Here is a 71,221-nt window from a genome sequence, read left to right on the forward strand (position 1 = left end):
CAGTCCAACACTCTGTGTCACATAAGAACATAAGAGAAGCCCTGTTGGATCAGGCCAGTGGCCCATCCAGTCCAACACTCTGTGTCACAGAAGAACATAAGAGAAGCCATGTTGGATCAGGCCAGTGGCCCCTCCAGTCCAACACTCTGTGTCACATAAGAACATAAGAGAAGCCCTGTTGGATCAGGCCAGTGGCCCATCCAGTCCAACACTCTGTGTCACAGAAGAACATAAGAGAAGCCATGTTGGATCAGGCCAGTGGCCCCTCCAGTCCAACACTCTGTGTCACATAAGAACATAAGAGAAGCCCTGTTGGATCAGGCCAGTGGCCCCTCCAGTCCAACACTCTGTGTCACATAAGAACATAAGAGAAGCCCTGTTGGATCAGGCCAGTGGCCCCCTCCAGTCCAACACTCTGTGTCACATAAGAACATAGGAGAAGCCATGTTGGATCAGGCCAATGGCCCATCCAGTCCAACACTCTGTGTCACACAGTGGCCAATATATGTGTTTGTGTGTACACACACACACACATATATATACACACTGTGGCTAATAGCCACTGATGGACCTCTGCTCCATATTTTTATCCAATCCCCTCTTGAAGCTGGCTATGCTTGTAGCCGCCACCACCTCCTGTGGCAGTGAATTCCACGTGTTAATCACCCTTTGGGTGAAGAAGGACTTCCTTTTATCCGTTCTAACCCGACTGCTCAGCAATTTCATTGAATGCATTTAAAAGGTGTGCATTTAAAAGGTGCTTTTAAAACGACGGCATTTAAAAGGTGTGCGGTCCCTTTAAAAGTGATGGCCAGACCTCCCTTTGGAGTTCAATGATGCTTGTCACACCCTTGCTCCTGGCTCCACCCCCAACATCTCCTGGCTCCACCTCCAAAGTCCCCAGATATTTCTTGAATTGGACTTGGCAACCCTACCCCTGATGTAGCCAATCCTCCAAGAGCTCTTATAGGCTCTTCTTATAGGGGGGGGGGGGGGCGTAGCCTAATATGCAAAGGAGTTCCTGCTACAACCCCCCCCCCCTGCTTGTCTCCATTATCTGGAGATTAGAGATATATCGTCTCTGAACATGGAGGTCTCGTGTAGCTATGGTGACTAACCATTTTTGACAAAAGGGGGGGACCCCACAAGTTCTTATAGGAACCTAGAATCATAGAGTAGGAAGGGATCTCCAGGGTCATCTAGTCCACCCCTCTGCACAATGCAGGAAACTCACAAAAACCTCCCCCCACACCCCCAGGGACCCCTTCTCCATACCGAACATAAGAAGAGTTCTGTTGCATCAGACCAATAGTTGAAATGTTTGTGTGACAGAAACCCCAAAACTTACTAAGGCTCAAGACTACCACCTCGAGTATCTGGGAATCGGACTCCAGGAGGTTCTGTCAGAACGAGCCATTCACTTCCATTCCACATTGAACTATCGTGGTAGACTTAACCCTTTTTTGAACAAAGGGCAACCCAGTTTGAACCTCACCACCAATTTGTCGTGGAAGCTGGATGAGGGCAGGTAGGGCTGGAATTCTAGCAAGAGCTCCTTTGCATATTAGGCCACACACAGGGCCGGCTAGCCCACTAGGCAAACTAGGTGGTTGTCTAAGGCGCTGGGATGTGGGGGCGCAGAATTGGGCTCCCCCTCCCGGTGCCCATGGCAAATGCCTAGTTTGCCTGCCTCCCCGCCACCCCCACCGCCCCCTCTCTTGTGTTTCGCCCACCCACCCACCCCCCGGCGCGATCAGAGGTCCTTACGAGCTTTGATGGAACTGGCTTCTAATCCTTTGAAGAGCCCGCGAGAGGAGACTTTGCTCCCTCTCACTTCCGGTTCTGGGAAGGTGGGGGAGCAAAGTCTCCTCCCACGGGCTCTTCAAACGATTAGAGGCCGTGTCGGCCGCATTGAAGCTGGTAAAGACCAGCCTTGGCGTGGCGCGGCACCTCGGAGTGCGGTGCTTCCTTGCAGCACCTCAAAGGGAGGGAGGGCGGTGGTGGGGGTGAGTAGCAGCGGGGGGCAGTGGGCAGGCACCCTCGGCCCGGCACTGGCCACACCCCCCTGATGTAGCCAATCTTCCAAGAGCTTACAAGAAAGAGCCTTGTAAGCTCTTGGAGGATTGGCTACATGAGGGGTGTGTGGCCTAATATGCAAAGGAGCTCCTGCTAGAATTCCACCCTTGGGGGCGGGACCATACTACACACTGCTCTGATTGGTAACATTAGCCTCTGACATCAGAGATGGGGGTTTTTTTGTGCGCGCCATCCGCTGCATCAGTTTATCCCACTTAAAACAGGAAGTCTGGCTTAGATCCAGTTCCGTTGACCATAAATATCGGGACATTAGGGATTTTCCTTAGTCTTCAGTTTTCCGCCAGGATGCTGGACTAGATGGGCCACTGGTCTGATCCAGCAGGGCTCTTCTTGCGAGAGATTCACAGTACCTTCATAGAAAACATCAACGTCTGCTGACTTGTCTCCGTAAGCATTTTGCGCAAGGCATCGGTAAGTCCCGTTATGGGAGCTCTGAGCTGAACGGATCGTGACTGTCCTGTTGCTGTCTGAGAACTCCACGTTGTCTGTGGAAGGCAGTTGCCAAACAATTTTCGGGAAAGGGTTTCCATCCGCACGGCACCTCACCGTGATGTCCAAACCAGCTTTGTACGTGGTGACGCTTGATGTGACGTTGACGTTGTGGGGCCCGGCTGCAGAAAGAAAAGGAAGGAACTGATGAGTTGCGGAAGCCCCACGTGAAGGATTATGGTTCTTCTTTCCTTCCCCACCTTGGGACAATCTTCTCCAATACATCCCTTCCCAGAAATTAAGATCACAGGGAGGGGCCCCCCTGACGGTTCCAACAACCGAAGAATCTCAGGCTGGCTGGCTTACAACTAACCGACAGTGGAAACTTTATGGAAGGATGTAGTGTAGCACTTTGGCAGATCGTTTGTTCTATATGATTTCTATTTTACTGTTGTAAATCGTTGCAAATTGCTGTATTTTTAAAACCAAACTCTATGTTAGATTTTATATGTTGTGAGCTGCCCTGAGCCGCTTCGGTGGGAAGGGCGGGATAGAAATTGAAATAAACTGAAACTGAAATGAGACAGGGCCTTTTCGGTGGCAGCCCCACAGTTCCAGAACAATCTCCCCAGGGAGGTAGGGTTGCTAAGTCCCCAGCAGCAAAGGACTGTTTTTGCATGCGTGAAGTGCGTGCGGCGCAATGACATAACTCGGAAGTGATGTCATTGTGCTGGCGACATTGGAAACGCTAAGGTACCATAGAGTTTTCACTCCCAAATTGCTAGAGCGGCCGGGAAAAACCATAGAGTTTTCCCAGAAGCTCCTAGAGCGGGTGACGTCACCATGCTGGCGATGGTGGGGGAGGTTCAGGAGGTTGTTGAAGATGGTATATCTAGAACTGCATTGGTCAAATTTAGGGGGGGGGGGGGGCGGTTTGCTCTTCAACCGTCCTAAAATTTTAAATTAGATTATTGTAATGAGACTTCTGCAGACGACTGTAATTCACTCCACGTTGGCCTGCCCTTGAGACTGACCCGGAAGCTCCAGCTGATCCAGAATGCGGTGACATGCGTCCTGATGGAAATGCCACAGACAGCCAGGAGTGGAATTCTAGCAGGAGCTCTTTTGAATATTAGGGCACACATCCCTGATGTAGCCAATCCTCCAAGAGCTGTCAAGGCTCTCGTTTGTAAGCTCTTGGAGGATTGGCTACCTCAAGGGGTGTGTGGCCTAATATGCAAAGGAGCTCCTGCTAGAAGGGCTGCCAATCTCCAGGTGGGGGCAGGGGATTCCCCGGTTTGGAGGCCCTCCCTCACTTCAGGGTCATCAGAAAGCGGGAAAAGGGGAGGGAAATGTCTGCTGGGAACTCTGTTATTCCCTATGGAGATTTATTCCCATAGAAAATCATGGAGAATTGATCCGCGGGCATCTGGGGCTCTGGGGGGGCTGTTTTTTGGGGTAGAGGCACCAAATTTTCATTATAACATCTAGTGCCTCTCCCCAAAATACCTCCCAAGTTTCAAAAAGATTGGACTAGGGGGTTCAATTCTATGAGCCCCAAAAGAAGGTGCCCTATCCTTCATTATTTCCTATGGAAGGAAGGCATTGAAAAGGTGTGCCGTCCCTTTAAATGTGATGGCCAGAACGCCCTTTGGAGTTCAATTATGCTTGTCAGAGCCTTGATCTTGGCTCCACCCCTAATGTCTCCTGGCTCCACCCCCAAAGTCCCCAGATATTTCTTGAATTGGACTTGGCAACCCTACCCCACCCACCCAATTGAAGGCATTCACTCCACCAATCCCCCACCCCCCGCCAAGGGAACTGCTCTCTGCCATCTGGAGAGCAGTTGTAATTCTGAGTGATCTAGGGTTGCCAAGTCCAACACTCTGTGTCACACAGTGGTCAAAAAAACCAGGTGCCATCAGGAGGTCCACCAGTGGGGCCAGAACACTAGAAGCCCTCCCACTGTTGTGCTCTTCAAGCACCAAGAATATAGAGCACCACTGTCCCAGACATAAGAACAGAAGAGAAGCCATGTTGGATCAGGCCAATGGTCCATCCAGTCCAACACTCTTTGTTACACAGTGGCCAAAAAGACAGGTGCCATCAGGTGGTCCACCAATGGGGCCAGGACACTAGAAGCCCTCTCACTGTTGCCCCCCTCCCAAGCACCAAGAATACAGAGCATCCCTGCCTCAGACATAAGAAAGTAAGAGAAGCCATGTTGGATCAGGCCAATGGCCCATCCAGTCCAACAGACCAAAAAACCCAGGTGCCATCAGGCGGTCCATCAGTGGGGCCAGGACACTAGAAGCCCTCCCACTGTGCCCCTCCAAGCACCAAGAAGACAGATCATCACTGCCCCAGATATAAGAACAGAAGAGAAGCTATGTTGGATCAGGTTAATGGCCCATCTGGTCCAACACTCTGTGTCACAAAGTGGCCAAAAATCCCCAGGTAGCATCAGGAGGTCCATCAGTGGGGCCAGGACACTAGAAGCCCTCCCCAAGCACCAAGAATACAGAGCATCACTGCCCCAGACATAAGAACATAAGAAGCCATGTTGGATCAGGTCATTGGCCCATCCACTCCAACACTCTGTGTTACACAATGGCCAAAAAACCAGGTGCCATCAGGACATAAGAACATAAAAGAAGCCATGTTGGATCAGGCCAATGGCCCATCCAGTCCAACACTCTGTGTCACAGAAGAACATAAGAGAAGCCATGTTGGAACAGGCCAGTGGCCAAAAAACCAGGTGCCATCAGGAGGTCTACCAGTGGGGCTAGAACTCCAGAAGCCCTCCCACTGTCCCCCCACAAGCACCATCAATACCCTGTGGCTAATAGCCACTGGTGGTCTTCTACTCCATCTGTTTATTCAACATATGGTTCATAACCAGCAACCTGGCAGGTGTTCAAGCAGTTCTACTCACCGTAAACCTTTAAGGTGCTGTTTGCTATCTTCTCTAGAGCTTCCTGGCCCACCTTAAGATGGGCGACGCAAAGGATCGTGGCTCCATTCTGGTCAAACCGAGCCGTAGAGGCATATTCCAAGTGTTCCAGACGGGTGCTGTTCAGGTTTTGTCCACCACTGACCAGAGATAGGCTGATGTTGTGTGGGGTGTCCCTGCTGACCTTCAAACCAGGGACGCTGCAGAAGATGGTGTGCAGACGACCTTCCACAATCTCTGAAGCTAGCTGGATATTCGGCGATGGGAAATCTGTATCGGAGACATCAAAGATGCTCAGTTTTGGGGAAGGAAAGTAGGGCTCAGTCAGTAATGGAGCCTTGATTTACCCAGATATCCTAAACTTCAGAAGAAGAAGAAGATGATGATATTAGATTTATATCCCACCCTGAACTCTGAATCTCAGAATGGTCACAATCTCCTTTACCTTCTCCACCCCTACAACAGACACCTTGTGAGGTGGGTGGAGCTGAGAAAGCTCTCTCTGAAGCTGCCCTTTCAAGGACAACTCTGCAAGAACTATGGCTGACCCAAGGCCATTCTAGCAGGTACAAGTGGAAGGGTGGGGAATCAAACCCAATTCTCCCAGGTAAGTGTCTGTGCACTTAACCACTACACCAAACTGGTGAAGAAGAAGAAGAAGAAGAAGAAGAAGAAGAAGAAGAAGAAGAAGAAGAAGAAGAAGAAGAAGAAGAAGAAGAAGAAGAAGAAGAAGAAGAAGAAGAAGAAGAAGAAGAAGAAGATGATGATATTGGATTTATATCCCACTCTTAACTCTGAATCCCAGACCGGCTCAAAATCTCCTTTACCTTCCTTCCCCACAACAAACGCCCTGTGAGGTGGGTGGGGCTGAGAGTGCTCTCCCAGAAACTGCCCTTTCAAGAACAACTCCTACGAGAGCTATGGCTGACCCAAGGCCATGCTAGCAGGTGCAAGTGGAGGAGTGAGGAATCAAACCCGGTTCTCCCAGATAAGAGTCCGCACACTTCACCACTACACCAAACTGGCTATCCAAGTAACGCTCCCCCCTCACTGATCAACAGGGAGCACGATTCACAACCAGTTGTGCTGCGTAAAATCTGAAGAAGTCCCCCCCCCACCTCCGCTCCCACAGATTTCAGTGGGGCTTGCACAGATGACCTTGCCAACGGTGTTGGCCCTATCAGTTAGATCCGTATCTTGTCTTCCTGAGCTGACTACCACCCCATGTCTCAAAATGGCTTAGAAGATAAAATTCCAAATTTATTTATTTTATTTTAATTTATTTATATCCCCCCTTCCCCACCGAAGGCAGGCTCAGGGCGGCCCACAGGTTGGGGTCAAACAATGACCGGACAAGATAAGAAGAAGATGTAGATATTGGATTTATATCCCGCACTCCACTCCAAAGAGTCTCAGAGCGGCTCACAATCTCCTTTCCTTTCCCCACCCCCCACAACAGACACCCTGTGAGGTAGTTGAAGATATTGGATTTATATCCCGCCCTCCACTCCGAAGACTCTCAGAGCGGCTCACAATCTCCTTTCCCTTCCTCCCCCACAACAGGCACCCTGTGAGGTAGATGAAGATATTGGATTTATATCCCGCCCTCCACTCCGAAGAGTCTTAGAGGGGCTCACAATCTCCTTTCCCTTCCTCCCCCACTGCAAGCACCCTGTGAGGTAGATGAAGATATTGGATTTATATCCCGCCCTCCACTCCGAAGAGTCTCAGAGGGGCTCACAATCTCCTTTCCCTTCCTCCCCCACAACAGGACACCCTATGAGGTAGATGAAGATATTGGATTTATATCCCGCCCTCCACTCTGAAGAGTCTCAGAGGGCTCACAATCTCCTTTCCCTTCCTCCCCCACAACAGGACACCCTATGAGGTAGATGAAGATATTGGATTTATATCCCGCCCTCCACTCCGAAGAGTCTCAGAGGGGCTCACAATCTCCTTTCCCTTCCTCCCCCACAACAGGACACCCTATGAGGTAGATGAAGATATTGGATTTATATCCCGCCCTCCACTCCGAAGAGTCTCAGAGGGGCTCACAATCTCCTTTCCCTTCCTCCCCCACAACAGACACCCTGTGAGGTAGATGAAGATATTGGATTTATATCCCACCCTCCACTCTGAAGAGTCTCAGAGCTGCTCACAATCTTTCCCTTCCTCTCCTACAACAGACACCCTGTGAGGTGGGTGGGGCTGAGAGGGCTCTCACAGCAGCTTCCCTTTTAAGGACAACCTCTGCCAGAGCTATGGCTGACCCAAGGCCATCCCAGCAGCTGCAAGTGGAGGAGTGGGGAATCAAACCCGGTTCTCCCAGCTAAGAGTTCGCACACTGCACCACTACACAAAACCGGCTCTCTAAAACATCAATAAAACATAAAAACAATTATTAAAACATGAATATCAAAATGCTATTGAGAGAGCTAATGTGGCGTGGTGTTTGGGGGGGGGGGTGGTTAAGAAAGAAAGAACACAATAACATTTAAAGGTCCCAGAGCTCCGTCCCTGTGAAGCCTGGTGCTGATCCTCTTAAGTTCAAATAAAGATTTTTCAAACTGTATCTTGTCTCTTTTGTTGTATTCTCCCAAAAGCTTTCTGGAGAAAACTTTTCTCCAGAAAATCTGCTGCTTGAAACTTTGCTATCCCCTATTGAAGGATTTGGACGGACTGTATGCCTCTCTGAGGAAGATTTATTTAGAAACGACTTCACCGTTCGTTAGAGGATTGAACAAGTACTCCTTGTGGCTTGAGAGCCAGTTTGGTGCAGCGGTTAAGCGGGTGGACTCTTATCTGGGAGAACTGTGTTTGATTCCCCACTCCTCCACTTGCAGCTGCTGGAATGGCCTTGGGTCAGCCATAGCTCTCGTAGGAGTTGTCCTTGAAAGGGCAGCTTCTGGAAGAGTTCTTTCAGGCCCACCCTCCTCACTGCCAAGTCAGCCTTTTTTTTATCAGCCATTTTTCATCTGAGGCGGGCAAGGCAGTTGGCTCCCTTCCTTGAGCTTCAGGATCTGGCAACGGTGATTCATGCTACGATCACCTCGAGATTGGATTACTGTAATGCCCTCTACATGGGGCTGCCTTTGTACCGAACCCAGAAACTGCAGCTGGTGCAGAACGCGGCGGCTAGATTGCTGTTGGGGCTCCCAAAATGGGAGCACATACAGCCGGGGCTGCATGAACTGCACTGGCTGCCAGTTGTATACAGGATTCGTTACAAAGTGCTGGTCATTACCTTTAAAGCCCTATATGGCCGAGGACCTGCCTACCTTAGGGACCGTCTCTCCCCATATGAACCCCAGAGAGCACTGAGGTCAGCTGGGAAAAACCTGCTGACTATTCCTGGGCCGAAAGAGGTGAAGCTACAAAACACCCGCGACCGGGCTTTTTCTAGGGGAGGGACGGTGGCTCAGTGGTAGAGCATCTGCTTGGGAAGCAGAAGGTCCCAGGTTCAATCCCTGGCATCTCCAAAAAAGGGTCCAGGCAAATAGCTTAGCTTGAGACCCTGGAGAGCTGCTGCCAGTCTGAGAAGACAATACTGACTTTGATGGACCAAAGGTCTGATTCAGTATAAGGCAGCTTCATATGTTCATATATGTTCATATGTACTATGGCTCCACGCCTATGGAACCAACTTCCAGAGGAAATGCGGGCCCTGCGGGATCTTGAACAGTTCCGCAGGGCCTGCAAGACTGTCCTCTTTCGATTGGCCTTCACTAACCTAGAGGGAAACTGCTAAGGAATTCGCCTTTGTAAAATAGCACCAACATATTCTTATCAATTTTAAATTTTAATAGAATTTTAATTAAATTGTTAATGTAGTCTTTGTTTTAATCTTGTATAATTAATGTTTGGAACTGTGTTGTTAGCCGCCCTGAGCCTGCCTTGGCGGGGAGTGCGGGATATAAATAAAAATTGTTGTTGTTGTTGTGGGGGAAGAAGATATAGGAAATTGTAAGCTGCTCTGAGACTCTGCTTCAGAAAGAAGGGTGGGGTATAAATCTGCAATTCTTCTTCAAGTCCTCTCCATCCCGGGACATAAGAATACAACAAGGCTACATCATGATGGAAGCTGAGGCTTCAGTCATGCTCTGAATAATCGGGATGGTGTCTTCACAGTAAAAATAATTCGCCTTGTGAAACAGACACACAGAAACTCTATGGAATATTGCTGGCCATTAACTGCCTGTTATCTCCTGAAGAGTTTATCGGAATGAGACTTATATCTGGGAATCTAATGTGGACTTTGGATTCTCTTGTCATTGAATCGTACGAGGAAATCAGTTTTTGGATTCCTGAATGAATTGTAATATTGTGTGGAGGTTTTTTGTATTGCATTGGTTTTTTGTATTGAATTAAATCAGAAGAGTTTCTGGCTCAACATGAGGAAGAACTTCCTGACTGTTAGAGCGGTTCCTCAGTTGAACAGGCTTCCTTGGGAGGTGGTGGGCTCTCCTTCCTTGGAGGTTTTTCAACAGAGGCTAGAGGGCCATCTGACAGCAATGAAGATCCTGTGAATTTAGGGGGCGGTATTTGTGAATGTGAATTGTGATGGAGAAGACTCTTGAGAGTCCCTTGGACTGCAAGAAGATCAAATCAGTCAGTCCTGAGGGAAATCAACCCAGACTGTTCACAGAAGGTCAGATGCTGAAGCTGAAGCTGAAATACTTGGCCACCCAATGAGAAGGGAGCACTCCTGGAGAAGATCCTGATTCTGGGAAAGACAGAAGGCAAAAGAAAGGGGCGGCAAAAGAGGAGATGGCTGGACAGTGTTACTGATGTAACAAACATGAATTTGAGCAGACTTCGGAGGATGGTGGAAGACAGGAGGGCCTGGCGTGACTTGGTCCAGGGGGTCGCAAAGAGTCGGACTCGACTGTGCGACTGAACAACAAATTTGTGAATTTCCTGCATTGTGAAGGGGTTGGACTAGATGATCCTGGAGGTCCCTTCCAACTCTATGATTCTATGAATAGGTGTTTAATACATGATATATTTTGTAAAAATTAGATACCTTGTACATTGAATAATTTGATTGCTATTGCTAGTGATATTACAGCGAATCCTCTATGTTAGACATATGGGTGCCAAGCCCCCGAGCCGGGTGGGGGTTCTCCTGCCCTGGAGGTTACCCCCCTCATGTCGCCGGCATGATGACATCACTCGCAAATTACATCATCGCACGAGCGACATCGCACGCCAGCCGTTCTAGGTGTTTCTGGGGAAACTCTATGGTTTTCCCGGACGCTCTAGCAATTTGGGAGGGGAAACTCCATGGCACAAGAGGCCACGGGGTTAGACCCCACCTGAAGGTCAGCATTACATGGAGAGCCAGTTTGGTGTAGTGGTTAAGTGTGTGCACTCTTATCTGGGAGAACCAGGTTTGATTCCCCTCTTCTCCACTTGCAGCTGCTGGAATGGTCTTGGGTCAGCCATAGCTCTGGCAGAGGTTGTCCTTGAAAGGGCAGCTGCTGTGAGAGCCCTCTCAGCCCCACCCACCTCACAGGGTGTCTGTTGTGGGGGAGGAAGGGAAAGGAGATGGTGAGCCGCTCTGAGACTCTTCGGAGTGGAGGGTGGGATATAAATCCAATATCTTCATCTACCTCACAGGGTGTCTGTTGTGGGGGAGGAAGGGAAAGGCAATTGCGAGCCGCTCTGAGACTCTTCGGAGTGGAGGGCGGGATATAAATCCAATATCTTCATCTACCTCACAGGGTGTCTGTTGTTGGGGGGGGGAAGGAAGGGAAAGGAGATTATGAGCCGCTCTGAGACTCTTCGGAGTGGAGGGCGAGATATAAATCCAATATGTTCATCTACCTCACAGGGTGTCTGTTGTGGGGGAGGAAGGGAAAGGAGATTGTGAGCCGCTCTGAGACTCTTCGGAGTGGAGGGCGGGATATAAATCCAATATCTTCATCTACCTCACAGGGTGTCTGTTGTGGGGGAGGAAGGGAAAGGAGATTGTGAGCCGCTCTGAGACTCTTCGGAGTGGAGGGCGGGATATAAATCCAATATCTTCATCTACCTCACAGGGTGTCTGTTGTTGGGGGGGGGGGAGGAAGGGAAAGGAGATTATGAGCTGCTCTGAGACTCTTCGGAGTGGAGGGCGAGATATAAATCCAATATGTTCATCTACCTCACAGGGTGTCTGTTGTGGGGGAGGAAGGGAAAGGAGATTGTGAGCCGCTCTGAGACTCTTCGGAGTGGAGGGCGGGATATAAATCCAATATCTTCATCTACCTCACAGGGTGTCTGTTGTGGGGGTGGAAGGGAAAGGAGATTGTGAGCCGCTCTGAGACTCTTCGGAGTAGAGGGTGGGATATAAATCCAATATCTTCTTCTTCTTCTTCTACTTCATGGCCTCTCTGTGAGTCCTGGGCCTGTTATTCTGTGCATACTTACTGTAAAGATAGATTGGCGTCCGGATGGGTTCTTTGGTGGGGTCTCTAAAGCACACGGGTTGGAATGCCCAGTCGGTTATGTTGACAAAATGCACAGAAGTCCACCCGTCGGCCTTCTGGGTCTCTCCCGGCATTGAGGACTCCCATTTCAGCTCGGTGTCGTTTGCACAGGAGCTGGTACAGTTCAGGGTGACGGAACCCCCAAATTCCACCACGGGATTCACAGGGTGGATGCTCAGGTCACAAGGGACAGCTTGCACTGGGAGAAGAGGAGAAACAAAACAATGAGGGAAAGAACGGGTGGCCGAGGTTCCTGGGTTCAATCCCCAGTACCTCCACTTGAAATGAGCAGGTAGTGGGTGATGTGAAAGATCTCTCTCCCCCAGTTTGGGGGGCTCCCAACTCACTGGCATGGAGCACGCCCTCAGGGGAATCCCCACCTCGAAAAGGGCTCTTGTGGCTCTTTCACCCATATTGTGTGGCTCCTGAAGCCCAACACCCTGTTGGCTGGCTTGGAGGAGGAGGAAGAAGAGGAAGAGGAAGAGGAAGAGAAAGAGAAAGAGAAAGAGAAAGAGAAAGAGAGAAAAGAGAAAGAGAAAGAGAAAGAAGAAGAAGAAGAAGAAGAAGAAGAAGAAGAAGAAGAAGAAGAAGAAGAGGAAGAAGAAGAAGAAGAAGAAGAAGAAGAAGAGGAGGAGGAGGAGGAGGAGGAGGAGGAGGAAGAAGAAGAAGAAGAAGAAGAAGAAGAAGAAGAAGAAGAAGAAGAAGAAGAAGAAGAAGAAGAAGAAGAAGAAGAAGAAGAAGAAGAAGAAGAAGAAGAAGAAGAAGATGATGATGTTATTGGATTTATATCCTGCCCTGTACTTTGAATCTCAGAGCGATCACAATCTCCTTTACCTTCCCCCCCTCACAACAGACACCCTGTGAGGTGGGTGGGGCTGAGAGGGCTCTCCCAGAAGCTGCCCCCTTTCAAGGACAACTCTGCCAGAGCTAAGGCTGACCCAAGGCCATTCCAGCAGCTGCAAGTGGAGGAGTGGGGAATCAAACCCGGTTCTCCCAGAAGAGTCCGCACACTTAACCACTACACCAAACTGGCTCTCAGAAGGCATGTGTCTCTTTAAATCACTTCTCCAAGCCAAGCCAGCTGGCAGCTTGGACAATGCATTTGAAGTTAAAGTTGCTTCCTTTCCACCTCTCCCTCCCCCATCTGTTTGCCTTCCTTCCTTCCTTGTGGCTCTCAAACATCTGACGTTCCTGTCTTGCGGCTCTTGAACATCAGATGCTTATTCTATGCAGCTCTTACATTAAGCAAGTTTGGTCACCTCTGCCATAGAGTTTTTACTTCAAATTGTAGAGTATCACACTGGACACACTCTAGGATTTGTGATAAAACTCTATGGTACCATAGAGTTTTTACCGGAAATCCTAGAGCAAGGGTGTCAAACATGCAGCCCGGGGGCCAAATCAGCCCCCTAGAGGCCTCTTATCAGGCCCCTGAGCAACTGGCTGCCATCTGCTTCCTTCTCCCTCTTTTTTGCTTCTTTCTGCATGCCATGCTTGCTCAATCACACAGAAGCTACAGAGCAAAGCCTCTATTTTCTCCACTGGCTGAGGCTCCTACCTTGGGGAGGAGGGGGGGGGGGATGCAAAGCTTGCTTTGCCAAACTCTCTCAATTGCACAGCAGAACTACTGAGCCAAGCCTCTCTTCCTTCTATTGGCTGAAGCTTCTCCCCCTCTTTGTCCCCTGGGGAAGGAAGAAAAGAGCCAGAGCTTCCTTTTCCCAGTTCTCTGGATCCCATGTGAAAAATTCAAAGAAAACACCTTTAAGAGCAATGAGTGCTAATGTTTTAAGCATATTTTAATTTTTGTTTAAAAATGTTAATTGTGTTTGTCTGTGACCTTTAAGAAGTTTATATCCCTGCTACCTAATCTTAAATAGGTCCACTCATGGCCTCACCAAACATGGCTCAGCCCGAAAAGATCTCATGTTAGATCCGGCCCTCATAACAAATGAGTTGACACCCCTGATCTAGAGTGTCCCCAGCATGATGTGCCTGCGTGATGATGTCACTTCTGGGTGATGTCATTGCGCGATACGCAATAGAGGAGTCCCCCACCGCAGTGGCAAAAGAAGTCGGCCACTCCAGCTTAAGACTCTGAAGAGCCGCTGCCCGTCTGAGTAGACAGTACTGATTTTGATGGACCGAGGTTCTGATTCAGTAGGAATCATAGAGTTGGAAGGGACCTCCAGGGTCATCTAGTCCAACCCCCTGCACAATGCAGGGAACTCACAAACGCCTCCCCCTAAACTCAAAGGCTCTTCATTGCTGTCAGAGGGCCATGTAGCCTCTGTTTAAAAACCTAGAATCATATAGTTGAAAGGGACCTCCAGGGTAATCTAGTCCAACCCCCTGGACAATGCAGGAAACTCACAAATAACTCCCCCTAAATTCACAGGATCTTCATTGCTGTCAGATGACCAACTGCTGAAAAACCTCCAAGGAAGGAGAGCCCACCACCTCCCAAGGAGGAAGCCTGTTCCACTGCGGAACCGCTCTAACGGTCAGGAAGTTCTTCCTCATGTTGAGCCGGAAACTCTTTTGATTTAATTTCAACCCATTGGTTCTGGTCCTACCTTCCGGGGCAACGAGGCTGTACTAATGTCCTTGTTTCGCAGTTGCTTCTTCGAGCTTCACAAATCCATTACAGAGAACAGGTAAGAACGCCAGAAATTCTTTCTCAATTCGCTTTGTAGCAAGTAACTACAAGTAGCGACAAAGTGAAACAAGGGCATTAGTACAGCTTTGTTGCAATAACTGGCCTGCCGGCTGCTGTACAAAACCAAATTGGATTGTTTGGATATCTTCTTCTTCTCCTTACCATCGGATTTCCTCATGAGAAGGCAGCATTGGATTGCTTATGAGCTGGGACTTTCTTTCGGGTGGCTTTCCAAGCCGTTCTGTGTTGTTTAAATGAGTGCATTGACATTTGCCAGTTTTCAGTTTATATTAATTTAATCTGGATAGTTTCTTGGGATTTGCTAATGTTTGAGGCTGGTGATCACAGAAGCTTTGGCTTCCCTTTGCTTCTCAGGATGGCGGCTGACAGATGGAAAGGAATGTCACAAGAAAAGTAAGAACCGTGCTGGATTTGGGCATCTCAACACGCAGCCCTTTCCCAACGTTCCCTCTAAGCTGCGGAGTCTTGTGAGCAAAGATGCTATTTTGCAAGCGACTGGCCTTAAAGTTGTGAGCTGCTGGCCTTAAAGTTGTGAGCCGCTGCATAAATTATTGTGCTCGGGGGTCATCCTTGCTGAGCTAAGACACAAATGTGTGAGCCGGAGGCTAAAAATCTGTGAGCTGGCTCACGCTAACTCAGCTTTTTCAACCCTCTGTGGTTTTCTCCTGGCGTGGGCTGATTTCGCCATTGCTGGAGGCCAGAAACCACGGAGGTTACACAACACCAGCCCGCCCTGCTGTCTTTGCGGAGCCGTAATCTCCCATCGCTGCAGGAAACTCCGGTGAGACCCAGAGGCATCGATTTCAGAAGTGCAGGAAATGACGCAAGACACGCCAGCCCCAGCTGTGGCAACTCATTTCCCCTCCTCTCCGCTATGGCTAGGCTGGCTGTAAGATGGAGCTGAAAAGCGTGTGTCGTCCAGTCGCTTTGGATTTATGGAACTCTATGAATCAATAAGCTTTAGATTCCGTGGGATTTTTGAAACAAAAGCTAGGATGTTACAGCGATTTAGGATTGCCAAATCCAATACAAGAAAAATCTGGGGACTTTTGGGGGTGGAGCCAGGAGACATTGGGGGTGGAGCCAGGAGCAAGGGTGTGACAAGCATCATTGAACTCCAAAGGGAGTTCTGGCCGTCACATTTAAAGGGACTGTACACCTTTTAAATGCCTTCCCTCTATTGGAAATAATGGATAGGAGCACCTTCTTTGGGGGCTCATAAAATTGGACCCCCTGGTCCAATTTTTTTGAAACATGGAGGGTGTTTTGAGGAGAGGCACTGGATGCTATACTGAAAATTTGGTGCCACTGTGTGACACAGGGTGTTGGACTGGATGGGCCATTGGCCTGATCCAACAGGGCTTCTCTTATGTTCTTAATTCAATTCTCCATTATTTCCTATAAGAATGAGTCTCCATAGGGAACAACAGAGTTCCCTATACAACAGCGGTGGCCAACGGTAGCTCTCCAGATGTTTTTGCCTACAACTCCCATCAGCCCCAGCCATTGGCCATGCTGGCTGGGCTGATGGGAGTTGTAGGCAAAAAGCATCTGGAGAGCTACTGTTGGCCACCCCTGCTATACAACATTATTGTGTAAGGGTGACCTATCAATTATAGGGTTGCCAATCCCCAGGTGGGGGCAGGGGATCCCCCAGTTTGGAGGCCTTCCAGAGTCATCAGAAAGCGGGGGGAAGGGAATGTCTGCTGGGCACTCCATTATTCCCTATGGAGACTGATTCCCATAACATAGAATGGAGAATTGACTCATGGGTATCTGGGGCTTGGGGAGGTTTGTTGTTTTGAGGTAGAGGCACCAAAGTTGCAGCATAGCATCCAGTGCCTCTCCCCAAAATACCCTCCAAATTTCATAAGGATTGGACCCAGGAGTCCAATTCTATGAGTCTCCAAAGAAGGTGCCCCTATCCTTCATCTTTTCCAATGGATGGAAGGCATTTAAAAGGTGTGCAGTCCCTTTAAATGTGATGGCCGGGATTCCCTTTGGAGTTCAATTATGCTTGTCACAACCTTGCTCCTGGCTCCACCCCAAAGTCTCCTGGCTCCACCCCAAAGTCTCCTGGCTCCACCCCCAAAGTCACCAGACTTTTCTTGAATTGGACTTGGCAACCACTTTTTTTTTTAAAAAAAAGCCCTTTTGTGGCGGAGGGGGTATTGGAGCCCCAGGGCCCACAACAGGGAAAACTGATGTGTGGATGTTCTGATGCATGAATGCTTTTACAGTCCCAAAGGCAATGAAAGTTACAGGGAAAGTCAGCTCTGTATGTAAGGAGACCTTGTCCAAAAGCATTCTTGCATGGGTGTAAAGAAGGATTGCCAGTCTCCAGGTGGGGACAGGGGATCTCCTGGTTTGGAGGCCCTTCCCCCACTTCAGTGTCATCAGAAAGGGGGGAGCAGGGAGGGAAATGTCCGCTGGGTGCTCCATTATTCCCTATGAAGACTGATTCCCATAGGGTATATTGGAGAATTGATCTGCAGGTATCTGGGGCTCTGGAGGGGGGAGCGGTGGTTTGAGGCAGAGGCACCAAATTTGCAGCATAGCATCCAGTGCCTCTCCTCAAAACACCCTCCAAGTTTCAAAAGGATTGGACCAGGGGGTCCAACTCTCTGAGCCCCAAAAGAAGGTGCCCCTATCCTTCATTATTTCCAGTGGAGGGAAGGCATTTAAAAGATGTGCGGCCCCTTTAAATATGATGTCCAGAACTCCCTTTGGAGTTCAGTTTTGTGCTTGTCACGCCCTTGCTCCTGGCTCCACCCCAAGTCTCCTGGCTCCATCCCCAAAGTCTCCTGGCAGCACCCCCAAAGTCTCCTGGCTCCACCCCCGAAGTCCCCAGATATTTCTTGAATTAGACCTGGCAACCCTAGTATAAAGAGTAGGGTTTTCAAGGCAAGGGAGGAACAGAATTGGGTTGCCATTGCCTGCTTTGCATAGCAACCAAGAACTTCCTTGATAGGCTCCCATCCCAGTACTAACCCTGCTTAGCTTCTGAGATCTGATGAGATCAGGTTAGCCGGGGCCATTCAGGACAAGGCAAGAGACCTGCAGAGGTGGTGTTGCCCTTGCCTGCCTCTGCATAGCCTCCCTGGGCTTCCTTGGGGGTCTCCCATCCAAGTACTAACCAAGGATGACCCACATTAGCTTCGGAGATCTGACAAGAACAGGCCAGCCAGCCAGGGCAGGGCAGAAAGCCTGCTTACAGGTTCCCAGTTATGCACAATCCTATTTGTTCTTACGTTAAACAAGATCAGAATGACTGTATTTTTACACTTACACCCAGGGCTTTTGTGTTTTTAGGAAAAGCCCAGCAGGAACTCATTTGCATCTTAGGACACACCCCCTGATACCACCATTGTTTTGCGCGGGGCTGTTTTGAAGAAGAGGCCCAGCAGGAACTTATTTGCATATTAGGCCACACACCCCTGACAGCGCCATTGTTTTGCATGGGGCTTTTTTGTAGAAAAGGCCCAGCAGGAACTTATTTGCATATTAGGCCACACCCCCTGACACCACCATTGTTTTGCGCAGGGCTTTTTTGTAGAAAAGGCCTGGCAGAAACTTATCTGCATATTAGGCCACACTCCCTGACCACCACCGTTGTTTTGCGCGGTGCTTTTTTGTAGGAAAGGCCCGGCAGGAACTTATTTACATATTAGGCCACACCCCTGACACCACCATTGTTTTGCGCAGGGCTTTTTTGTAGAAAATGCCCGGCAGGAACTTATTTGCATATTAGGCCATGCCCCCTGACAGCACCATTGTTTTGCGCGGGGCTTTTTTGTAGAAAATGCCTGGCAGGAACTTATTTGCATATTAGGCCACGCCCCTTGACAACACCATTGTTTTGCGTGTGGCTTTTTGGGAGGCCTGGCAGGAACTTATTTGCATATTAGGCCACACCCCCTGACACCACCATTGTTTTGCACGGGGTTTTTTTTGTAGAGAAGGACCTGCAGGAACTTATTTGCATATTAGGCCACAGCCCCTGGCACCACCATTGTTTTGCACGGGGTTTTTTTTGTAGAGAAGGACCTGCAGGAACTTATTTGCATATTAGGTCACAGCCCCTGGCACCACCATTGTTTTGCGTGGGGCTTTTTTTGTAGAAAAAGCCCAGCAGGAACTCATTTGCATAGTAGGCTCCACCCCCGATGTCAGACCAGCCAGAACTGTGTTCCTGTGCATTCCTGCTAAAAAAAAGAGCCCTGGATACACCACACACAAACACAAACACAACTTGTGAGCAGAGGAGGATACAGGGTGCTTTCTCCCACACGGCAACATGTGAGATGTTATATTTTCTCCAAGCAAGTTTGCTGTTTCTTTAACGGGAGTAAATGAGGAACGAAAGAGGAGAAACCTGCCAAAACTGAACAAGCCTTAACAAGGGTTCGTGCATGTTGGCACACACAGATTAGAGCTCCGGTTAGTTTAAGATACCCCTTTCCCCCAGTTATCTTTTCTCCTTGTCCCTTTCAGGACACCAGAACTGGGAAATTACTGTTGCTGATCTGTTTCTTGTTATTAGAGAGGGATATCAGTTTCTCCACTGACCTTTACATCTATTTCTCAAGTGCGGGCAGATCTGCGGATACCTAAATCCACAGGGCTGGGCCAACACGGAAAAAAGGTGATTTTTCTCCAAACTTGAAGTTCTGGAGCCGCTCCAGGTCCAACACAAAGAGAGAGAAAGAATGAACAAGGGAGGGAGGCAGAAAGAAACAAAGTGAGACAACAGACATGGCGGGGGGGTGGAGAGAAGAAAGTAAGGGGAGGGGAAGAAAAGAGATACCAAAATAAGTGGGGGGAGGGGGAGGGATCCGATCACACACAGTGGCCAACTAGTTCCTCTGATGGGCCAAAAACAGGGCAGAGAGGCTGAGGCCTTTCCCTGAGAAGAACATCAGAAGAGCCCTGCTGGGTCAGACCAGTGAGGGTCCATCTAGTCCAACCTCCTGTCTCACACAGTGGCCAGGCAGTTCCTCTGGAGGGCCAACAACAGGGCAGAGAGGCCAAGGCCATCGCCTGAGAAGAACATCAGAAGAGCCCTGCTGGGTCAGACAAGGGAGGGTCCATCTAGTCCAGCCTCCTGTCTCACACAGTGGCCAACCAGTTCCTCTGGAGGGCCAGCAACAGGGCAGAGAGGCAGAGGCCTTCCCCTGAGAAGAACATCAGAAGAGCCCTGCTGGGTCAGACAAGGGAGGGTCCATCTAGTCCAGCCTCCTGTCTCAGTGTGGACAGCCAGTTCCTCTGGAAGGCCAAAAACAGGGCAGAGAGGCCAAGGCCTTCCCCTGAGAAGAACATCAGAAGAGCCCTGCTGGATCCAACTGGAGAAGGTCCACCTAGTCCAGCCTCCTGTCTCACAGTGTGGACAGCCAGTTCCTCTGGAAGGCCAACAACAGGGCAGAGAGGATGAGGCCTTCCCCTGAGAAGAACATCTGAAGAGCCCTGCTGGATCAGACCAGTGAGGGTCCATCTAGTCCAGCCTCCTGTCTCACAGTGTGGCCAACCAGTTCCTCTGGAGGGTCAACAACAGGGCAGAGAGGCTGCGACCTTCCCCTGAGAAGAACATCAGAAGAGCCCTGCTGGGTCAGACCAGTGAGGTTCCATCTAGTCCAGCCTCCTGTCTCACACAATGGCCAACCAGTTCCTCTGGAGGGACAGCAACAGGGCAGAGAGGCCGAGGCCTTCCCCTGAGAAGAACATCCGAAGACATCAGAACTGGCTGCGCCCATGTGTGAGACAGGAGGCTAGACTAGGTGGACCCTCACTGGTTTGACCCAGCAGGGCTCTTCTGATGTTCTTCTCAGGGGAAGGCCTCCGCCTCTCTGCCCTGTCATTGTCCCTCAAGAGGAACTGAGTGACCACTTTGTGTGACAGGAGGCTGGACTAATGTGACCCTCACCAGTCAGATTCAGCAGGCCTTTTCGGATTTTTTATGAACTCTCCCAGGTTGTTAAAATGGCCTCTGAATTGGCCTGAAGCCAAGGCTTCCTGTTCCCAATTCTGACTCACGCTATGCTACAAGGGTGGCCAACGGTAGCTCTCCAGCTTTTTTTTTTTGCCTACAACTCCCATCAGCCCCAGCCAGCATGGCCATGTTGGCTGGGGCTGATGGGAGTTGTAGGCAAAAATACATCTGGAGAGCTACCGTTGGCCACCCCTGCTTATAAACAAAGAGAGGGAGATGGGTGCTGAGAAACACTAATATCGTTCCTTGGGAGTTGGATGGACGCACTGAGCGTTCATTTAAAGGCGGGGATCCTTCTCTGCAGCGTGCAGAGATCAGCAAAGGTGGAGCCGAAGGGGTGAGAAATTATGCTCAGCTCTACGTATACAGCCATGCTGGAAACTGGCTCCCAGTCTGAGCTTCCTGTTGCCTATATAGGGTTGCCAATCCCCAGGTGGGGGCAGGGGATCCCCCGTTTGGAGGCCCTCCCGCCACAGTGGGGGGGGGAGGGAAATGTCTGCTGGGCACTCCATTATTCTCTACGGAGTAGGCTTCCCAATCACCAGGTCCCGGAGGGGGATCCCCCGGTTTTACAGGCTTCCCCCCTCCCCCAGCCAGCTGGCCGGCGGGGGAAGCCCCACCCCCAGAGCCATCATGCAGCTCCAAGAACAATTCCCATAGGGAATGATGGGGAATTGATCCGTGGGTATCAGGGGCTCGGGGGGGACTGTTTTTTGAGATAGAGGCACCAAATTTTCAGTATAGCATCTAGTGCCTCTCCCCAAAATACCTCCCAAGTTTCAAAAAGATTGGACTAGGGGGTCCAACTCTATGAGCCCCAAAAGAAGGTGCCCCTATCCTTCATTATTCCCTATGGAAGGAAGGCATTTAAAAATTTGTGCAGTCCCTTTAAATGTGATGGCCAGAACTCCCTTGGAGTTCAATGATGCTTGTCACACCCTTGCTCTTGGCCCCGCCCCCAATGTCTCCTGGCTCCGCCCCCAAAGTCTTCTGGCTCCACCCCCAAAGTCCCCAGATATTTCTTAAATTGGACTTGGCAACCCTACTACGGAGACCGATTCCCATAGGGTATAATAGATCTGCAGGTACCTGGAGGGGCAGTTTTTTTGAGGTAGAGGCATAGCATCTGGTGCTTCTCCTCAAAGGACCCTCCATGTTTCAAAAAGATCAGACCCAGAGGTCCAATTCTACGAGTCCCCAAAGAAGGTGCCCCTAGCCTTCATTATTTCCAACGGAGGGAAGGCATTTAAATGTGATGGCCAGAACTCTCTTTGGCGTTCAATTCTGCTTGTTACAATCTTACTTCTGGCTCCACCCTCAATGTCTCCTGGCTCCACCCCCAAAGTATCCTGGCTCCACCCCCAAAGTCCCCAGATATTTCATGAATTGGACTTGGCAGCCCCAGGCTTATACATGCAATGAACAACAGGGTGGAAACAGAGCGGTGTAATTGTTTTGAGTCTCGGACTCAGATCTGGGAAACCCAGGTTCGAATCCCCCCTCTCACGCTACGGGAGCCTGCTGCGTGACCTTGGGCCAGTCACAGGCTTTCAGCCTAGCCTACCTCATAGGGCTGTGCAGATGAAACAGAGAAGAGAAGGGTGTAAGGCACTATGGGTCTCCGCTGGGGAGAAACGGCAGGAGAGAAGTCAATAGACAAAACAAGTAAGCTTGTGTTTGTCCCCTGCGACAGTGAACACGTGGGCTATAGAAGCATTGCGGTGATATCCGCGTAGGAAGCCCGACACGCTTCAAGTGAAACCCGAAGTGCTCATGCAAAGCCAGACAAATGGGTTGGACAATCCCTGGAGATTTTGTGGTGGAATGAGGAGGGAGGGAGGGGAGGGACTTTAGCAGGGTCTAATGCCTGAAGTTCCACCCTCCAAAACAGCCTCCCCAGTAAATGATCACTGCAATTTGGAGATCAACCATCATTCTGGGAGATCTCCAGGCCCCACCTGGCCATTGGCATCCCCAGCATAACCCTCCGGTGTCCACCCCGCCCCGTCCACCCCAGTTCCTCAGCTGGGTTCTCTGTTGTATCGAAGAATCTTCAATTAAACCAGCTTCCCAGTTTTCACCCTCGGTTTCAAACAGAGCAGGGCCGTCTCTAAATTCTAGCCAATCTTGAAGTTTTTAGGACTTACCCGCTGGCAATAAGAAGCTGAGAAGAAGAACCGCTTTCTGGAACAGGGCAGCCGTCATCTTAAGCAGAGAGAGACAGAGAACCGTTTGGAAAGACAAAACCACAAGGGCTGGCAAAAAAGGAGCATCAAATGTGAAAGCTTGTGTGAGGTTTCCTTCCTGCTGCAGTGCTCCCCACCCTCCGATATCCACCACACCCATTGGCAGAGGCGTTTGTGGGCCTCGCACCAAGCCGTTTTCTTTCCCCTGGTATAAGCTCACAGGCAAGGGGGGGGGGGGGAGAGAGATCGGGATGGGTAGCCGTGATGGTCTGAAGCAGCAGAAGCAAGTCTGAACCCAGAGGCACCTTTGAGACCAGCAAAGCTTTATTCTGGGTATCAGCTTTTGTGTTCTGGCACCCTTCATCAGAACGCCCTTCAAAAGAGGTGACTTTGGGGTAAATGGTCGCATCTTTTGAAGAAAAAAGGCTTCAATTTCTGGAATATACTGAATCTAAAAACATCTTACCTATTAACACAACACCTTCGGTTTCTCTCACTATAATACTTTTTCTAATTTATGCTATCCCTTCTATCTCTTTGTATTTAAATATTCCCTTTTGTTTGGCTTGGGATGGAGCAAGGCATTATTATCAAAGATTTCAGATTTTCATGGCTGGTAACATCATTAGGGTTTGTAGAATCTTTCGGGCTCAAGTGCCGTGTTCTACTGGAGAAAGTTTTCCTTCCAGACGTTTCGTTCTCGGTTGCGGAGAACATCCTCAGTGGCGTTGCAGCCGGAGCAGGCGCTCTGACCTTCTTGGCTGCTGTGCTAACAAGGCATTATTCTTAACTTAAGAGTCAAAATTCTAGCCCAGTTACCAGTTAATTTATCCTTAGAAGATATTTATTTATCGATTGATTGATTGATTGGCAAACTGGATGTTATCTTAAATGCTAAATAAGATGTTCCACAATGTTATATATATACCAAAGTACTTTATGCATAGTAGAATTTTGTTTTATATGGAATTAAATCTACTTTATACTACTTCACCCAACGAAGTTCTGTATAACTTGGAATTTCTAAAATAAACTTATCATATGTTAAAAAAAAAAGAGAACACCCTTCAGCTGAGATAAGAAGACTGCAGATTTATACCCCACCCTTCTCTCTGAATCAGAGACTCAGCGGCTTACAATCTCCAATATCTTCTCCCTCCCCCCCCCACAACAGACACTCTGTGAGGTGGGTGGGGCTTTCAAGGACAACCTCTGCCAGAGCTATGCCTGACCCAAAGCCATGTCAGCAGATGCAAGTGGAAGAGTGGGGAATCAAACCTGGTTCTCCCAGAGTCCGCACACTTAACCACTACACCAAACTGGCGCTCTCAGTAGAATACAATCAGAGAGGTTGCTATAATGAATAACACAACAAAAAATGCCAGCAAGTGATCAATTTACTAAGAAATATATAGAAAACAGTCCAAATGTCCAAAACATGTACATTCAAGTCCCACAGTAATGCGATGACAAGCCGATCGATTAAGTACTTGTTTCTTTCCAGTCTTCATCAGACCTGGGACCAATATTGATTCAATTATATAGATTCTTTACATAATTTTTTATGTAATATGGCGCAAGAAGCCTCATACTGAGCTGTAGCTGATGTGAAATTGCTGCTGGAGACGCTCTGCGTCCCCCTTTTTTAAAAAATTATGTAAAGAATCTATATAATTGAATCAATTTTGGTCCCAAGTCTGATGAAGACTGGGAAGAAACAAGTACTTAATCGATTGGCTTGTCACCGCATTACTTTGGGACTTGAATGTACATGTTTTGGACATTAGGACTGGTTTCTATATATTTCTTAGTAAATTGGTCACTCGCTTGCATTTTTTGTTGTGTTACCCTTTCCATGGAGGCACAGCTGTTGCACGATCTTCTGCAGGCCCAACAACTAGCACCCTCTCCGGCCCCTTAGGACTTACCTACGGTGATCCACGCAACAGTCTCTTCCAAGTTGAACTACTGCAACTCGCTCTACGCAGGCTTGCCCTTGAGGCTGATTCGGAAGCTGCAGCTGGGGCAGAACGCGGCAGCACGATTGCTGACTGAACCGCCTGTACGGGCGAGCAGTCGGCCGATGCCGCGCCGTTTGCACTGCCTACCGGTAGAGAGCCAGATCCGCTTCAAGGTTTTAGTATTGACGTTTAAAGCCTTGTGTGGCTTGGGACCGACCTACCTGCGGGACCGTCTCTCCCCATATGAGCCCCAGATGTTGTTGTGCCCGACCATTCAACATCCGGCTTGCCTCGACCAGACCAGGGCTTTTTCGGCCCTGGTCCCAACCTGGTGGAATCAGCTCCCTGTGGAGGTGTGGGCCCAACCGGATTTGTTGCCATTCCGGAGGGCCTGTAAGACGGAGCTGTTCCGCCAGGCCTATGGCTGAGGCAAGCGGACGTCCTTATCCTATTATACCATCTAAATAGGCCTCCCTACACTGATTGCCTAAAATCGGGCTGATACAGCTGATACTTTTGGACACGTAGGCTGGGACAAGGATGCCTTAAGAAGTGATATGTCCGCACCTTCCATGACTGAATTGCAATCAATGCTGACTTGAACTAACTCCGGGCTGCGGCTTAACTGTTTTATTTTTAATCTGTTTGAAGAAGAAGAAGGATTGCAGATTTATACCCCGCCCTTCTCCCCAAATCAGAGACTCAGAGCAGCTTACAATCTCCTATATCTTCTCCCCCCACAACAGACACCTTGTGAGGTGGGGGCAGATTTATACCCCGCCCTTCTCTCTGAATCAGAGACTCCGAGCGGCTTATAATCTCCTGTATCTTCTCCCCCCACAACAGACACCCTGTGAAAGGACTCTCACAGCAACTGCCCTTTCAAGGACAACTCCTGCGAGAGCTATGGCTGACCCAAGGCCATCCCAGCAGCTGCAAGTGGAGGAGCGGGGAATCAAACCCGGTTCTCCCAGATAAGAGTTCGCACACTTAACCACTACACCATACTGGCTCTTTGTTTGATTGTTTTACCATTTATCTGTTAGATTGCTTATTGTTAGTTTTAATGGTTTACTTATGTTGGAATCCGTCCTGAGCCCACCTTGGGAAAGGGCAGACTACAAATGGATAGAAATAAATAAAATATCCCATCCTCCACTCTGAATCTCAGAGTCTCAGAGCGGTTCATAATCTCCTTCCCCCAGAACAGACACCCTGTGAGGTGGGTGGGGATGAGAGAGCTCTCACAGAAGCTGCCCCTTTCAAGGACAACTCCTACGAGAGTTATGGCTGACCCAAGGGCATTCCAGCAGCTCCAAGCAGGGCCGGTGCGTGGGAGTAGGCAAAGTAGGCAGTCACCTAGGGCGCCACCGGGTCTAGGGGGCACCACTGGGTGCCCCCTCCCTGACGCATGACTCTGGCTCCTGAGCGCTGTCACCTTGTCCCCTCCCATCACCAAGCTGCCCTCAACAAAGCCAAGCCACCCTCCCCTCTCCCTGATGTGTGACTTGGCCTCCCACATCATCCTATCCTGCCACCCTCCTTCCTAACATGGCCAGCAAGCACTTATTCTCACAATTTAAAAATAAAATAAAATGAAACATCAGTAGAAGAAGACCATAGATTTATACCCTGCCCTTCTCTCTGAAACAGAGTCTCAGAATGGCTCACAATCTCCTTTATCTTCTTCCCTCACAACAGACACCCTGTGAGGTGGGTGGGGCTGAGAGAGCTCTGACAGAAGCTGCCCCCTTTCAAGGGCAACTCCTGCGAGAGCTATGGCTGACCCAAGGCCATTCCAGCAGCTGCAAGTGGAGGAGTGGGGAATCAAACCCGGTTCTCTCAGATAAGAGTCCACCCACTTCACCACTACACCAAACTGGCCCTCAAATGCGTTCTCTCTCTTTAAACTTATCCTCGAAGCAGGATATGACGGGCCGTCAGTTCTCTCTTTGGTTCTATTGTCCGCTACAACCACCCTTCCTGGCTGGAGCGTGGCAAAGAGGCGTGACAATGTGACAAAGAAGAAGAAGACCATAGATTTATACCCTGCCCTTCTCTCTGAATCAGAGTCTCAGAGTGGCTCACAATCGCCTTTATCTTCTTCCCTCACAACAGACACCCTGTGAGGTGGGTGGGGCTGAGAGAGCTCTCCCAGAAGCTGCCCTTTCCAAAGCCAGAGCTGGCAACCCTAAATGCAGAACGCCAGCCCTGCATTGTAGGCCAGGGAGACTTGAATCACTGCTTGATTGTGTTGCTTGCCTGGCACTTATGCATGAAAGATTCAGTGCCTGGCAAACCCACAATACCTTGTAGCTGGCTTGCAAAGACCTGTTCTCTGGAGAACGAGAAAACTTGTGTGTGTGTGGGGGGGGAGAATGTATTTCTTGGCACGCACAGATTGGAAAAGCCGTTTCACTGAAGGGAATGTGAGAAGCCCTTCAAGCCATTGCGATAGCTTGTTTTCGTACATTACTCATACAATTCAGGGGAGTAACCGGGCTCCAATCGGCCATGTCTATTATTGTTCAACTGGAGTTCCCTGTTGTCAGGCCGGCGAAGTCGCACCTCTCTCTGCTGAGTAGCAACAGGAAGGAAATCACAGCTTTCCCCCCCAAACAGGGTCCCAGCAAAATATCTGACCGCCTCATTAATGTTTTGGCTCTGAAGTGGTTTCCGAGAAGAGGAAAGGAATTCAGCAAAACAACAGAGATAAGGAACGGTTTACCCTGAACTTCTGACTGGTTAACATAATCCAGCACGGCAATGTGTTGAAGCCAACTGAACACAGAAGGGGATTCAAAAAGGACACTGTAGGGTAGAAATACTACTTCAGTGAAAAAATGGTGCCCCTATTTTTAAAATTAATTATAGTGAAGCCCCCAGTGTATACTTTTGCTAAGGATTCTGAAACTTTGCTCTATCGAAAAATGTATAATGGCATTATGAAGCTCATAGAAGCTCTGATGCGAAACAGGGAATCTAGTACAGCCCTGTCGCGTTTTGTATGTGCTCTGCTGCATAAGATTATTCCATCAAATATTTGTGAAGACACTTTGGAGCCTTGGACTCCTCTGAAGAACTTACCTCTGTCGTAACCTGGATTTTACCATCGGATTTAGTGACGCTGAGTCGTCTTTTGTGAGACTTTGGTACGGTTGTGGGTTGTGTTCTCTTTTGTGATTAGGCCTTCCTAATATATAAGAGCCCCGTGGCACAGAGCGGTAAAGCTGCAGTACTGCAGTCGGAGCCCTCTGCTCACGACCTGAGTTCGATCCCAGCGGAAGCTGGTTCATGTAGCCGGCTCCAGGTTGACTCAGCCTTCCATCCTTCCGAGGTTGCTCAAAGGAGTCCCCAGCTTGCTGGGGGGAAAGTGTAGATGACTGGGGAAGGCATAGGGCAAACCACCCCGTAAGAAGTCTGCCATGAAAACGTTGGGAAAGCAACGTCACCCCAGAGTCGAAAACAACTGAACATCTGAAGCTGCCTTCTACTGAATCAGACCCTCGGTCCATCAAAGTCAGTATTGTCTACTCAGACTGGCAGCGGCTCTCCAGGGTCTCAAGCTAAGGTTTTTCAAACCTATTTGCCTAGTTGGAGATGCCGGGGATTGAACCTGGGACCTTCTGCTTACCAAGTAGATGCTCTACCACTGAGCCACCGTCCCCTCCCCACAGGGGACTACCTTGACCTTTTTTCACTTTATATACTTTTCTTTATTTTTAAAACATAGATAGGTTTTGTATTAATTTTGAGGCTGGTTTTTCGCGGAGGTTTTGACCTTTTTCCTGCTCCATTTTCCCGTTTCTCTGGTTGCCTTAATCCACAGGTGGGGGCAGGGTATCCTCCGGTTTGTGTTGAGAAAGGAGGGTGGAATTTGGGGAGGCCAGGCAGAGAGCCAAGTGCTGGGCTCCTCCTTCATGCCAGCTCTCCCCCACAAATGCCACAAACTCTCACAATGGCTTCACTGAACAAACACAAGAGATCAGAAAGCTGAGGTAATCTGTTGAGGCCAGGCCCACAAGGGGCCACTCCTCTACCAGTTGCAACTCCCCCGTTATTTTTCTCTCCGTTTCTCTGCTGACCCCTAGGAAAAGGTACTGCAGCCAGTTAAAGATGGCTGTGCGCTTTTTAAAAAGAGCCTGCCGCTGAAATCCCAAGAGCTCGGGTTGACTGCCCTTGCTCAAAGATTACCATGTCAGCCCCCTCTCTGCTTGAAGTTGCTGTCCGGAATGATTCCTTGGCCGTTTTCTCTTTTCTTGCCAGTAGGATTCAGTAGGGCAGGCTATGGCCGCTAAGCCAATGAGCAGCCAAAGTGACGCCACCCTGCCTGTCCTTCTGCCCTCATTAAGCCTCTATGGCAAGAGTCCCCAACCTTTTTGAGCCTGTGGTCGCCTTTGGAATCCTGACATAGTGGGGTGGGCGCAGTCACAAAATGGCTGCCGCAGAAAGTGGAGTCAGCCACAAAATGGCTGCTGCAGGAGGTGGAGTCAGCCACAAAATGGCTGCCACAGGAGGTGGAGCCAGCCACAAAATGGCTTTCACGGCTTACCTTCAATTACGCAGTGTAGATTTCTTGTGCCATGCTGGTGGCTACAGCCCAAACAATTTTTTAGGGAAAAAATCTGCATGACCAACCAAATCTCCAGGACCCAATTAGAAGTTTGCTGGTCAAAAGCCCCATCCGGCTGTTCAAACTTTTTTAAAAAACTGGGGGGAGCCAGGAAAGGTGTGGGGACCCTCCCTCGTTCTAAGGAAGTTGGTACCTGGCTGTTCATATGCCAGTCCCCAGGTGGAATAATCAACAAAAAGGGGTCACAGTTAATAAGACAGGTAATACAAAAAACAATTACCGTGATGTGCCGGCTAACAATATTTATTAAAATCATTTTGAAACCTTTGCAAATATCTTTTTGTTCTTCGTATTATGACAGAGATCCGTTTTCACATTTCAATATGACAAAGGAATGGCTGGCTCGAAATAAAAAAATAAATAAATAAATAGAGCAGAAGAGCAATTGGCCAGCCAATAGAACAGCTTGCTTCCAATAAAAATATTGTAGAGAGCCTCAAAGGCCAGCAAACTCCAGAAGGCTTGTGCATCTGGTATAAAAAAAAAAAAGAAGCTTGGACTAGCTTTAGCTCCTAATAGAAGTACATGCACTTAAGTGTTATTGAGTGCATTTTGGTTTATTCCAGGATGAAAGAACTTGAAGATGGTGTAGAAGAGCATTTACATTGGGTTGTAACAAAAAGGCTGGTAACCCTAGAATAATTGTATGAAAGATTACTCCTGAGAAATGTGAAAATGGAATCCCCAGGTGGGGGCAGGGGATCCCCTGGTTTGGAGACCCTCCCCCGCTTCAGGGTCATCAGAAAGTGGAGGGAGGGGAGGGAAATGTCTGCTGGGCACTCTGTTATTCTCTACGGAGACCAATTCCCATAGGGTATAATGGAGAATTGATCTGGGAGTATCTGTGGCGGGGTGGCAGCGGCTGATTTTTGAGGTAGAGGCACCACATTTGCAGCATAGCATCCGGTACCTCTCCCCAAAATACCCTCCAAGTTTCAAAAAGATTGGACCAGGGGGTCCAATTCTATGAGCCCCCAAAGTAGGTGCCCCTATCCTTCATTATTTCCTATGGAGGGAAGGCATTCAAAAGGTGTGCAGACCCATTAAATGTGATGGCCAGAACTCCCTTTGGAGTTCAGTTGTGCTTGTCACAACCTTGCTCCTGGCTCCACCCCCCAAAGTCCCCAGATATTTCTTGAATTGGACTTGGCAACCCTAGAACGTTACAAAAGATAACTTTTGTTTTTACAGTGGTCATATCTCATGACCGCTGGGTGACCATTTTGCAGCCCTGTTCTTTGGCTGTGTCCAGAGCAGACGCTGATGCTGGTTGATGCTTTGGGAGTGATGTCTCTTCTAATATATTATATCAAAGGCCAAGCTTCTTTCTTTGCTAATTCCTCTGTCCCCAGAGGGACAATTAGCAATCCAACCGTACAAATTCACAAACCTAAAAAGCGGTCAAACTCAGCACGTGTTTTCATTCTCCCGGGAGCCGAAGGCCCCTGCAGGCAACTGAGAATGCAAGAACATAAGAGAAAATATATACCACAAGTCAGGAAAGGCACAAATAGGTATTTTAAAAAGCCTCCATGGTTAACAAAGTAATGGAGGCTGTAAAAGGTAAAAAGGATTCCTTTAAGCGGGAGAAATCCAGTCCAAGTGAGGTTAATAAAAAGGAACTCAGGCTGTGGCAAATCAAATGCAAGTCTATGATCAGGCAGGCAAAAAGGGACTATGAGGCACATATTGCAAAAAAATATGTTATGTTCTTAAGCCATGTTGGATCAGGCCAATGGCCCATCCAGTCCAACACTCTGTGGCCAAAACACCGGATGCCATCAGGAGGTCCACCAGTGGGGCCAGGACACTAGAAGCCCTCCCACTGTGCCCCCCCGCCAAAGCACCAAGAATACAGAGCATCACTGCCCCAGAGAGTTTCAACAATACGCTGTAGAAGAGCCACTGATGGACCTCTGCTCCAGATGTTGATCCAATCCCCTCTTGAAGCTGGCTATGCTTGCAGCTGCCACCACCTCCTGTGGCAGTGTACTGAGGTGTACGATCCTTCGTGGAAAGTGCAAACTCGTCCGACAGTTGCTCAAAACCACCAACGGCTGCATCAAAAGCCCGTCTGGCATAGCAGGCAGTTGTAACCAAGCGCTTCCTGTTTTGCTCCTGAGTCTGGTGCTACTGTTACTTTTGGGGAGAGAATGGGTTTTGGAAGTGCCCCAGCTTCCTGTGTCATTCCCCTGGAAAAGATAGCTGCACAAACATCCGCCCAACTTTGCAACGGTTATGAACACACATACAGCCCGCTTGCTCTGAGCCACTATGACAGTTTCCTAAGGGACCCAGGGGCGGGCGGGAACCTGAGAGAGGTTTATAAGCAGGGGTCGTTTTGTAGAAAAATAAGTGGCGGAGCTCATAAGCATAACCCCTTAGCATGTGCTGCCGCTGCCCTCCCAGCCAAAAGCAACCCGATGCAGCCACCCCAAGCAGGCCTCGCTTGCCTGGGGCTCTCCTGGGGCGCTGCCCCCACCCCCAGTCAAAAGGCCAGCAAGCCACGCGCCACGCAAAATCTCATAAGAAGTGGAGAAAGGGTGGCGCAGGCTTCTCCAGGGGTTAATGAGGGCCGCCGGGGGTGTGGCAAAGCCCCTGGTGGCTGGCTGGCTGCCCGCTCTCCTAATCCAGGGATTGTTATGCAGCTGCACCTCCTATTCAATGGACTACGTGGGAAGAGGGGGAATCCTCAGAAAGGTTCAGGAGCTGGGCTCCTGGGAGCTCCTGCTGAATCTGAGGTCTGCTTATAAGTTTGTGCATGGGGTGAAAGAGTTGACAAAGAGAACTGTGTTTCTCCCTCTCACAAAATACTAGAACCCAAGGGCATCCAGCAAAGCCGTCGGGCATTAGATTCAAAGCGGACGAAAGGAAAGGCTTCTTTACGGTAATCAAAATGTGGAATTGTCTGACGGAGGACGTCGTGATGGCCGCAGGAATAAACAGCTTGAAAAGGGGGATCAGAAAATTCGTGAAGACATCTATCAGCAGCTACCAGCCGCGGTGACTAAAGGAAACCTCCAAGTTAAGAGGGAGTCAATCTTTGAATACCAGCAGCAGGAGGCAAAACTGGGGGAAGGCCTTGACCTCTCTGCCCAATTGTTGGCCCTCCAGAGGAACTGGTTGGCCCATGTGAGACTGGAGGCTGGACTAGATGGACCCACCCTGGTCTGACCCAGCAGGGCTCTTCTGAGGTTCTTCTCAGGGGAAGGCCTCGGCCTCTCTGCCCTGTTGTTGGCCCTTCAGAGGAACTGGGTGGCCACTGTGTGAGATAGGAGGCTGGACTAGATGGACCCTCACTGGTCTGATCCAGCAGGGCTCTCCTGATGTTCTTCTCAGGGGAAGGCCTCGGCCTCTCTGCCCTGTTGTGGGCCCTCCAGAGGAACTGGCTGGCCACTGTGTGAGACAGGCTGGACTAGAGGGACCCTCCCTGGTCTGATCCAGCAGGGCTCTTCTGATGTTCTTCTCAGGGGAAGGCCTTGGCCTCTCTGCCCTGTTGTGGGCCCTCCAGAGGAACTGGCTGGCCACTGTGTGAGACAGGCTGGACTAGAGGGACCCTCCCTGGTTTGACCCAGCAGGGCTCTTCTGATGTTCTTCTCAGGGGAAGGCCTTGGCCTCTCTGCCCTGTTGTGGGCCCTCCAGAGGAACTGGCTGGCCACTGTGTGAGACAGGAGGCTGGACTTGATGGACCCTCACTGGTCTGATCCAGCAGGGCTCTTCTGATGTTCTTCTCAGGGGAAGGCCTCGGCCTCTCTGCCCTGTTGTTGGCCCTTCAGAGGAACTGGGTGGCCACTGTGTGAGATAGGAGGCTGGACTAGATGGACCCTCCCTGGTCTGATCCAGCAGGGCTCTTCTGATGTTCTTCTCAGGGGAAGGTCTCAGCCTCTCTGCCCTGTTGCTGGACCTCCAGAGGAGCCCCTCGGATAGTTCCCCTTCCGCTCTTTTAATGAGAAGCAGTGAAGGATAGAGCTCATTTCTTTAAAACTTTTATTTGCCGTCCTTCTTCCTCAAGGCAGTTTACCCATTAAAAATATAAAAATCAAAAATAACAATTCAGGACTGCCGGTAAACTTAAACCAAATGGGGTCTCAAATAAAACTGTCTTCAGCTGCCTCCTGAAGACTGAAAGCGAGGGGGCTGGGTGCACTTCCGTGAGTAGAGACTTCCGCAATTGTGGGGCTGCCACCAAAAAGGCTCTCTCTTGGGTGCCCACCAAGCGAGCTCCTTTTGCGGGTGGGAACATACAGAAGGTGGCCTTCAGATACCCAGGTCCCAAACCCCATAGGGCCTTTAAGATTAAAACGATCCCCTTAAATTGGGTTTCAAAGTGGACAGGTGCTTTTAACTGGAGATGCCAGGGATTTGATCCTGGGACCTTCTGCATGCCAGGTAGAGGCACTGCCACTGAGCCAGGATCTCAGGTCAAGGCCTTTCCCATCACCTCCTGCCTGGTCCTTTTAACTGGCGATGCTGGGGATTGAATCGGGGACCTTCTGCATGCCAAGCAGAGGCTCTGCCACTGAGCCAGGGTCTCAGGTCAAGGTCTTTCCCATCCCCTCCTGCCTGGTCCTTTTAACTGGAGATGCCGGGGATTGAACCTGGGACCTTCTGCATGCCAAGCAGAGGCTCTGCCACTGAGCCAGGGTCTCAGGTTAAGGTCTTTCCCATCCCCTCCTGCCTGATCCTTTGAACTGGAGATGCTGGGGACTGAACCTGGGACCTTCTGCATGCCAAGCAGAGGCTCTGCCACTGAGCCAGGGTCTCAGGTCAAGGTCTTTTCCTCCTGCCTGGTCCTTTCTTACTGGAGATGCCGGGGATTGAACCTGGGACCTTCTGCCTGCCAAGCAGAGACTCAGCCACTGAGCCAGGCTCTCAGGTCAAGGTCTTTCCCATCGCTTCCTGCCTGGTCCTTTCAACTGGAGATGCCGGAGATTGAACCTGGGACCTTCTGCATGCCAAGCAGAGGCTCTGCCATTGAGCCACAGCCCAAAGACTACTCCCACCACCAGTGTTTCCTCTGAGTTCGTGTGAGCTAGCTCACCGTTGTTTAGCCTCCGGCTCACACATTTTTGTCTTAGCTCTGCCTCCTCGGGAAGGATTGCCCCGACCAATGCTCCGTCTAAGCCGTGAGCCAAAATTCTACTTTGTGAGCTGCTGGCATTCAAGTTGTGAGCGGCTGCATCAATTAGCTTGCGCTGGGGCTGTTCTTCCTGAGCAGAGACACAAATCTGTGACCTGGAGTCTCAAAAATTGTAAGCTAGCTCACACTAACTCGGCTTCGAGGGAAAGCTGCCCCTGAGCATACTAATATATGCAGGAGCTCACAACTTAAATTCCAGTGGCTCGCAAAGTAGCATTTTTGCTCACAAGAGTTGCAAAGCTCAGAGCAGGGGTGTCAAAATCATTTGTATGAGGGCCGGATCTGACATAAATGAGACTTGTCGGGCCAGGCCATGTCAGGCAGCTCTTGTGCGATTGAGAGAGCATGGCAAAGCAAGCTCTCCCTCCCTCCTCTTCCTCCCCAAGGGAGGAGCCTCAGCCAATGGAGAAAACAGAGGTTTTGCTCTGTAGATCTGCTGTGCGATTGAGCAAGCCTTGCAAAGCAAGCTGTGACGCAAAAGAAAGCAAGAGAGAGGGAGAAGGGAGCAGATGACATCCAGCTGCTTGGGGGCCTGACAGGAGCCCTCCAGGGGCCTCGTTCGGCCCCCAGGCTGCATTTCTGACACCCCAGGCTTAGAGGAAACGCTGCCCACCACCCCATTCACTGAGCCCGTTTGAAACAGCCAGGAAATCCAAAGGAAGAGTCTTTCTCCCAATGCAACGCCCCACCTTTTTCTTTTAATTTAAATAGATTTCTCTCTCTTTTTTGGGTGGAGCGGGCAGTTCATCTCTGCCCAGTGACGGGCGAGGTCTTCGGCAGACAAGTCAGCTTCGGCGTAGGCAAGGGGAAACGTCTTCCGCACCGGTGGCCTCTCCCTGGCCCAGTCCGTCTCTGCCGCAAAATGCTACGGGAAGTCACTGTAGGGCAGCCGGAAAGGGTACAGCGCGCTGTACCGCACGTCGTGCCAGAGCAGCTTCTCTTCCAGGAAGGAGACCGTATCCAGGGTCAGCACCAGCGTCTCATACTTCAGTATGCTGTGCACGTTCAGCCCTGGAAAAGAAGATGATGATACTGGATTTATATCCCACCCTCCACTCTGAACCTCGGAATCTCAGAGCGGCTCACAATCTCCTTTCCCTTCCTCCCCCACAACAAACACCCTGTGAGGTAGGTGGGACTGAGAGAGCTCTGACAGAAGCTGCGCTTTCAAGCACAGCTGTGCGAGAGCTATGGCTAACCCAAGGCCATTCCAGCAGCTGCAAGTTGAGGAGTGGGGAATCAAACCCGGTTCTCTCAGATAAGAGTCCGCACACTTCACCACTACGCCAAACTGGCTATCTAGGAAGATGAAACTGGATTTATATCCTGCCCTCTACTCCGAAACTCAGAGTCTCAGAGCAGCTCACAATCTCCTTTACCTTCCTCTCACACAACAGACACCCTGTGAGGTAGGTGGGGCTGAGAGAGCTCTGACAGAAGTATCCATGCACTTAACGACTACACCATACTGGCACTCAAGGGGGGAAAATGGCTATCTAAGAAGATGAAACTGGATTTATATCCTGCCCTCCACTCCGAAACTCAGAGCAGCTCACAATCTCCTTTACCTTCCTCCCACACAACAGACACCCTGTGAGGTAGGTGGGGCTGAGAGAGCTCTAACAGAAGCTGCAAGTGGAGGAGTGGGGAATCATACCCGGTTCTCCCAGATAAGTATCCATGCACTAAACGACTACACCATACTGGCACTCAAGGGGGGAAAAGCAAGCGGGTGCTTAGGGCCGGAGCCATGGGGAATGGCGGCGAGCTGGAGAAGGACCTTCGCTTACCCACCCACCTCCACCCTACTCACCTATCGCCGGAATGACTGTGATGGTTTTAAGACGACTCGTGGCAGACTTGATGTTCTCCGGTATCTCATTGCTGCAAGACAGAGAGGGGAAGAAGGGGGAAAGCTGGTTTTTATACCCTGCTTTTCACAACCTGAAAAGAAGTCTCAGAGCAGCTCACAATCTCCTTCCCTTCCTCTCCGCACAACAGACACCCTCTGGGAGGTCGGCGGGGCTGAGAGAGCAGCTCTTGCAGGGCTTCTTTTTGTAGGAAAAGGCCAGCAGGAACTCATTTGCATCTTAGGCCACACCCCCTGACAGCACCATTGTTTCACACAGGGCTTCTTTGTAGAGGAGGCCCAGCAGGAACTCATTTGCATCCTAGGCCACACCCTTTGACATCACCATTGTTTCACGCAGGGCTTCTTTGTAGCAAAGGCCCAGCAGGAACTCATTTGCATCCTAGGCCACACTCCCTGGCATCACCATTGTTTCACACAGAGCTTCTTTGTAGAAAAGGCCCAGCAGGAACTCATTTACATCCTAGGCCACACCCCCTGACAGCACCATTGTTTCACACAGGGCTTCTTTGTAGAGAAGGCCGAGCAGGAACTCATTTGCATCCTAGGCCACACCCCCTGACATCACCATTGTTTCACACAGGCATTCTTTGTAGAAAAGGCCCAGCAGGCATTCATTTGCATATCAGGCCACACCCCCTGACATCATCATTGTTTCACACAGGGCTTATTTGTAGAAAAGGCCCAGCAGGAACTCATTTGCATCTTAGGCCGCACCCCCTGGCACCAAGCCAGCTGGAACTGCTTTCCTATGCGTTCCTGCTTAAAAAAAAAGCCCATAGCTCTTGAGAGAACAGCTCTGAGAAAGAACTCGTGACTGGCCCAAGGTCACTCCAGCTGGCTGCACGTGGAGGAGGAGAAGAGTGGGGAATCAAAACCGGTTCTCCCAGATTAGAGTCTGTCACTCTTAGCCACCACACCACACTGGCTCTGGAGGAAAAGCATCAGGTCGGATCCAGGCTCTCCTGACGTCAAATGTGACCACCTCCCACCCCCGTTCCGTTCTGGCTCAGTGCGCAGGGACACGAACGTCACCATTCCCTTCCACAGGGCAGTGGGGGGAAACTCAGAGACCTTCTTTGCTCGTTTATTTATTAATTTGTATCTCACATTTCTCCCCAGCTGGGGACCCAAAAGAACGTGCGTCATTCTCCTCTATTTCATCCTCACAACCACCTGTAAGGTGGCTTAGGCTGGGAGTGTGGCTGACCCGAGCTTACCCAGCAAGCTTCCATGGCAGAGTGGGGATTCGAACCCAGGTCTCTCAGGCCTTAGTCTGACAGTGTAACCCAGGGGTGTCAAACATGCAGCCCAAGGGCCGGATCAGGCTCCCAGAGTGCCCCGATCAGGCCCTCAAGCAACTGGCTGTCATCGGATTCCTTCTCCCTCTCTCTCTTGCTTCCTTCGGCATCACAAAGGAAAACCGTGACGAATAACAAATAGAATCATCAATTCTCTTGTAATTATCAGTGTACGAAACTTCAAAGTATTTGATTGTCACAATCCATTGCAATAATTAGTATTGTAAGAAAAGTACATATAATTCATTTGCAAAACGCATCGAAGCGCAATTTATTTATTTATTCTATGACTTATATCCCGCCCTTCCCACAAAAATGGCTCAGGGCGGCTCACAACAAATGATAAAACAATAAACAGAGTGCAAAGTTATTACATTTAAAAAGTCAAAGCGTTTAAAACCTAAAAACCTTAAACTCTTAACGTTAAAACTATACAGTATTTTCACTAAAGTCTGATAAGCTAGATTTATCTAGTCAGGCGTAGGCTAGCCGGAAGAGGGTTGTCTTATAGGCCCTGCAGAACTGAGTAAGATCCCGCAGGGCCCTCACCTCTTCCGGCAGCTGGTTCCACCATGTGGGGGCCATTGTAGAAAAGGCCCTGTCTCTGGTTGTCTTGAGACGGACTTCTTTGGGCCCGGGGATGGTGAGAAGGTTTTGCATCCCAGACCTCAGTACTCTCTGGGGAACGTGTGGGGAGAGACGGTCCTTCAGGTAGGCAGGTCCCAGGCCATATAGGGCTTTAAAGGTAATGACCAGCACCTTGTACCGGACCCGGTGTATTATTGGAAGCCAGTGCAGAGCCCGAAGACCCGGCCGAATGTGCCCCCACCTTGGGAGGCTCAATAACAGCCGGGCCGCGGCATTGCGCGGGAAGCGCAATTGCATCAGAACGAACAGTTTAAAGTGGTTAGCGCTACAAAGTGCTTGTAAGTCGAAGTGCCTGTGCAGATTTTTCTTCCAAAAGGAATATAGCTGAAGATTCCGATATAATTGTGCTTCGATGCATTTTGCAAAGGAATTATACGGACTTACCTTACAATACTAATTATTGAAATGGATCATGACAATCAAATACTTTGAAACGTCATCCACTGATAATTACAAGAGAATTTATGATTGCATTCGTTATTTGTCACCTTTTTTCCTTTGGGTTCTCATCCTACTCCGTGATTCTCTCTTTTGTATTGTTTCCTTCTGCATCACAGTTTGCTTTGCCAGACTTGCTCAATTATCCAGGAGCGACAGAGCAAAGCCTTTACTTTCTCCATTGGCTGAGGCTCCTCGCTCGGGGAGAAAGGTGGGGGGGAGAGCTTTTTTGCCAGGCTCTCTCAATTGCACAGTAGAGCTACTGAACCAAGCCTCTCTTCCTTCTATTGGCTGAGGCTCCCCCCACTCCCCTGGGGAAAGAAAGAAAGAAAGAGCCAGAGCTTCTTTTGCCCAGTTCCCTGGATCCCACGGGAGAGATACAAAGAAAGCACCATTAATGCCAATGAGTGCTAATCTTTTAAGCATGTTTCATTTAATTTTTTTTTAAAAAAAAATATTTTATTGCATCTTTCTGTGTCCTTTATAAAGTTTATATCTCTGCTACCTGGCATCACATTTTATGACTTCCAAAGCCTGGATCGTCAAGGTCTCATTCATTTCAGAGCCAGTTCTCATAACAAATGAATTAAATTTGTTTAATTTAGTTTGGTGCCAGTTTGGTGTAGTGGTTAAGTGTGCGGACTCTTATCTGGGAGAGCCTGGTTTGATTCCCCACTCCTGCACTTGCAGCTGCTGGAATGGCCTTGGGTCAGCCAGAGCTCTCTTATCTGGGAGAACCGGGTTTGATTCCCTACTCCTCCACTTGCACCTGCTGGAATGGCCTTGGGTCAGCCAGAGCTCTGGCAGAGGTTGTCCTTGAAAGGGTAGCTGCTGTGAGAGCCCTCTCCAGCCCCACCCACCTCACAGGGTGTCTGTTGTGGAGAAGGAAGGGAATAGAGATTGTGAGTCGCTCTGAGACACTTTGGAGTGGAGGGAGGGATATAAATCCAATATCTTCATCTACCTCACAGGGTGTCTGTTGTGCGGGAGGGAGGTAAAGGAGATTGTGAGCCTCTGAGACTCTTCAGAGTGGAGGGAGGGATATAAATCTAATATCTTCATCTACCTCACAGGGTATCTGTTGTGGGGGAGGAAGGGAAAGGAGATTGTGAGCCACTCTGAGACTCTTCGGAGTGGAGGGAGGGATATAAATCCAATATCTTCATCTACCTCACAGGGTGTCTGTTGTGGGGGAGGAAGGTAAAGGAGATTGTGAGCCGCTCTGAGGCTCTTCGGAGTGGAGGGCGGGATATAAATCCAATATCTTCATCTACCTCACAGGGTGTCTGTTGTGGGGGAGGAAGGTAAAGGAGATTGTGAGCCGCTCTGAGGCTCTTCGGAGTGGAGGGCGGGATATAATCCAATATCTTCATCTACCTCACAGGGTGTCTGTTGTGGGGGAGGAAGGGAAAGGAGATTGTGAGCCGCTCTGAGACTCTTCGGAGTGGAAGGCGGGATATAAATCCAATATCTTCTTCTTCTTTTAAATACCCCTGCAAGTAGTTCCACCAACTATGGTGGATAAGGGGGTGTCAAAGGGAAATCTGGCCACCAGGGGGGAATTTCTGTTCCAGAGACGCTCATGTTTCTAGAACGGTTTTGAAAACCACAGATCCAGAGGGAGAAAAACATCCCAGCCGCAGCTTAATGTGCCGTCCTCCACTCCTTCCAGGAGAAAGCAGCACGACTTCTGCAGTTTTGACCTCCCGCCACAAGGTGGGGATCCACTGCAGGGGGATTTTCAGAATACACTTTCCAGTTTGGTGTAGTGGTTAAGTGTGCAGCCAGTTTGGTGTAGTGGTTAAGCGTGCGGACTCTTATCTGGAGAACTGGGTTTGATTCCCCACTCCTCCACTTGCACCAGCTGGAATGGCCTTGGGTCAGCCATAGCTCTGGCAGAAGTTGTCCTTGAAAGGGCAGCTGCTGTGAGAGCCCTCTCAGCCCCACCCGCCTCACAGGGTGTCTGTTGTGGGGGAGGAAGGTAAAGGAGATTGTGAGCCGCTCTGAGACTCTGTCCTTGAAAGGGCAGCTGCTGTGAGAGCCCTCTCCAGCCCCACCCACCTCACAGGGTGTCTGTTGTGAGGGAGGAAGGGAAAGGAGATTGTAGGCCGCTCTGAGACTCTGTCCTTGAAAGGGCAGCTGCTGTGAGAGCCCTGTCAACCCCACCTACCTCACCGGGTGTCTGTTGTGGGGGAGGAAGGGAAAGGAGATTGTGAGCCGCTCTGAGACTCTTCAGAGTGGAGGGCGGGATATAAATCCAATATCATCATCTTCTTCTTCTGGGCGGCCAGCCAGAACCTTATTCCTAACCAGGGGTGGAATTCTAGCAGGAGCTCCTTTGCATATTAGGCCACACATCCCCAGGTAGCCAATCCTCCAAGAGCTTACAAGTCTCTTTTCTGTAAGCTCCTGGAGGATTGGCTACATCAGGGGTGTGTGGCCTAATATGCCAAGGAGCTCCTGCTAGAATTCCACCCCTGGTCCTAACTCCCCCCACCCCCATGACAGCCCGAAGCAAACTCACACGTCCACAATCAGCGTCGATTGCCCCCAGCGCCTGTAATGGGCCAGGTCCGTCAGATACTGGGGGTCTGAAGTTGGTATCTCCAGAGAGTCGATGATGTGCAGGTTGTCCTGGGGGAGGGGAAGGAGAGATTCAGTGGAAATGAGATACATACTCCCCCCCCGCCACCCATTAAGCCGCCATCTCTCTCCTAGTAACTCCTACCCCTCCATGTCAATCTGGCTTATACTGAGCCAGATCCTGGGTCCGTTAAGCTCAATACTGTCTATTCTAACCTATTTAGCCTATTTATAGTGCAATCTGTTGCTGCTTTAAATGTATCTCTACTGTGATCCCATTGGTGATTAGGGCTTTTTTTGTAGCAGGAGCTCCTATGCCTCTTAGGCCACGCCCCCCTGATGTAGCCAATCCTCCTGGAGCTTATAGCAGGCCCTGTGCTAAAAGCCCTGTAAGCTCTTGGAGGATTGGCTACATTGGGGGGGGGGGTGTGGTCTAATAGGCAAAGGAGTTCCTGCTACAAAAAAAAAAAATAGCGCTGCTGATTCAGCTACCTGAATATTGCCTCCCGGAAATAATCTGAAAATAGTCTGGATTTTGGGGGCTGCCAGACAGTCACAATTACAGGGTGGGCGCTCAGTCCATTCAAATGCCTTTGGAGTGAACTTTCAGGCATTTAAATGGACTGCGGTCCCTTTAAATGCCCCGGGAAATTGCTCACCATAGCATGGAGTTGTGCCACGGCTTGGAGAAGACATTTAAAGGGACAGCATCCCTTTAAACACCTTCCCCTCTTCCACTGGAAACAATGGAGGACGGGAGCAACTTCTTCTGGGGCCCACAGAATTGGACCCCCGGTCCAATCTTTTTTGGAAAAAGGGGGGGGGGTTGAGGAAAAGCACCGGCAGCTATCCTGCAATTTTGGTGCCTCTAACTCAAATAAAAACCCCCCAACCACCCAAAGCCCCAATGGTTGACCCTGATCCAAAAGAAAATCACATCCATAGGAATTTCCTTGGATGCATTTTATCTATCCTCTGCTTCTGCAGTATTTCAATCCATCAAACGTAGACTACTAATCCAGTTGCAACGTCTAACTCAGGCAGCTCGGAAAACTTGCTCCCCAAGCTATCTGGGTTTATCCCAGATTCCTGGGCTTTTAGCTCCCTACTTCCTCCTTTTAACTGATCCTCACCAAAGAAGAGCATTCACGCTGGCTAGATTTAATGCATTACCATCGGCCATCCTTTTCGGAAGATACCACAGAATCCCCCGCAATCTTAGACGATGCCCTTGTAGTCAAGGAGTCATCGAAACGGTCCCTCATGTTCTTTTGGACTGCCCTTTTTATAGCAGTCCACGTGCAAGATATCTAGATGCACTGCTTTCTGACCATCAAGACCTTTCTGACAATGCCAAGGTTCGTTTTTTACTCCACGGGAAACACAACTTTGTCACTAGTCACGTGGCTTGCTTTTTACAGGTTGCGATCCAAATCAGAGAGGCTTTTACTCATGCATAGCCTACCGCTATTTTATGGCATTTAACTTTTGCTGGTTTTTTAAGGTTTTATTATATTCTATAGTGTCACTGTTGGTTTTAAAGTATACTGTATTCTTGTATTAATGCCAATAAAGGTCTATGGTATGGTATGGATTCTCCATTATAGCCTATGGGGGACCACTGACGATAATGGTCCCCATGGAGTATAACGAAGCTGAAAAAATCCCGACAATCCCGATACCATACCGATACTGGGATTTAGGACTACTAGGAAATGCCAATATTCTTCACCTTAATATTCTTCACCTTCAATATACTTGAACCCCCCCCCAAAATACTGATTTTGGGGGGGGCACACTCCATTCAGTCCTTCCTTTCCGATTCTGACCGCTTGCCTACAGTAGAAGAACGCTGCCTATCTTCCTAGGCTGCGGCTGACAAGAGGTCTTCACCTTATTAATGCCGTGTGGCTAAAAATACAAGTCTGTGAAACTTCTACATCCCAAACCACGTAACTTGTTTAACGTAACTTGTTTAACGTAAGAGCCACATAGAATAAAAAGGATATTATAGCATTGGAAAAAGTGCAGGAAAGGGCAACTAGAATGATTCAAGGGTTGGAAGACTTTCCCTATGAAGAAAGGTTGAAACGCTTGGGGCTCTTTAGCCTGGAGAAACGTCGACTGCGGGGTGACATGATAGAGGTTTACAAGATTATGCATGGGATGGAGAAAGTAGAGAAAGAAGACCTTTTCTCCCTTTCTCACAATACGAGAACTCATGGGCATTCAATGAAATTGCTGAGCAGTCGGGTCAGAACTGATAAAAGGAAGTCCTTCTTCACCAAAAGGGTGATTAATATGTGGGATTCACTGCCACAAGAGGTGGTGGTGGCTGCAAGCACAGCCAGCTTCAAGACGGGAATGGAGAAACATATGGAGCAGAGGTCCATCAGTGGCTATTAGCCACAGCTTATTGTTGGAACTCTCTGTCTGGGGCAGTGATGCTTTGTATTCTTGTGCTTGGGGGGGGGGCATAGTGGGAGGGCTTCTAGTATCCTGGCCACACTGGTGGACCTCTTGATGGCACTTGGGGTTTTTGGCCACTGTGTGACAGAGTGTTGGACTGGAGAGCCAGTTTGGTGTAGTGGTTAAGTGTGCGGACTTCTCTGGGAGAACGGGGTTTGATTCCCCACTCCTCCACTTGCACCTGCTAGCATGGCCTTGGGTCAGCCATAGCTCTGGCAGAGGTTGTCCTTGAAAGGGCAGCTGCTGTGAAAGCCCTCTCCAGCCCCACCCACCTCACAGGGTGTCTGTTGTGGGGGAGGAAGGTAAAGGAGATTGTGAGCCGCTCTGAGACTTTTTGGAGTGGAGAGCGGGATATAAATCCAATATCTTCATCTACCTCACAGGGTGTCTGTTGTGGGGGAGGAAGGGAAAGGAGATTGTGAGCCGCTCTGAGACTTTTCGGAGTGGAGAGCAGGATATAAATCCAATATCTTCATCTACCTCACAGGGCGTCTGTTGTGGGGGAGGAAGGTAAAGGAGATTGTGGTCCGCTCTGAGACTCTTCGGAGTGGAGAGCGGGATATAAATCCAGTATCTTCATCTACCTCACAGGGTGTCTGCTGTGGGGGATGAAGGTAAAGGAGCCTGTGAGCCGCTCTGAGACTCTTCGGAGTGGAGGGCGGGATATAACTCCAATATCATCTTCTTCATTGGCCTGATCCAACATGGCTTCTCTTATGTTCTTAATAAACGTCACATGTTTGAGAGCCGCAAGACATGAATGTCAGATGTTTGAGAGCCACAAGACAGGAAGGCAGACAGACAAACAGAGGGGGGGGGGAAGATGGAAAAAAAGCAACTTTAACTTTAAATGCATTTTTCAAGTCACTGGCTGGCTGGGCGAAGTGATTTAAAGAGACAAATGCCTTCTCCAAGCTGGCCAACGGGGCAGTGGGGCTTTGAGAGCCACACAATATGTGTGAAAGCGCCACAGTTTGGCCACCCCTGTCTCAAACCTACAAACCTAACCAAGAATAAGGTTTGGTTATTTGGAAAAGGCCCCCGGAGATACTGGAGAAGCCCGCAGCCGCAGTTACCTGCATCAGCTTCGTCGTCAGAGCCACCTTGAGGCCCAGGACGCGCACCTTCATGGGCAGCATGTAGTAGTAGCTCTTGGGGCCACGGGGGCCGTGGGCCACGCCACCTAAGAGGAAGCAAGGGGGGCCCGAGAGGTCACAGCTGGGAGGCTGCAGACAGGCCACAGCTGGGGGGGGGGCAAACTTGCCTAACGTTAAGAGCCTCTTAGGATAAATGTCAGATGTTTGAGAACGGGGAGGGGAGAGGAGAGGAGGAGGGGAGGAAGAAAAGGAAAGGAAAGGGAAGGGAAGGGAGAGGAGAAGGAAGGAAGGAAGGAAGGAAGGAAGGAAGGAAGGAAGGAAGGAAGGAAGGAAGGAAGGAAGGAAGGAAGGAAGGAAGGAAGGAAGGAAGGAAGGAAGGAGGGAGGGAGGGAGGGAGGGAGGGAGGGAGGGAAGAAAGAAAGAAAGAAAGAAAGAAAGAAAGAAAGAAAGAAAGAAAGAAAGAAAGAAAGAAAGAAAGAAAGAAAGAAAGAAAGAAAGAAAGAAAGAAAGAAAGAAAGAAAGAAAGAAAGAAAGAAAGAAAGAAAGAAAGAGGGAGGGAGGAAGATGGAGGCAAATAAATGGGGAAAGGAAGGGAGAGATGGAAAGAAAGCAACTTTAACTCTAAATGCATTCTCCAAGCAACCAGCTGGCTTGGTGAAGTGATTTAAAGAGACAAATGCCTTCTCCAAGCCAGCCAACGGGTGGGGTGGGGGGCTTTGAGAGCCACACAGTAAGTGTGAAAGAGCCACATGTAGCTCCGAGCCACAGTTTGCCACCCCTGGGCCAGAGGGTCAAGACAGTGGTTGGGCTGCCCGCATCTCACCCATGGGGGTCACAGATGTCCGCCAGGGCTAAGAGACTGACCTCCCCGATGCCCACCGGAAACAAAGTCTCAGAGGGGAGCTGCGCCGGGCTCCAGTAGAACTACTAAACCGGAGTCCAGCCAGATTTTCAGGATAGCGGCTTTTTTGGGAAGCTCCTGCCCCAAACGATTTCTGGAAAGCTCGCATCTCGAAGGATCTTGTCGATTTCTTAAGGCGCTCCTGCACCAAACCCGGCTAATCTGGCAGGGAAAAGGAGCTGTCTGCTCACCCCCGCGCCACAACGGCGAGCGGATACTTCCGTGCCGGGCCCGTCCGGTTCCCTTCTGCTGCCAGGGTTTCTTGCCGCCCCCACGCACCTCCGCTCGCGACTTGGTCTTGGCGTAGCTCTGGAAAGAGAAGGCAGTTCCGAGAACATGGCCGGAAGAGCGGACGCGCCAGAAGCGAGGGAGCCGGAGCTTGCTGCGCCTTTCCTAAAGACGATCCCCCTGGGGAGGCAGGCGCTGTTTTTAACCTATCAACTCGCTCGCCGTGTCAATAAAGCAGGTTCTAGAACACAGTTCAGAACCTCAATTAGGACCTTCTGATGAAGAAAAATTAAATGGAAAAAACTAAAAGAGAAGTTCAGAGGCAGCTTGCCGTTGCCTGCCTCTGCGTCACGACCCTGGCAGAGAGGCAGTTTGGTGTAGTGGTTAAGTGCGCGGACTGTTATCTGGGAGCACCAGGTTTGATTCCCCACTCCTTCACTTGCACCTGCTGAAATGGCCTTGGGTCAGCCTTAGCTCTGGCAGAGGTTGTCCTTGAAAGGGCAGTTTCTGTCAGAGCTCTCTCAGCCGCACCCACCTCACAGGGTGTCCGTTGTGGGGGAGGAAGAGAAAGGAGATTGTAGGCCGCTCTGAGGCTGTCCTTGAAAGGGCAGCTTCTGTCAGAGCTCTCTCAGCCCCACCAGCCTCACAGGGTGTCTGTTGTGGGGGAGGAAGGGAAAGGAGATTGTGGGCCACTCTGAGGCTGTCCTTGAAAGGGCAGCTTCTGTCAGAGCTCTCTCAGCCCCACCCGCCTCACAGGGTGTCTGTTGTGGGGGAGGAAGGGAAAGGAGATTGTGGGCCACTCTGAGGCTGTCCTTGAAAGGGCAGCTTCTGTCAGAGCTCTCTCAGCCCCACCCGCCTCACAGGGTGTCTGTTGTGGGGGAGGAAGGGAAAGGAGATTGTGGGCCACTCTGAGGCTGTCCTTGAAGGGCAGCTTCTGTCAGAGCTCTCTCAGCCCCACCCGCCTCACAGGGTGTCTGTTGTGGGGGAGGAAGGGAAAGGAGATTGTGGGCCACTCTGAGGCTGTCCTTGAAAGGGCAGCTTCTGTCAGAGCTCTCTCAGCCCCACCCGCCTCACAGGGTGTCTGTTGTGGGGGAGGAAGGGAAAGGAGATTGTGAGCCGCTCTGAGACTCTGTCCTTGAAAGGGCAGCTTCTGGGAGAGCCCTCTCAGCCCCACCCACCTCACAGGGTGTTTGTTGTGGGGGAGGAAGGGAAAGGAGATTGTAAGCCGCTGTGAGTCTCTGATTGAGAGAGAAGAGCAGGGTATAAATCTGCAGTCTTCTTCTATTCCTCGGTGGTCTCCCATCCAAGCGCTGACCCAGGCTGACCTTGCTTAGCTACTGACCTCTAGCTGGGGCCATCTGGGTCAAGAAAGAGGTGGACAGAGGTGGTGTTGCCATTGCCTGCCTCTGGGTCATGACCCTGGTATTCCTCAGTTGTCTCCCATCCAAGGAATATCCAGTGTTGTCCCTGCTTAGCTTTGCAGCTCTGATGAGATCAGGCAAGCCAGGGCCATCCAGGTCAAGGGAAGAGTTGAACCGAGAAGACGACTGAGGATTTATATCCTGCCCGTCTCTGTGAATCAGAGTCTCAGAACAGTCACTATCTCCCATATCTTCTCCCCCCACAACAGACGCCGTGTGAGGTGAGTGGGGCTGAGAGAGCTCTGACAGAAGCTGCCCTTTCAAGGACAACTCTGCAAGAGCTCTGGCTAACCCAAGGCCATTCCAGCAACTGCAAGTGGAGGAGTGTGGAATCAAACCCTGTGAGGTAGTTGGGCTGAAAGAGTTCTGACAGAAGCTGCCCTTTCAAGGACAACTTCTGTGAGAGCTATGGCTGACCCAAGGTAGTTCCAGCAGCTGCAAGTGGAGGAGTGTGGAATCAAACCCTGTGAGGTAGGTGGGGCTGAGAGAGCTCTGACAGAAGCTGCCCTTCAAGGACAACTCTGCAAGAACTCTGGCTAACCCAAGGCCATTCCAGCAACTGCAAGCGGAGGAGTGGGAATCAAACCCTGTGAAGTAGTTGGGCTGAAAGAGCTCTGACAGAAGAAGAAGAAGATATTGGATTTATATCCCGCCCTCCACTCCGAAGAGTCTCAGAGCGGCTCACAATCTCCTTTATCTCCCTCCCCCACAACAGACACCCTGTGAGGTAGATGAAGATACTGGATTTATATCCCGCCCTCCACTCCGAAGAGTCTCAGAGCGGCTCACAATCTCCTTTCCCTTCCTCCCCCACAACAGACACCCTGTGAGGTAGATGAAGATATTGGATTTATATCCCGCCCTCCACTCCGAAGAGTCTCAGAGCGGCTCACAATCTCCTTTCCCTTCCTCCCCCACAACAGACACCCTGTGAGGTGGGTGGGGCTGGAGAGGGCTCTTACAGCAGCTGCCCTTTCAAGGACAACCTCTGCCAGAGCTATGGCTGACCCAAGGCCATGCTAGCAGGTGCCAGTGGAGGAGTGGGGAATCAAACCTGGTTCTCCCAGATAAGAGTCCTCACACTTAACCACTACACTAAACTGACTCTTTCAAGACAGCTCTGCCAGAGCTATGACTGACCCAAGGCCGTTCCAGCAGCTGCAAGTGGAGGAGTGGGGAATCCAACCCGGTTCTCCCAGATAAGGTCTGCGCACTTCACTACTACTCCAAACTAGCTCTCTACACCCAAAGAGGTGGTTTGCCATTGCCTGCCTCTGCAGAGCAACCCTGGACTTCCTCGAGGAGAGGGGGGCGGGAACGGTATCCTCTCCAAGTACTAAACAGGCCTGGGCCTGCTCAGCTCCTGAGATCTGATGAGATCAGGGTAGCCCGGGCCATCCAAGTCAGGGCAAGTTTTGTTTTGCCTTCACGCATACGAAAGTGCAAACGAAAGCTGACAAGAGGAGAAAGAGAGAAGAAAACAAATGATTTTTTAAAAAACGACAAAGTCCTACGAGGAAAGGTTGAAGGAGCTGGGCCTGTTTAGCCTGGAGAGGAGGCGGCTGAGAGGTGAGAGGATCACCATCTTCAAGTCCTTGAAGGGCTGTCGCAGAGAGGATGGGGTGGAATTCTTTTCTGTGGCCCCAGAAGGCAGGACCAGAACCAGTGGGTTGAAATTAAATCCAAAGAGTTTCCGGCTCAACATTAGGAAGAACTCCTGACCGTTAGAGCGGTTCCTCAGTGGAACAGGCTTCCTCCTTGGGAGGTGGTGGGCTCTCCTTCCTTGGAGGTTTTTAAACAGAGGCTAGATGGCCATCTGACAGCCATGAAGATCCTGTGAATTTAGGGGGAGGTCTTTGTGATTTAATTTCTCCCCTTGGTTCTGGTCCTGAGACTTTTAGGTTTCGAAAAGAGATTCCTGGGGGGGGGGGCAGGGGAGAGATGGGAGAGGTTTATAAAATTCTGCACAACGTAAAGAGAGTTGACAAAAAGAACTTTTTCTCTCTCTCTTCCACAATATTAGAACTTGAAGGCATCTGATGAAGCATGAAGTCATGTATCCAGTACTTCTACTGCATGGCCCCAGACCACGGCCTGGCTGGAAGGCCCTCCAGATGTCACTGTTTGGCCACAGAACCTCAAAAACTATGTTCCTCCAACACCCCCAAAATGCATTCCCACTTATAGGCCACTACTCACAATTCTTTTGAAATTCTTCTGCCAAATGGCCACTGCATGCAAGATATCAATGCTGGATTTGGTAGAGGGAGGAGAGAGAGAGAAAGATAAGAAAATAAGAACATTTTTTAAAAATTGCTCAACAGGAACTCATTTGCATATTAGGCCACACACCCCGAGATCAGCGTTGTTGTTTTTTATGTATAAACAATTTTATTAGTAACATATGGTAGTAGAACTATTTCTACAGCTTATAAAAAAAGCCTTAAGATGAAAGCATCATTCTACCCCACATCTTACTTTCCTCCCACCCCACCCCCCAATAATTGACCCCCGCCAGTGTTATTTTTTAGAAAACAGATATTAAAGGTACCTTTAACTATCAAGAAAAAACGAAATTGATTAAGGAAAAAAAAAGAAAAAAAAAAGAAAGAAAACCCTTCAAAAGTTATATTCTTGTCTTAAAGGTCTTAATCTTCAAAAATTGTCCAGTGTCCTTTTATTTTCCACTCTTTTTCTACATATCTTCTGAATTTCTTCCACTCCCGATTAAAGAGTTCTAAATCGCAGTCTCTTAATTTTCTTGTTAGCTTATCCATTTCACTCCACGACATAACTTTTAAAGTCCAGTCCCACTTTTCTGGTATTTTTTCTTGCTTCCACAACTGCGCATACAATGTCCTAGCAGCTGAGAGCAAGTACCATATTAAAGTTCTATCTTCTTTTGGAAAATTCTCCATTTGTAATCCCAGCAAAAATGTCTCTGCTTCTTTTTTAAATTCATATCCTAGGATCTTAGATATCTCTTGTTGAATCAACTGCCAAAACATTTTAGCTCTTTCACAAGTCCACCACATATGGTAGAAAGAGCCTTCATGCTTTTTACATTTCCAACACCTATCTGGCATCTTATTGTTCATCTTTGCTAATTTTTTTGAGTCATGTACCATCTATACATCATCTTAAAACAGTTCTCTTTAATACTATGACATGTTGCGAGTTTCATAGAGTTTTTCCACAAATGTTCCAAGATTCCATTTTTATTTCTTTATTTACATTAATTGCCCACCCATTTTATCATTTGAGATTTCACTACTTCATCTTCTGTAGTCCATTGTAAAAGTAACTTGTACACTTTGAAATTAATTTCTCATTATCTCCAAGCAGAACTCTTTCCCATTTCTGTTTGCTCTTTCCTTATTCCTTCAGCTTTGATATCATTCTCCATCAAGCTTTTTATTTGTTGCATTTGAAACCAATCATATTTATAGTTCAATTCTTCTGCAGTTTTCATTTCTATTTTCCCACTTTGTATTTTTAGTAGTTGGTTGTATGATAGTTGTTTTTCCTTAACTGTTTTGGCCGTTAACTTTATCACTTCAGCCGGCACTATCCACAGAGGTCTTCTCTCATCGCCATATTTCTTGTACTTTATCCACACATTTAGTAAGTTGCTCCTTATATAATGGTGAGAGAAAAGACCGTCCATCTTCTTTTTCCCATAATACAAGTAGGCATGCCAGCCGAATTTTTTCCCATGGCCTTCTAACACTAGAAGTTTTTTATTTAATAACGTTATCCATTCTTTCAACCATACTAAACAAATTGCTTCATGATACAGTTTCAAATCTGGTAATTGAAACCCACCTCTCTCTTTTGCATCTATCAGGACTTTCATTTTAATTCTAGGTTTCCTCCCGGCCCACACAAATTCCGAGATTTTTCTTCTCCATTTATCAAATTGCTTAGCATCTTTCACAATGGGGATAGTTTGAAACAAATACATAATCCTTGGTAAGATATTCATTTTTACTGCAGCTATTCTGCCAACAATGACAAATTGAGCTTGTTCCACTTTAGCATATCTTCTTCTATTTGCGCCAGAGCTTTTCATAGTTGTTCCTAAACAGATCAATATTTTTCATTGTTATCTCTACCCCTAGGTATTTTACCTTAGAGGTAACTTCACAACCCGTTAGTCTTTGTAGTTCTTGTTGTCTATTTTTCTGCATATTCTTACATAAAATTTTTGATTTTTCTTTGTTTATGTAAAGTCCCGCCAACTCCCCAAACAACGTTGTTGTTTTTTCATAGAAAAAGTCCAGCAGGAACTCATTTGCTTATTAGGCCACACACCCCCATACATCACCATTGTTTCACACAAGGCTTTCTATAAAGAAAGCCCAGCAGGGACTCATTTGCATGTTAGGCCACACCCCATGACACCAAGCCAGCCAGGACTGCGTTCCTGTGCGTTCCTGCTCAGAAAAGGCCCTGCTTTGTGGAAATCATCTTTCTTTCCAGTCTACACAAGGAATTACAGACTTCTCTATAACAATGAGGACTAGCTACACCAACGTCATTTCCACGCTTACCGGGGCATTACAGCAAACACGTCTGGGTGCAGATCGGTCAAACCCTCAAATAGGGCATCGTAATGTTTCAGGGACTCCACCCAGGCCTGGACTGGGGCAAGGTGCTTGGGGACAGCGATGTTGCATTTTCGTAGGATGGGGTCGCGGGAGGCCCCGCCATGGTGCAACGGCTGAAAAGGAAGCAAGAGAAAACAATGCAGAAGGATCATATGGCAGCTACCGACACTCTGTAAAGATGAATGACCTCTCTTCTTTTCCTTTTTAAAACTTAAAAGGGAGCGCAAAAAAGGCTTTCCAAGGAAGGCCGGAGAAATTCTTTAAAACAACAAAGTTCTTTCTTCAGATTTAAAGATAGGAGGAACAGGATCTAAAAATCTCCATCATATCCATTTCTAATTTTGTCAGTTTAAGTCAGCTAAAAGTTTGGCCTAAAAGCAAGATCTGCTGCCCCCTGGAGGATACACAGGAAACTGGTTTAGCAAACCACATCTCGTTTAGCAAAGGTCTCACTAATTCCAGGGATCCCCAGGTCCCACCTGGAGGCTGGCATCCCTGAATCACAGTGGGGCACAAGGCCACAGAGTCCCCCCTCCAAAGCAGCCCTTTCCTCCAGGGAAACTGGTCTCTGCAGTCTGGAGAGGAGATGGAATTCCGGGGGATCCCCAGGTCCCACCTGGAGGCTGGCATCCCTGAACCTCAGTGGGGCACAAGGCCACAGAGTCCTCCCTCCAAAGCAGCCCTTTCCTCCAGGGGAACTGATCTCTGGAGTCTGGAGAGGAGCTGGAATTCTGTGGGATCCTCAGGTCCCACCTGGAGGCTGGCATCCCTGAACCTCAGTGGGGCACAAGGCCGCAGAGTCCCCCCTCCAAAGCAGCCCTTTCCTCCAGGGGAACTGATCTCTGTAGTCTGGAGCTAAGTTGTAATTCCAGAGGGGGGGGGGGTCACCAGGTCTCACCTGGAGGCTGGCATCCCTGCATCTCAGTGGGGAACAATGCCATTTATTCCCCAATGTAGCCCTTTTCTTCAGAGGAAATGATTTTAGTCTAGAACAGGGGTGGTCAAACTTGGCTAATGTCAGAGCCACATAGAATAAACGCCAGATGTTCGAGAGCCACAAGACAGGAAGGAAGGAAGTTGGATCTGTCTTCTTCCAGTATTAGATATATTTATTGCTCAGTTACTTATGTGTCTTGACTCGAATTGGGCCTTCCAGAAAACACTCCCCACCCTCTACCTATATGTAATGGCTGATGACTTCCGTTTCAGTGTACCTGAAAAAAGAGGGCACGCACACAAAAGCTTATATCAGGCAATGCCAAACGTGTGGCTTTTTCACACATATTGTGCGGCTCTTGAAGACATACCACCATGTCAGCCGGCTTGGAGAAGGCATTTAAACCACTTTTCCAAGCTGAGTCAGCCAGCAGCTTGGAGAATGCAGCTAAAGGTAAAGTTGCTTTCTTTTCACCTCTCCCTCCCTCCTCCATCTATTTGCCTTCCTTCCTTCTTTCCTTCCTGCCTCACGGCTCTCAAACATCTGACATTTATTCTCTGTGGCTCTTATATAAAGATGTAAAATTTCCGGAAATTTTGAAGCCCGGGAAAAAAAACCCAGGTTTTTTTGGTGTTTTTTCAGAAAAAAAAATGGAAATTTTTGGGAAAATTGAAAAAAAATGCTACATTAGCACTTTTTTCTTCTTCTCTAGATTGAAAGTCATCCTGTTACTTTAGGAACATAAAATATGACTATGGACAATTTTACTCGGCATGAAATTATCACACCTAGCATACTAAAAATATAGTGTATCCAAACAATTACTACAAACAGAATTTACTTTTTAAATAATATTTATTTGCAATCGTAACAAATGGAGCAACAATCTCCTGAACTGTTTACCGGTTTATGTGGCACAGACAAAAAAACCTCCACAAAACAATTTTTAAAAATTCAGAAGTAACAATGATTCATATTTCCTCTCCACAGTATGAAATAAAAAAAAAAAAACTAATTCTCATAAAAAGAACTGAAAAGGGGAGAGGTGTATAGAAGGGAGTGTAGGACTAAGTTTCAATGGATGGGCATGACCCACGACTTGCTTGTCTTTAGTTCACAGAAATTAGAATAATCTGATACCATATATATTTTTTAGAAATTATTTGGAAAATATTTGAACACCTTGTCTTAGAATATTTTATTCATCATGTTAAAATAAAACGTCCCAAAAACATTTTTTTCTTTTTCCCCCCAGTTTTTTGGAAAAAAACAAAAAAGGCTTCAGGAAAAAAAACAACGGTTTTTCCCTGAAGTTTTCCGGGCCTTCACATCTCTACTCTTAGAGTTGGAAGGTACCTGCAGGGTCATCTAGTCCAACCCTCTGCACAATGCAGGAAAGCCACAAATACCTCTCCCCAAATTCACAGGATCTTCATTGCTGTCAGATGGCCATCTAGCCTCTGTTTAAAAACCTCCAAGGAAGGAGAGCCCATCACCACCCAAGGAAGCTTCTTCCACTGAGGAATCGTTCTAACAGTCAGGAAGTTCTTCCTAATCTTGAGCCGGAAACTCTTTTGATTCAATTTCAACCCATTGGTTCTGGTCCTACCTTCTGAGGCCACAGAAAACAATTCCACACCATCCTCCAGATGACAGCCCTTCAAGAACTTGAAGATGGTGATCCTATCACCTCTCAGCCACCTCCTCTCCAGACTAAACATCCCCAGCTCCTTCAACCTTTCTTCATAGGACTTGGTCTCCAGACCCTTCACCATCTTCGTCACCTCCTCTGGACCCATTCCAGCTTGTCTACAGGCTAAACATCCCCAGCTCCTTCAACCTTCTTAATGTTGAGGTGGAAACTCTTTTGATTTAATTTCAACCCATTGGTTCTGGTCCTACCTTCCGGGGCCACAGAAAACAATTCCACTCCATCCTCTAGATGACAGCCCTTCAAATACTTGAAGATGGTGATCCACTCACCTCTTAGCTGCCTCCTCTCCAGGCTAAACATCCCCAGCTCCTTCAGCCTTTCCTCATAGGACTTGGTCTTCAGACCCCTCACCATCTTTGTCACCCTCCTCTGGACCCATTCCAGTTTGTCTACATCCTTCTTTGTGGTGCCCAGAACTGAACACAAGACTCCAGGTGAGGTCTTACCAGAGCAGAGTAAAGCGCTACCATCACTTCACGTGATCTGGGCACTAGACTTCGGTTGATACAGCCCAAAATTGCATTTGCCTTTTTAGCCGCCGCATCACACTGTTGACTCATGTTCAGCGTATGATCCACTAAGACCCCTAGATCCTTTTCGCACAGACTACTGCTAAGACAAGTCTCCCCCATCCTATAACCATGCATCGGATTTTTCCGACCTAAATGCAGAACTTTACATTTCTCCCTGTTCAAATTCATTTCATTGGTTTTAGCCCAGTTTTCCAGCCTGTCAAGGGCATCCCGTATCCTGTTTCTGTCTTCCACTGCGTTTGCAACCCCTCCCAATTTAGTAGCATCGGCAAACTTAATAAGCATTCCTTCTATTCCTTCATCCAAATCATTGACAAAGATGTTGAACAAAACAGGTCCCAGGACAGATCCTTGAGGCCCTCCACTTGTCACTCCTCTCCAAGAGGATGAGAAACCATTCGCAAGCACTCTTATATTAAGCAAGTTTGGCCACCCCTGACTTATACCCAGCATAAAACTTTGTAGGTTCTTAAAGGCACCACTGTACTTAGACTCTACTTAACTACGTAACTGTTTAACACAACTAGGCATCCATCCATACGTAGCAACCAGTCCCTGTGTATATGAGACACCTTAAAATAATACATAGTACCTACAATATAGAAACTATTGAATGCAATCCCCCTGTCCCTCTTTATATCATCATTATCCTTTCATTCCTGACATGGGACATTCCCTCCCCATAAGGTTGGCTAGGGCGTTTTTTGTAACAGGAGCTCCTTTACATATTAGGCCTCGCCCCCTGATTTAGCCAATCCTCTAAGAGCTTCCAGTAGGCCCTTTGCTAAGAGCCCTGTAAGCTCTTGGAGGATTGGCTGCAGCAGGGGTGTGTGGCCTAATAGGCAAAGGAGTTCCTGCTACGAAAAAGCCCTGAGGTTGGCAGATTTCCCCACATGTTCTCTCCCCACATGTTCCCCAGAGAGTGCTGAGATCGGGGTCCCAGAACCTCCTTATAATCCCTGGGCCAAAGGAGGCCCGTCTGAAAGCGACCAGAGACGGGGCCTTTTCGATTGCAGTCCCCTGTTGGTGGAACCAGCTCCCGGAGGAGGTGAGGGCCCTGCGGAACCTTGAACAGTTCCGCAGGGCCTGTAAAACAGCCCTCTTCCGGTTGGCATACAATTAATTGATACCGGGATGCCTGAATAATTAAACTTGAACATTAGAATATCGAACACTGGAATACTTGAAGAATTGAGTCAAGGAAAAGGTAGCATAGTGCATATTGATGTGACTTTTATGTATTTTTATGTATTTTATATATTTTATTGCATAATTATTAATGTATTTTAAACTGATCTTGTTAGCTTTTTGAATTGTAAGCCGCCCTGAGCCCGCCTTGGTGGGGTAGGGCGGGATATAAATCGAACAAATAAATAAATAAATAAATTTGTCTTGTGGGATTCCTGGAGACCGGTGGCGGGGGGGGGGGGAGCCTGGAGAAGGAGTTTGGGGAGGGGAGGGGTCTCAGTGAGAATGTGACGTTATAGAGCTAGGCTTGCCAATTTTCACAACCACACACGACACCGGGAGACCTCCTGGCATTATCACTGACCTCCGGGGGACAGAGTGGCTACTTTAGAGGGGGGGCTCATTAGGCCTGGCTGAGGTCTTTCCGCATCCAAACCCCGCCTCCCTCAAGGCCCCACCCCCAAATCTCAATGAATTTCCCACCTGGAGCTGACGACGCCTTTGTTTAGTCCACCCAGCAAAGCAAAGATATGTGCCTGTGCACGGAAGCTTCTAAGCAGAAATACACTTCGTCGGTCTTAAAGGTGCCACTGGACTCAGACTTGGTTCCGTTGCTTCAGACCGACACGGTCTGGCGCTGGCGAGAGAAGGAGTTACTCTTCTTTGGTCTTTGGCAGCTTCTGCATTGAAGGGTGGGGGGGTGCCCCCCTTGCAGAAGTAGCAGCAACAAGAAGAAGAAGATATTGGATTTATATCCCACCCTCCACTCCGAATTTCAGAGTCTCAGAGCAATTTAAAATCTCCTTTCCCTTCGTCCCCCACAACAGACGCCCTGTGAGGCGGGTGGGGCTGAGAGAGCTCTCACAGAAGCTGTCCTTTCAAGGACAGTCTCAGAACCTCCTACAATCTCCTTTCCCCTTCCTCCCCCTCAACAGACACCCTGTGAGGTAGGTGGGGCTGAGAGGGCTCTCCCAGAAGCTGCCCTTTCAAGGCCAGTCTCAGAACCTCCTACAATCTCCTTTCCTTCGTCCCCCACAACAGACGCCCTGTGAGGCGGGTGGGGCTGAGAGAGCTCTCACAGAAGCTGTCCTTTCAAGGACAGTCTCAGAACCTCCTACAATCTCCTTTCCCTTCCTCCCTCAACAGACACCCTGTGAGGTAGGTGGGGCTGAGAGGGCTCTCCCAGAAGCTGCCCTTTCAAGGCCAGTCTCAGAGCGGCTCACAATCTCCTTTATCTCTCTACCCACAACAGACGCCCTGTGAGGCGGGTGGGGCTGAGAGAGCTCTCACAGAAGCTGTCCTTTCAAGGACAGTCTCAGAACCTCTACAATCTCCTTTCCCTTCCTCCCCCTCAACAGACATCCTGTGAGGTAGGTGGGGCTGAGAGGGCTCTCCCAGAAGCTGCCCTTTCAAGGACAGAGTCCTCAGAGTGGCCTACAATCTCTTATATCTTCTCCCCCCACAATAGACACCCTGTGAGGTAGGTGGGGCTGAGAGGGCTCTCCCAGAAGCTGCCCCTTTCAAGGACAGTCTCAGAGCGGCTCACAATCTCCTTTATCTCTCTCCCCCACAACAGACGCCCTGTGAGGCGGGTGGGGCTGAGAGAGCTCTCACAGAAGCTGTCCTTTCAAGGACAGTCTCAGAACCTCCTACAATCCTCCTTTCCCTTCCTCCCCTCAACAGACACCCTGTGAGGTAGGTGGGGCTGAGAGGGCTCTCCCAGAAGCTGCCCTTTCAAGGACAGAGTCTCAGAGTGGCCTACAATCTCCTTTCCCTTCCTCCCCCACAACAGACACCCTGTGAGGCAGTGGGGGCTGAGAGAGCTCTCACAGAAGCTGTCCTTTCAAGGACAGTCTCAGAGCCTCCTACAATCTCCTTTCCCTTCCTCCCCACAACAGACACGCTGTGAGGGCGGTGGGGCTGAGAGGCTCTCCCAGAAGCTGCCCTTTCAAGGGACAGAGTCTCAGAGCGGCCTACAATCTCCTTTACCTTCCTCCCCTACAACAGACACCCTATGAGGTGGGTGGGGCTGAGAGGGTTTTCACAACAGCTGCCCTTTCAAGGACAACCTCTGCCAGAGCTCTGGCTGACCCAAGGCCATTCCAGCAGGTGCAAGTGGAGGAGTGGGGAATCAAACCCGGTTCTCCAGACAAGAGTCTGCCCACTTCACCACTACACCAAACTGGCTCTCCCTGCCCCCCACCCCCAATAATCCCTCTGCCCTGCCCCCACCTTAACAGTGTGGCAATCCCCCCCTTTCCCCCTTCTCAGCCAAACTATGGTGCTGTGTGGAACAAGTTTAAAAAGCTCCTTAAGGACTAAATGGGAGAAAATGCAGAGCTTAGGTCCTCCATTTTGAAGACAAAGTAAAGTCAGGTTTATTTTTAATTTCGTTTATTTTATTTATGTCCTGCTTTTCAATCCAAAGGAGGCCCAAAGAGGCGTACAGCTTCCTCCCTCTTCTCTTTTATCTTAACAACCACCCAGTGGGGTAGGTCAGGTGGAGTGTGTGTGACTGGCCAAGGTCACCCATGGCAGAGTCAGGATTCGAACCCAGCTCCCCCCGCAGATCCTTAGTCCAACACTTTAATCCAACACCACATAGGCTCTCTTGACATTTCTTTTTGATCAAACAAACTTAGCATTCCAGAAGAAGAAGATGAAGAAGATATTGGATTTATATCCCGCCCTCCACTCCGAAGAGTCTCAGAGCGGCTCATAATCTTCTTTACCTTCCTCCCCCCACAACAGACACCCTGTGAGGTAGATGAAGCTATTGGATTTATATCCCACCCCTCCACTCCAAAGAGTCTCAGAGTGGCTCACAATCTCCTTTACCTTCCTCCCCCACAACAGACACCTGTGAGGTGGGTGGGGCTGGAAAGGGCTCTCACAGCAGCTGCCCCTTTCAAGGACAACCTCTGCCAGAGCTATGGCTGACCCAAGGCCATGCTAGCAGGTGCAAGTGGAGGAGGGGAGAATCAAACCTGGTTCTCCCAGATAAGAGTCCGCACACTTAACCACTACACCAAACTTTACATAAAATGCTTACGTTAAGTCAAAAAGACATAACAATGCTACCCACTCCGGCCAAATACGATCAATAAACAGATGAAGTATGCATGCATAAGCTGACATTCTGAATAAAAACTTGGTTGGACCTTAAAGGTGCTACCAAACACCACAAAGGGCTCACCTGGGAGTGCAGCTGCATCCGCCTCACTGGCAGAAACGCCAGGATGCCTGGAAGTTCTGGAACGCCTTTCTGGTTGGACAGGGTGGACAAAACCTTGGGGTAGAAAGAAAAAGAAAACAGAAGTGAGGTTTTGGAAGGACCTGAGGAACTCCACTACACTGCGTCCACGTGCAGAGGCTAAAACTCTCGAGATCCTTTCACGCCCCAGCTTTTCACCATCATTTAACAGTCTCTAAATTTCTTTGCTGCTCAACTTTGCCACAATCTTGGACCGTCTCTTTAATCTCCAAAGCTGCTCCATTTTCATATGGTCTCACCAGGTGGGACAAAGTAGAAGCATGATTGGAAGATACTGGATTTATATCCCGCCCTCCACTCCGAAGAGTCTCAGAGCGGCTCACAATCTCCTTTCCCTTCCTCCCCGACAACAGGCACCCTGTGAGGTAGATGAAGATATTGGATTTATATCCCGCCCTCCACTCCGAAGAGTCTCAGAGCGGCTCACAATCTCCTTTCCCTTCCTCCCCCACAACAGACACCCTGTGAGGTAGATGAAGATATTGGATTTATATCCCACCCTCCACTCCGGAGAGTCTCAGAGCAGCTCACAATCTCCTTTACCTTCCTCCCCCACAACAGACACCCTGTGAGGTGGGTGGGGCTGGAGAGGGCTCTCACAGCAGCTGCCCTTTCAAGGACAACCTCTGCCAGGGCTATGCTAGCAGGTGCAAGTGGAGGAGTGGGGATTCGAACCCGGTTCTCCCAGATAAGAGTCCACTCACTTAACCACTACACCAAACTGGCTCTCCAGTATGGTTTGCTTATCTCTGTATTTGGATTTATTGACTGTTTGAAGGATTGCTTCTGCATCTTGCTGTTTTTGGAACTGCATATATCAACCACAGTGGCAGCGTCTAAGACATGAAAGTGAAACAGCTTTGGAGACTGTCCAAGACCGTGGCAAAGTTAAACGGCTTGGAATCGTAAAGAGACTATTGAAAGATTGTGACTAGAGAGACTATCAAGCTGTAACGATTCGGATTCCACTTGGGTGTATTTTGTGTATTATATTTTGAAAGCGATAAATAACATTGATAAAGAAAACTATTATAAAGGATTTGACAGTAGTGCAGACTTTCTGACTATTAGAAATATTGATTGTAACAGTCTTGGCCTTTTTTGTCACTGTCCTTCAGATGGTGGCTGAAGATCTCCTGGGATTACAAACGATGTTCAGGCAGCAAAGATGAGTTCACCAAGGGAAATCTGCTGCCTTAGAGGATGACCTCTAAGCATTGTGCCCAGCTGAGGTCCCTCCCCTCCCCAAACACTCCCCACACAGGGCTGCCATCTAGTCCATGGGTGGCCAAACCTGCTTAATGTAAAAGTCACAGAGTAAACATCAGATGTTTGAGAGCCCCAAGACATGAATGTCAGATGTTTCAGAGAAGGAAGGAAAGGCAGTAAATCCATGGGGGGGGGGGAAGGGAGAGAAGAAAGAAAGAAAGAAAGAAAGAAAGAAAGAAAGAAAGAAAGAAAGAAAGAAAGAAAGAAAGAAAGAAAGAAAGAAAGAAAGAAAGAAAGAAAGAAACTTTAACTTTAAGCGCATTCTTCAAGCTGAAGGCTGGCTTGACTTAGGAAAGTGATTTAAAGAGATGAATGTCTTCTCCAAGCCAGCTGATGGGGTGGTGAGGGCTTTGAGAGAAGAAGATATTGGATTTATATCCCACCCTCCACTCCGAAGAGTCTCAGAGTGGCTCACAATCTCCTTTACCTTCCCCACCCCCCACAAAAGACACCCTGTGAGGTGGGTGGGGCTGAGAGAGCTCTGACAGCAGCTGCCCTTTCAAGGACAACCTCTGCCAGAGCTATGGCTGACCCAAGGCCATGCTAGCAGGTGCAAGTGGAAGAGTGGGGAATCAAATCCGGTTCTCCCAGATAAGAGTCCGCACACAACCACTACACCAAACTGGCTCTTCTGCCCTTCATTACCTAAAGGAGTCTCAGAGCGGCTTACAGATCTCCCCTTCCCCTCCCCACAACACACACCCTGTGAGTTGGGTGGGGCTGAGAGAGCTCTCCCAGAAGCTGCCCTTTCAAGGACGGAGTCTCAGATCGGCTCACAATCTCCTTTCCCTTCCTCCTCCACAACAGACACTGTTGTCCCCCCCACCCCAAGCACCAACTTGCCCCCCCAACACCAACTTGAACATATGAAGTTGCCTTATACTGAATCAGACCCTGGGTCCATCAAAGTCAGTCTTGTCTACTCAGACCGGCAGCGGCTCTGCAGGGTCTCAAGCTGAGGTTTTTCACACCTCTTTGCCTGGACCCTTTTGAGTTGGAGATGCCGGGGATTGAACCTGGGACCTTCTGCTTCCCAAGCAGATGCTCTGCCACTGAGCCACCATCCCTTCCCTATCATATGAGTATATGAAGCTGCTTTCTACTGCATCAGACGCTGGGTCCATCAAAGTCATTCTTGACTACTCAGATCAGCAGCGGCTCTCCAGGGCCTCCAGCTGAGGTTTTTCACGCCTCTTCGCCTGGACCCTTTTTAGTTGGAGATGGTGAGAATTGAACCTGGGACCTTCTGCTTACCAGGCAGATGCTCTACCACTGAGCCACCATCCCTCCCCAAAATACTTCACAAACATCTCCTCCCCACACCCCCAGTGACCTCTGCTCCATGCCCAGAAGATGGCCAAAACCTCCAGGGTTCCTGGATAAACCGGCCTGGAGAGAAACTGTTTCCTGCCCCCAAAGTGTCCATCAGCATTTCCTCTGGGCCACGAGAACTAAGCCCTGATGCAGCCCTTCCTGCCCTCCGTTCACAAGATCAGCATTGCTGGCTTGGAGGAATACCAGAGTCTGCCCTGGGAACTGATCTCTGCAGCCTGGGCAATTCCGGGAGATGCCCGGCCTCACCGGGAGGTTGGCAACCTAGCATTGCCAGGCCGCGGCTGCCACCCTCCTGCCCGGTCCCCGCGCAGCCTCACCCGCGGCGCCGCCGCCCCTCGGCCCAGCCACGGAACCGCCAGTCGGAGCATCGCGCCGGCCTCCGCACCACCCCCCGGCCCGCTCCGAGCCCCGCCGCGCACGCGCTCAAAATCGCCAGCTTCCGGCGTCCTGTCATGACGTCAGAAGGCGGCGCGGAGGCCGCGTGCCCACCGTGCTTATCCACATCCGCTAGCGGGCTCCCGCTCTACCCCTCGCCATCTCTATGATGTCTCGAATCCTTAGAGGCGGCGAAGCGGCTTCCGGACGGACGGTGTCATAGAGGTAGAAAGAGGTCAAGGTCTTACTACACTTCCGGTTTCCAACCGAAGGGCTGTCCCACTCTCACTGCCAAAGGTGGGAGTTTGGTCGCCGCTTCGGATCCTTACCGGAAGTTAAGATACCACTGGGCTCTAACTTTATTCAATCACTCAAGCCGTTTCCCCTGTCTCTCTCTAAAGCAAGAGGTCCTCCTAGATCAGAGAGTCCCGTGGCGCAGAGTGGTAAAGCTGCAGTACTGCAGTCAGAGTCCTCTGCTCACGACCTGAGTTCGATCCCGGCGGAAGCTGGTTCAGGTAGCCGGCTCCAGGCTGACTCAGCCTTTCATCCTTCCGAGGTCGGTCAGTTGAGTCCCCAGCTTGCTGGGGGAAAAGCGTAGATGACTGGGGAAGGCCATGGCAAACCACCCCATAAAAAGCCTGCTGTGAAAGCAATGTCACCCCAGAATTGGAAACGACTCGTGCTTGCAGGGGACTCCCTTTACCTTTACTTCTCCTATGACACCGTGGGGGTGTGGCCTAGATCCGGGGGCGAGGTTTAAAATCAAACTTAAGACTGTGCTCAAGCTGGAGGAGGTTCATTTGCATATGCTAATTGAGGATACTAAAACCTCTAACGTAGCAACTTTCTTGCTGGGGAGCCTACTTTGGAATATAGGGTTGTGGCTTGTTCGCTGCAGCATATCGCAGTTTGGCTCTTGGTTGCTGTAGAGCAGCGGTGGCCAAACTCGCTTAACAAAAGTGCCACACAGAATAAATGTCATTTGTTTGAGAGCCACAAAACATAAATGTCAGATGTCTGAAAGCTGCAAGACAGGAAGGAAGATGGAGGGGAGGGAGGGAGAGGTGAAAATGAAGCAACTTTAACTTTAAGTGCATTTTCCAAGCCACTGGCTGGTTTGGCTTGGAGAAGTGATTTAAAGAGACAAATGCTTTCTCCAAACAGGCTGATAGGGTGGTGGGGGCTTCAAGAGCCACACAATATGTGTGAAAGAGCCACATGTGGCTTCTGAGCCACAGTTTGGCCACCACTGCTGTAGAATATTGCAGTTGGTAGAGCTGGAATATCGTTCCTTGCAAAGCTGGGGAAAGTCCAGAAGAGAGCAAACAAGATGCTTTAATGTTAACATTTTATTTAATTTATAAATATGAAAATATGAAAGCCATCATAATGACGGGAATTACAATATTAGGTAAAACAAAAGTTAAATAAAAGATTTACCAAGGTCATAGAATCATAGAGTTGGAAGGGACCTCCAGGGTCATCTAGTCCAACCCCCTGCACAATAGCTCCCCCTCAATTCACAGGATGTTCATTGCTGTCAGATGGCCCATCCAGTCCAACACTCTGTGTCACACAGTGGCCAAAAAACCCAGGCGCCATCAGGAGGTCCATAAGAACATAAGAGAAGCCATGTTAGATCAGGCCAATGGCCCATCCAGTCCAACACTCTGTGTCACACATAAGAACATAAGAGAAGCCATGTTGGATCAGGTCAATGGCCCATCCAGTCCAACACTCTGTGTCACATAAGAAAATAAGAGAAGCCATGTTGGATCAGGCCAATGGCCCATCCAGTCCAACACTCTGTGTCACATAAGAAAATAAGAGAAGCCATGTTGGATCAGGTCAATGGCCCATCCAGTCCAACACTCTGTGTCACACAGTGGCCAAAAAACCCAGGCGCCATCAGGAGGTCCATAAGAACATAAGAGAAGCCATGTTAGATCAGGCCAATGGCCCATCCAGTCCAACACTCTGTGTCACACATAAGAACATAAGAGAAGCCATGTTGGATCAGGTCAATGGCCCATCCAGTCCAACACTCTGTGTCACATAAGAAAATAAGAGAAGCCATGTTGGATCAGGCCAATGGCCCATCCAGTCCAACACTCTGTGTCACATAAGAAAATAAGAGAAGCCATGTTGGATCAGGTCAATGGCCCATCCAGTCCAACACTCTGTGTCACATAAGGACATAAGAGAAGCCATGTTGGATCAGGCCAATGGCCCATCCAGTCCAACACTCTGTGTCACACATAAGAGAAGCCATGTTGGATCAGGTCAATGGCCCATCCAGTCCAACGCTCTGTGTCACACAGTGGCCAAAAAACCCAGGCGCCATCAGGAGGTCCATAAGAACATAAGAGAAGCCATGTTAGATCAGGCCAATGGCCCATCCAGTCCAACACTCTGTGTCACACATAAGAACATAAGAGAAGCCATGTTGGATCAGGTCAATGGCCCATCCAGTCCAACACTCTGTGTCACACAGTGGCCAAAAAACCCAAGTGCCATCAAGAGGTCCATCAGTGGAGCTAGAAGCCCTCCCACTGTTGCCCCCCCATCCCAAGCACCAGGCATACAGAGCATCACTTGCCCCAGACAGACAGTTCCAACAATACGCTGTGGCTAAAAGCCACCGATGGACCTCTGCTCCATTTCTGCCAACATTATGGCATTAGAAAAAAAATATTATACCCAGACTAGGAGTATAACAGCAGTGTTCCCTCTAAGCTTAGTTAGAGTGAGCTAGCTCACAGTTTTTTAGCCTCCAGCTCACACATTTTTATCATAGCTCAGGAAAAATGGCCCCAGAGCAAAGTAATTTATGCAGTGGCACAGAACTTTAATGCCAATAGCTCACAAAGTAGAATCTTTGCTCACAAGACTCTACAGCTTAGAGGGAACTTTGGTTATTGGTATCAGATAGTGAGCAGTTTGCTCCCCTCTTTCTTGTGAAGTTTTTAAAACACATCTGCATTTAAAACACCAGGTCTGATTCCCCACTCCTCCACTTGCAGCTGCTGAGATGGCCCTGGGTCATCCATAGCTCTTGCAAAGTTGTCCTTGAAAGGGCAGCTTCTGTCAGAGCTCCCTCGGCCTCACCTACCTCACAGGGTGTCTGATAACACACTTTTTTACCAGCTAATCCAGCAATCCCAAAGTGACCTCCGATTCCTACTCAAGTCTATTGAGTACAGCTTACTCCCAGGAAAGTCCATTGAGTACAGCTTACTCCCAGGGAAGGCCATTCTTAGGATGGCACAGGACGGTTTTTGAAAGAGTTAGAAGTGTTCTGAGAGAGGCTTTGTTTCCTTCCTGGAGGTAGCTGCAGACGAATTCCCCCCCCCAACTGTCAACTAAGGTCCTGGGGTTGCCAGCCTCCAGGCGGCAACTGGAGATCTCCCACAATTACAGTGCCAAGTCTCCTTGCCATGTAATAGCCTCTGCATTAAAGAAGACCACAGATTTATATCCTGCCCTCCATAAGAACATAAGAGAAGCCATGTTGGATCAGGCCAATGGCCCATCCAGTCCAACACTCTGTATCACACAGTGGCCAAAAATTTATATATATATATATATAAATTTATATATATATATATAAATATATATATACACACACATATATATAAATGTCACATATATATATATATATATATACACACACACACACACACACACACACTGTGGCTAATAGCCACTGATGGACTTCTGCTCCATATTTTTATCTAACCCCCTCTTGAAGCTGGCTATGCTTGTAGCTGCCACCACCTCCTGTAGCAGTGAATTCCACATGTTAATCACCCTTTGGGTGAAGAAGTACCTCCTTTTATCCGTTCTAACCCAACTGCTCAGCAATTTCATTGAATGCCCACAAGTTCTTGTATTGTGAGAAAGGGAGAAAAGTACTTCTTTCTCTACCTTCTCCATCCCATGCATAATCTTGTAAACCTCTATCATGTCACCCCGCAGTCGACGTTTCTCCAAGCTAAAGAGCCCCAAGCGTTTTAACCTTTCTTCATAGTGAAAGTGTTCCAAACCTGTAATCATTCTAGTTGCCCTTTTCTGCACTTTTTCCAATGCTATAATATCCTTTTTGAGGTGCGGTGACCAGAATTGCACACAGTATTCCAAATGAGACCGCACCATCGATTTATACATGGGCATTATGATACTGGCTGATTTGTTTTCAATTCCCTTCCTAATAATACCTAGCATGGCGTTGGCCTTTTTTATTGCAATCGCACACTGTCTTGACATTTTCAGTGAGTTATCTACCACGATCCCAAGATCTCTCTCTTGATCAGTCTCTGCCAGTTCACACCCCACTCCGAATCTCAGAGTCTCAGAGCAGCTCACAATCTCCTTTATCTCCTTCCCCCACAACAGACACCCTGTGAGGTGGGTGGGACCAAGAGAGCTCTGACAGAAGCTGCCCTTTCAAGGACAACTTTGTAAGAGCTATGGCTGACCCAAGGCCATTCCAGCAGGTGCAAGTGGAGGAGTGGGGAATCAAACCCGGTTCTCCCAGATAAGAGAGCTGTGGCTGACCCAAGGCCATTCCAGCAGCTGCAAGTGGAGGAGTGGGGAATCCAACCCGGTTCTCCCAGATAAGAGTCCGCGCACTTAATCACTACACCAAACTGACTCTCTGAATTAAGTGTTTTGTTAGGCTTTGCCCCGCAATCTGAGACAACACAGGCTGTCTCTCAAGGGCGTTACTATCTTGTGGTGAACACAAAATAATTACAAACGGTTGTACCTAACTTTTCTGTGAGAACTATCTGCCCTTGCTTCTATAGGCATGAATTTAGGCGGGACGGGGACACTGTAAGCGTCCCAGATAAGGTATATAAGCTGCTGAAATCTTTCGTTCTGAAACTTCCCTGTGAAAGGTCTGTATTCTGTCCATCAATAACGGACTTTGTCTGCACCGCTTTTTAAAATGTGCCATCGCGTATCAAGTATTGTAAGACCGGAAACCATTGTTCCACAAATTTAGAGTTACAATGAATAGTCTCTGACAATCTGCTGACTCCGTTATAAAAATGATGCCACAGTTTTCAGTGCCGCCGTGTGATGGTTGGCGGATGTCCCAGTTGGATGCTATTACTAGGCTTCCCAATCCCCAGGTCCCGGAGGGGGATCCCCCGGTTTTACAGGCTTCCCCCCCTCCCCCAGCCAGCTGGCCGGCGGGGGAAGCCCCGCCCCCAGAGCCATCATGCACCTCCATGAACAATTCCCATAGGGAATGATGGGGAATTGATCCGCGGGTATCGGGGGCTCTGGAGGGGCTGTTTTTTGAGATAAAGACACCAAATTTTCAGTATAGCATCTAGTGCCTCTCCCCAAAATACCTCCCAAGTTTCAGAAAGATTGGACCGGGGGGTCCAATTCTATGAGCCCCAAAAGAAGGTGCCCCTATCCTTCATTATTTCCTATGGAAGGAAGGCATTTAAAAAATTGTGCAGTCCCTTTAAATGTGATGGCCAGAACTCCCTTGAAGTTCAATTATGCTTGTCACACCCTTGCTCTCGGCTCCGCCCCCAATGTCTCCTAGCTCCACCCCCAAAGACTCCTGGCTCCACCTCCAAAGTCCCCAGATATTTCTTAAATTGGACTTGGCAACCCTAGCTATTACAGATTTTGCGGCTGTTGGTAAAACTCTAATTAGATTTCTGTTTGGGGAGCATGTATGAGAGTCATTCCAAATATTTGATAGTACGGTCTCACACCAGCGCTACCCATCTGAATCTATTATATATCATTGTTTGTGCATGCTTGTGAGAGGACCACACAAGGCACAGAGCAATCGTGGGGCTGTTTTGTGTGAAGGGAACTGAGAAAATGTCTTTCTAACATTTCCCAAGAGATAGATCCAAGCCGTGTTGGTCTGAAGCAGTTGAACATAGCAGGAGTCCAGTGGCACCTTTAAGACCAACCCATTTTTATTTAGAACGTCAGCTTTCGTGTGCTCTTAAGCACGCTTCATCAGATGAGGAATCCAGCACTGTGAGCAAAGCCATACAGAGCTGGAAGGCAGTGGCCCAGAATGCAGCATGGTACAGATTTAAGAACCAATGACAGTGAAGTAAAATTATCTGGTAGGCAGTGGTTTGGAATGTAAAATGGTACAGTGACAGAATAGTAACATTTGCAAATTGAGCAAACCTTTGATCTGAGTAGCATGAGCATGCGGAAGCAACAAAATAGTAGTATGTCAAAATGTGAGATTGTCTGTCAATGACAATGGGAGATGGGTTCAATATATGTAATGGGATAAGCAACCAAAGTCCCTGTTTGAGTGTGTCAATACAGCTAAAAGAGAAATACATTGGATTGCGATGTTCTTGTCCACCTAATTTACTTTTTAACATGTAAACATAATTCTAGTTTGCCATAGGGAAAAGGAATACAATAAAATATAGTGAAAATGGGTAAAGCATTGGTAATGATATATTCAGCCAATATCCCTATTTTGAGTACGTCAATACAAATAATTATACTGATACACAATTCTAAAAGAGAAACACATTGGAATACTGTGAATGTATAGCTATACTCCCTGAGAGTAGGTTTAGCATCTGTAATGAGATAAAAAACCAATATCCCTGTTCAGTCCTGGGGAGGCGTTTGTTCCAAGTTTCATAATACTTTGAAATTCAGCAATTTCTCTCTCCATTCTGTTCTTGAAGTTCCTTTGCAGTAAAACAGCTACCTTGAGGTCACCCATTGAATGCTTTGAAAGGTTAAAGTGTTCTCCCACAGATTTCTCAGTTCTGTGATTCTTAAGAAGAAGAAGAAGATATTGCATTTATATCCCACCCTCCACTCCGAAGAGTCTCAGAGTGGCTCACAATTTCCTTTCCCTTCTTCCCCCACAACAGACACCCTGTGAGGTGGGTGGGGCTGGAGAGGGCTCTCCCAGAAGCTGCCCTTTCAAGGACAGAGTCTCAGAGCGGCCTACAATCTCCCTTCCCTTCTTCCCCCACAACAGACACCCTGTGAGGTGGGTGGGGCTGAGAGGGCTCTCACAGCAGCTGCCCTTTCAAGGACAGCGTCTCAGAGCGGCTCACAATCTCCTTTCCCTTCCTCCCCACAACAGACGCCCTGTGAGGTGGGTGGGGCTGGAGAGAGCTCTCCGAGCAGCTGCCCTTTCAAGGACAACGGCTGCCAGAGCTATGGCTGACCCAAGGCCATTCCAGCAGGTGCAAATGGAGGAGTGGGGAATCAAACCCGGTTCTCCCAGATAAGATTCCGCGCACTTAACCACTACACCAAACTGGATCTCTATTAGAACTATGGTTGACCCAAAGCCATTCCAGCAGCTGCAGGTGGAGGAGTGGAGAATCAAACCTGGTTCTCCCAGATAAGAGTCTGCGCACTTAACCACTACACCAAACTGGCTCTCTATTTAAAGCATCGTAATTTCAGATTTGTGTCCATTTATCCTTTGGTGTAGGGTTTGTCCTGTTTGCCCTATGTAGAGAACTGAAGGGTACTGCTGGCATTTAATGGCATATATAATGTTGGAAGATGAACAAATGACTGAGCCTGAGATGGTATAGTTAATGTTGCTAGGCCCAATGATTGCGTTGTCTGGGTGTATGTGGGGGCAAAGTTGACACTTGGGTTTATTGCAAGCTCTGGTACCGGTATCCATGCTCGGATGAGATGCTGTATTGCTGTGGGTGAGGGGTTGTTTGAGGTTCATTTTCCAAGAGAGTATCGCTGAACTATATATGCTGCTACTACCCTGAGTTACCCTTCTAGCACCAGCAGAGGGCAGTGCAGACATTTTTATAAGCCAAAAGGTTCCTAAAAGGTAGTCGCGCTCTTCTTCTTCTTCTTCTTCCAAAACGTCTGATTGTTAAGAGTCAGCTCTTCAGCTTTTCCTCCTGCCGTCAACATTTCCTAGGAAGAGTCTTATCGATTCATAACGTGACCAGAATAGGATAGCCTCAGTTGGTTCGTTTTAGTTTCTAGAGAAGAATTCGGGCTTTATTTGAGCTGGAAATCAGATAACACGGCTTGATTGTAATGAAACGGTTCAGGAAGGATGCTTGAAATAAAAAGACTGGATTGTACTGCTGTGTATAGTACATATTATCTGTTGCGGCGTGCATTATTCTATTATGCAGTTCCTGCATTAGTTAATCCGCCATGTTAACGCGCTTTGTTTCAGCTTCTTAAAGGCTGACAAAATTTGTGTCAGGGAATGAGCTTTTGTGAGTTACGGCTCACTTCTTTAGGCCCACAAAAGCGCCTGCCCCGCCACAAATTGTGTAACTGGGGCCTGGACATCTCCTGGCATTGCAGCTGAGCTCCAGATGACAGAGGTCAGTTCCCCTGGAGGAAAGGGCTGCTTTGGAGGGGGGACTCTGTGGCCTTGGGCCCCACTGAGGTTCAGGGATGCCAGCCTCCAGGTGGGGCCTGGGGATCCCCTGGAATTCCAGCTCCTCTCCAGACTGCAGAGATCAGTTCCCCTGGAG

At 49.0% G+C, this 71,221-nt stretch overlaps 1 protein-coding gene across 1 annotated transcript; it reads right to left on the reverse strand.

The window, feature by feature from the left end:
* Window positions 1-35,198: 35,198 nt before the first annotated feature.
* MRPL4 (mitochondrial ribosomal protein L4) lies at window positions 35,199-53,411 on the reverse strand. The gene is made up of 8 exons (XM_060253201.1): window positions 53,406-53,411; window positions 52,042-52,211; window positions 49,688-49,739; window positions 46,031-46,148; window positions 44,918-45,024; window positions 41,314-41,423; window positions 36,346-36,416; window positions 35,199-35,543 (listed from the first exon to the last, which is right to left on the reverse strand). Exons 1-8 carry the CDS (start codon window positions 53,409-53,411, stop codon window positions 35,398-35,400), a joined length of 780 nt encoding a protein of 259 aa, XP_060109184.1. The 3' UTR covers window positions 35,199-35,397.
* Window positions 53,412-71,221: the final 17,810 nt, after the last annotated feature.

This window comes from Heteronotia binoei, chromosome 13 (assembly GCF_032191835.1).
Source record: "Heteronotia binoei isolate CCM8104 ecotype False Entrance Well chromosome 13, APGP_CSIRO_Hbin_v1, whole genome shotgun sequence".
Classification (NCBI taxonomy): Eukaryota; Metazoa; Chordata; class Lepidosauria; order Squamata; family Gekkonidae; genus Heteronotia; species Heteronotia binoei.

Bases quoted from the DNA above. Each gene is read 5' to 3' on its own strand.
- MRPL4 (XM_060253201.1), bottom strand. The intron at 36,417-41,313 runs GTGAGTTTGCTT...TCTGTCTTGCAG, and splicing joins TCGACGCTGATTGTGGACGT to CAATGAGATACCGGAGAACA. The intron at 35,544-36,345 runs GTGAGTAGGGTG...CTTCTTTTCCAG, and splicing joins CACAGTCATTCCGGCGATAG to GGCTGAACGTGCACAGCATA.